General features: G+C 42.1%; 2 protein-coding genes and 2 long non-coding RNA genes across 5 annotated transcripts; 1 reads left to right on the plus strand and 3 right to left on the minus strand.

Moving 5' to 3' along the window:
• Positions 1–3,407: 3,407 nt before the first annotated feature.
• On the minus strand, positions 3,408–26,688 carry tgfbr2b (transforming growth factor beta receptor 2b). Its single transcript, XM_061759766.1, has 7 exons — positions 26,441–26,688; positions 20,121–20,262; positions 19,641–19,831; positions 15,392–16,155; positions 13,718–13,859; positions 8,617–8,741; positions 3,408–4,831 (listed from the first exon to the last, which is right to left on the minus strand). The coding sequence occupies exons 1-7, from the start codon at positions 26,511–26,513 to the stop codon at positions 4,652–4,654; spliced, it is 1,617 nt and encodes a 538-aa protein (XP_061615750.1). The 5' UTR covers positions 26,514–26,688; the 3' UTR covers positions 3,408–4,651.
• Positions 26,689–30,744: 4,056 nt separating this feature from the next.
• Positions 30,745–37,668, minus strand: LOC133471038 (uncharacterized). Of its 2 annotated transcripts, none has more exons than XR_009786112.1 (3): positions 37,276–37,668; positions 31,008–31,105; positions 30,745–30,888 (listed from the first exon to the last, which is right to left on the minus strand). It is a non-coding gene; the product is annotated as an uncharacterized LOC133471038 (long non-coding RNA). The 2 variants fall into 2 exon arrangements; XR_009786111.1 differs by having other exon boundaries at positions 31,008–31,108.
• Positions 34,981–37,282, plus strand: LOC133471037 (uncharacterized). The gene is made up of 3 exons (XM_061760165.1): positions 34,981–35,736; positions 35,902–36,318; positions 36,401–37,282. The coding sequence occupies exons 1-2, from the start codon at positions 35,494–35,496 to the stop codon at positions 36,271–36,273; spliced, it is 615 nt and encodes a 204-aa protein (XP_061616149.1). The 5' UTR covers positions 34,981–35,493; the 3' UTR covers positions 36,274–36,318; positions 36,401–37,282.
• Positions 37,669–42,076: 4,408 nt separating the features above from the next.
• On the minus strand, positions 42,077–52,795 carry LOC133471386 (uncharacterized). Its single transcript, XR_009786207.1, has 3 exons — positions 52,407–52,795; positions 51,653–51,796; positions 42,077–42,229 (listed from the first exon to the last, which is right to left on the minus strand). It is a non-coding gene; the product is annotated as an uncharacterized LOC133471386 (long non-coding RNA).
• Between the last annotated feature and the right edge of the window lie 8,974 nt (positions 52,796–61,769).

Raw genomic sequence — 61,769 nt, forward strand, 5'->3', positions numbered from 1 at the left:
GCTTCGCACTTTGTGGTGCAATTAGTTTGTCTGAGATTTTGAAAAGGTTAGACTTGTTACTCTTGACCACATAAAAACATTGACTTTTGAACAGTTTCATCTTTATGGTTTTTGACATTTTCTGGAACATTCATGTCTCTGGGTTGTCAAATGACGCGATATTGTGCACATTTGTCATTAGGTCAACATAGTATGGTGGTTCTCCGCATGCTGTACACACACAATGCAACACAAACATTGTTTTATTATGCATTTTCATTTCCATCCACTTTTTTTTTTTTTTATATAGCAGAAACATCCTCGGGTCCTGTTGATGCATTCATTCAAAATTAAGAAGAGTAGTCAAAATGCAGTCAAATGTATTGAGTTATATTACTTAAAGAAAGTAATTGAAATAGTTACACTGCTGTTACATTTTCAATAGGGCAACTTGTAACTGTAACCAACTACATTTCCAAAGTCATCTTCCCAACACTGTTTAAGATCGACTGTATCTAGCGTTGGTTAGACTTTAATGCTATCAAAAGAATGTGTTTCCATTAGAGCTTCTCTAATGTATTTCAAATCATTAGCCTAATAGCATAATTGCTAAGAATTGTGTTTTTTTTTTCTTCATGTCTGTGCACATTCTCGGTCATCCAGTTCATCTTCTTCTTCGTTTCCTTTCGGCTTGTCCCTTTAGGGGTCGCCACAGCGCGTCATCCTTTTCCATGGAAGCCTATCTCCTGCATCCTCCAACTGCCCTCATGTCTTCCCTCACTACATCCATCAACCTTCTCTTTGGTCTTCCTCTTGCTCTCTTGCCTGGCAGCTCCATCCTCATCATCCTTCTACCAATATACTCACTATTTCTCCTCCGGACGTGTCCAAACCATCAAAGTCTGTATTGATGGTATTGATATTATTGCCACGATTTATGCCGAAAGAACATCATGACATACTCCATGAAGGTTGGAATGTATCACATATATATTTAACGAAGACAGGTACGTTTCAATGATTGTAAAAGTAAAAAATGGATCCATTTGTATAAAGATGCCTGCTTCCTCAACGCACCCTACACGAGAGGCAATGTCTATTTCTATAAATACTAGCATTAAAGCATGGGAAACAAATCATGAGGAAATGACTGACATGGGGATAATGGTTTTATAAAATCGAATAGTACTTGATATTAACTGCGGCATAAGGAGGAGTTTGCGTCGTGGTCAATGTAACATACATATAACATACGAACCCCCACACCTCCAGGCACTGACCCATTTTGATAACAAATAAATTCCTTAAAAGGTCATGGAATGTGATACCACCTACTCAAGCCTTCATAAAAAGCGCTGCGCAAGGACAGGCACCTCAGAGGAGTTGGGAGAGATAAGCGCGGTGCTTGTTCTTGTAGCTGCTCTCACTTTGCAAAGTTACTTAACTCAAGTTGTGATTCTTACTTCTGTCTCCTTCCTTGGTGTGAACATGTTGGTTAAAATAACCCTGACAGGTCCCCCATAGGGCTGCATTTCTCAGTCATCCAGTTCATGGTAAATGCAAATGTTCAATTGAGGCTATTTGACTTTTTCTCATTGAATGTGTGTTTTTTTTTTTTTTTTCCCCTCTTTCTTTCTTCTTGTTTTAGAAAAATGTTCAAAAATGAAAGGCAAATTATTGTATTGGATTGGGCTGCAAAATGTTCACAAATCTTCAGATGGTTTCGGACAGTTTGTGCTGAAATTGCTGATCTCAGGCGATCCTGGACATGAAGATGCTGGATGTGGTGGTTAATTGGCTGGTGTGGTTACACGTGGTCTGCGGTTGTGACGCCGCTACTGCCAAATTAGCTGAAACCTCTTTGGAGCTTGTTTATGGTAGAAAAATCAACATTCAACTCATAGGCAACAGCCTGCCAATTGCACGCTCTGTCAAAACTTGCATCATCTGTGGCATTGTGCCGCGTGTTAAAACCTTTAGAGTGGTCTTTTATTGTGGGCAGTCTGAGGCCCATCTGTTCAATAATCATGCTGTCTCATCAGCATGTTAATATGGCACATGTGATGGATTATCTCAGCAAAGGACAAGCGCTCACGAACACAGATTTAGATTTGTGAACCATATTTGAGAGAAATGGGCATAGAAAAAGATCTTTGAGCTCAGCTCACAAACGATGGGTGCAAAAACAAGAGTATTGCATTTATATTTGTGTTTAGTATAAGAAGTACAAGTACTGATATCGTGTAGGGAAGAGGCAAGGAGTAAGTAAAATGTCATCAGAAAAATAAATGAATAAAGCACAGACAGGAAGTATTTGCACTTGGTTACTTCCCACCACACCTCCTCCTCCTCCTCCTCCTCCTAGCACTACTACTACTACTAATAATAATGGAATAGTGGTCAGAACATCTGCATTATTTGCATTATATTATCGCATTTTTAACACTCAAGACAACTGCTACCTGTGGCAAGCCATTAAATTGAAAGGCCTTCTCTCAACAATGTATTATCTGTGCATATTTCCTGGGGATGGTCCAATTGAGCTGTTGCGGCTTGGCACAAGTTCTAAATACAGACCATGCAGACCCCCAACCCCACCCACACACATACGATCTGGAATCTGATTATTTTGGAAAGAATTACAGGAAGATAAGGAGAAGGAAAGGGACCCTTTATGATCCAAAGCATACCGCATCTTACATCAAACACAGTGGAGGCAGTGTTCTGACATGGGCATGTGTGGCTGCTAATACAACATGTGACATGGGTAGTAACAAGATCAATTGCGAGTTCTATACAGTATTACAAATTGTCGTTTTGATTGTGTCCCTTTACAATATGTTTTTGAAAGACAATAGTCCACATGACTGTCCGTCCATCCATCCATCCATCCATTTTCTATAGTGCTTGTCCACGTCATTATTGCAGCTGAGCTGGAGCCTACACCAGCAGACTTTTGACTACAAGCGGTCTAGTTTACACATTCATGGCTGCCACCCAATAACGGAACACACATAGACAAACAAACATTCACACTTATGGACAAGTCTTGAGTTAGCGTAACATGCATATGTATTTGGGATGTGGGAGGAAGCTGGAGTACTTGCAGAAAATCAACAGAAGCAGGAGGAGAACATTCAAACCCTGAACCTCAGAACTGTGTGACAGAAATTGTGCTACTCACATATTGCTTTGGCGCCAACTGGTGGTATTTTGCTGCCAAGCACTGAAGTTGAACCGAGGGGCTGAGTTTCAATTGGTCAGGGCAGAGCTCGCTGTAAAGTGTCGTGGCATATGACAGCAAAATCATTAAAACCTAAAAACAAAAAACAGTACATACATCAAGGAAGTTATGAAAGTAACTGTGACAATATCACCCCTGACAAGAGTTTTTCAATCTGCGCGTGACCAAAAAAGACGGAGACAGGTGGAGATAGATTAAAAAATTTAATCCGGAATAGGATAAGAACACAGAAATTAAAACTGTGATACGAGTCTTTGGTTTAGGCCCCTGTCTGTGGTCTAGTGACTGCTGAGGTCCCAAATCCTGCCAATGTTTAAAGAAAGCAGAACAAAGAGACCAGTCCAGGATCAACTGCTGGTGGAAGCTGCTGTACAGAAAATTGGTAATTCATATTGTAAACAAGGAGAACTCCTAGTAAAATGGACAAAATGAGAAATGACATAACGGAGGATGTGAATTTTCCACGTTTAGGCATATAGGTTAAAAGTTAGTGTCTGTACTGATATAAAATTACAAGCAAAGCAACATACTTTTGTCATTGCCTGTGTAATATATATAGAATACAGTCCATCTTTCACTGGCTTGCTCAAACCAGCTGACAAACCCATGAAAACCTCAATAACACCTCTTAATATTTCATATATGGTAACACTAAATTATATCTTAACTCTTTTATACAAAACAAATGACTCGTATAATTTCTTTTTTCTAAGCATGGGATGTATACTCCCTCTGTTTCTGTCACAAAAACAAAAACAATAGTTCAACTTTTACAGGCAGCAGGCCGGAACTTTTAGGTTGGCTACTTACATACTGTACGTATGTTATTCCCCTTTAATGTCTGGCAATGATTAAGCAGACTTCTTTTTTTTTTTTTTTTTTTACTGTAGATCACACTGCTGAGTAACACACACACACACACAAACGCACCACGTTTTTTTTTTCCCCCCCCTCTTTCAGGCGGATTTGCTTTTTTGGTTTTCAAAGTTGCTTTTAAACACAAATTATCGCCATGAATTCTTTACACACGCGTCACTGCTATGTCACAATAAGTTAAAGTTCCACCATGAAACGTACATGGGACATTAGTGTCATTAGCAGTCTTAGTATTAGAAATGTTTTCTAATTTAAACCTCTTATTTGAAATACGCATTCCTTTCCTTTCCATGCCTGAAATGTATTTGTCCTGACATATAAGAGGCACTGGATATATGCCGTTTAGTGTGCATAGATAACCATAAAGTGCAAAAGTATTTGGTTAAAAGCTTTATATTGTGATATCCCTGTTTGTTTGTGATCCAGTCTGTGGAAGCCTGTATATGAGATGAGAAAGATCCAAATAGTCCACGGGTCTTCGGAGTTAACCTCTGATTTTTCCAGTTTGCTTTCATGTCACCCAGGAGGGGGCGGTGTGTTTTGGGTCGAGCGCTACTTCTCGTCCACCACAATGATTTCTTCGGGGATCTTCTCTTCTGAGTCGGAGCAGTCGGACAGCTTGTCCAAGTACTCCATGTCGTCGAAGCGCTCGGCGACACACTGGGCTGTCAGGCGGGCTTCTGGGTCGTGGTCCCAGCAGTCGTCTATGCACGAACAAACCACCTGGATGCCCTGAAGGGGGAGGAATGGAGCACACATTTAGTCAATCCCAAATGTCAATGGGTGTCCTATACTGTAGATGAATTTTGGTGGTGGCTATTGCCATGTATTTGCTATGGATAGGTTCCAGATCACCCACAACCATACCGAGGGCAAGCAGTATAGAAATAAATGAACAGATGGGGGGAATATGAAATGAAATTATGTAAGAGAATCATGCCAAACTAACTGTACAGCCAATTTTATAAGTATCAAGATTTATTCAAGAATACAAATTAAGTTAAATATTAACTTGGTTGAGGATAAGCCTTTCGGGAAATGAATGGATGGACATTAACATTTTCTAAAATCTCATAATGACTGCCGAACGACGAGAGTGTAAGAAAAGAATAATAATGTCTTACAATGCATTTAAAAAAAAATTTTTTTTTTTTTTTTTTTTACATGTCACACAAAGTGTGGATATTTTAGGAGGCTGCTGACAATGATAGCCCCATTCATTGACCGCACACGTTCATCCATTTCAGCAGCAGTGAGACGCTCGACGCTCAGCTTTTTAGCCGCAGGTACATACAGTATGAAACTAATAATACAGTAAATTATACAGTATTTTTTAAAAACACAATATATGTTTTTGTATACAATAATCACCTGCTATTTGTGGAGGTTAAGCGTCTGAGCACTGCTGCGAATTTTAACGTTAACAATTGCCTCTATTAATAGTTTAAAGCGTACTATATCATAAACTATGATCCAAAACAATTAAATACTATTTCCCTCTTACATTAGCCTTAAAATAAATGGCTTACAGAAAAAGAATGTACCCAAAGTGCACATGTACAGTACATGCGACACCCAATCTTTTGTAACTCGGCTCCTCCTCGACATGCGAAGCTTTTCTCCCACTCGAGATGTGTCACTTCAACATAGTTCCTTGGCACCAAAATGCCACAACAAGCCATGTCTCGTAGGACTACTTTTATGAATGTGCACGTAGTGAACCACGATAAGGTACAGGAACACTGTATATAATAGCTCTTGGTATCTGAAAATGTAATTGTAGTTGTGGAAAATGATGTGATATAACCTGGTATTTTCATTGGCTGTAACATCTGTATTGTGATGACGTTGTAGAACCCAGCACAAAACATAACACACTAAAACACTACACAACGTGACTGAATCGTTTGGTTGGTCACTCCGTGTACCACCGGCTTAACTGGTGGTGTATTTCTCCTCCTCTTAACACGACGTGTTGAGGCAGGTCCTGCCACAAAATGCAAACAGTGAATTTTGATGCTGACAAGAGGAGGGCAACAACATACCGATAATTAGGCCTTATTCCTTCCTTCTGATTAAAGTCAGTAAAGCTCTGATTATCAAAAGGCTCTAAAAGATAATCATGACAGATTATCCAGTGGTGTGGGGTGTGTGGAAAGAGTGATTTTTTATTTTTTTTTGGTGTGGCGGGGGGGGGCAATTGTAAATGTTAAACATGTTTGATAATTACAATAAAAAATCCTTGTGTGTGGTTATCAGTTTGGCTGGGCCAAGGAATGTCTGATTGTGAGATGAAATGGAACGATAGCCCATTAGGAAATGAGCTGAACTCTATACCCCGTATGCTGCTCCTGAACTCCATTGAGGTATGCTGAGACTTGCTGAGTAAATCTTGTAATATGAGGTGCAGCTAAAAAGTCAGTCCAATTTTCCTCTAGCTTTATTTATTGCAATGGAAAGGCTAAACACACATAAATAAAGCCCCAAAAGTTGGTATTTCATTGCTACTTTTCAATATTATCTCCTTTTTTCTCAACACCGATGAATATGGGCAAGAATGCCAGCCTCGTAACATTCAGTAGGCTGTGCTTTTAACCAGTTTTTATTTTTTTATTTTTATTTTTTACAGCTTGCCTAACTTGTTGGTCATCAGAGATCTGCTGACCCCTAAAACATAAAATTGTAGCAAAACTAAATTGATTTAGTTCAAGAATCTTGGGTTCTTGTTCACAAGTAAGGGAGGATCGACAGGCGGATTAGTGCAGCGTTGCAGACTCTGCATCGGTCTTTCATGGTGAAGAAGGAGCTTAGCCAAAAGGCAAAGCTCTCGAATTACCAGTCTATATACTCGCCCCCCCCCCTAACCTACGCTCACAAGCTGTGGGTCATGACTGAAACAACAAGATCACAGATACAATTGGCCATAATAAGTTTCCTCTGCAGGGTGTCAGGGATCTCCTTTAGAAATAGGGTGAGAAGCTCGGTCATCTTGGAGGGGCTCTGAGTAGAGCCGCTGCGCCGCAGCATCAAGAGGAGCCACATGAGGTGGCTTGGACATCTGATTTGGATGCCTTCCTGGTGAGATGTTCTGGGCATGTCCCACTGGGAGGAGGCCACGGGGACAACCCAAGACGAGCTGGAGAGACCATGTCATGCAGCTGGCCTGGGAACGCCTCGGGATCAACTTGGAAGAGCTGGACGAAGTGGCTAGGAAAAGAGAATGCTGGGCTTCCCTGTTTTAAGTTGCTGCCCCGCCTTGACCCGACCACAGATATGCGGAAGAAAATGGATGGATGGATTTGAATTTTTCCACTGACTCTGAAACTCTTAGCAGAGGTGGTATAGCATTCTATAGTCTGGGAGTGACGATATGGAATGTGCCATCACCGCTCGGTTTTAAGGCGGGTGTGTGGGACACTTAATAGATTTAGGTTATTAGACCTCAAGCAACAAGAAGTTGAGACGAATTAAGTTTAGTGGCATCGGGAGGGGCGTGGCCATGAAAGGTTTGGTAGGTGGATGTGATTCCTGAAATTGGGGTGCCAGAGAAGGCGTTTGAGGACAGCGTTGATATGAGAGTATTTTTGGGAAGGCACATGGATGCAGTGTCATTATCAACACAGTTGATTGCATCAGTAGCCTGTAACACATTAGCCATGGGAGGAATGTAAACAAGCATAATGGGCAGGGAAACCACCGTGGACAAGTACTATGGATAGAGACTTAACTGCTAACAGCACAATATCCGGCCTGAACACACAATCCTTTCCTGAAATGTCCTGGGTTGCACCATCTGTTGCTCCCTCACATACCAACTTTCCCTCCCTCTTCTTGTCTGGCTGCTCTCAATGCAATTCCTATCCACCCACACCAACTGGAAGGCGGCTAAACTTACAGTAGTAGTACTGTGGTATGCTGACATGCAGCCATGTCTGAATGAAGCATCTGACAAAGCCCTCAAATTGCAATCGCGCTTGGTCAGGGACACTTTTTGGTTATGATGATATCAAATCTTCCAAAGACCAATTCAAGTGGAAAACCCGACTGAAGTATGGGAATGGCAAATAACCAAGGATATTTGAGGAGCTCTTATAACTGGCAGCAAACCCCTAAACTGTTCAAACATTAAGGGTGATTAAAGTTGCCATTTGTATGTCCTCAAAATCCACCTTTGACATGATGTCTACTTCTCTTGTCTGCTTACACATCCTGAGTATTTTAAATCAAAGGACATCACCCACAATCTGGGGTCACTACATTAAATAACAGTGAGAGCTAAGATTCACACAGAGCCATACGAATATTTACCAGTTTTGTCTTATGGTAAGGCGACCATTTTGTCAAACTGGAACTCAAATTAAAAATGATTGGCAATGCACCTGTACAGCCTGTACAGCGTGAATGACTTGTCTGTTTGGTGAGGTGGTGACCATAAAGTCTTGGGGTTTGGGAATCTGAAACCTGGAAATTCCCAAATCTACGCGCGCGCGTGTGTGTGTGTGTGTGTGGCCACTTACTGTGTGGTTGATCCAGCTGTTGGGAATCTCAGGTCTTCCTCTGTCTCGTAGCACGCTGTCCTTCATGCTTTCTACACATGGGTGCTCCCTTAAGTTTCCAAAGGGAGGCTCATACTCTTTCACCTCTGAGTGAGCAAAAACAAAAAAAAAAGATTTAAAAAAAGAAAAAGCAATACATTTTATACACTGTGCAATATATTTATGTGGTAAACAACAACAACAACAACTCGGCAAGAAACTATAGCTCTTTCTGGCACTTGGTAAAGAGACAACATCATGACCACTTGCAAAATATAATAATATCCAACACAAGAGCTGTATCAAATATTCTGCCTTTCCAAAGATATCAATATAATAGATAATAACAAATACAAATTAGATATCAACATGTTCATTGTTGTGGATGTAGTTGGCAGTGGTGTAGAACTTATCATTTATTGTTTAATTGCAAATGATCTGCATGCTTCTCGTTTCAAAGAAATGAGATGAACAAAACACGAGTTGTGTAAATACATCTGTTCATGTTTGTCAGTGATGTTCCTGAATCATTGAGTCTGTGAGGTCTTCCAACATCATATACCCTCCTCCAGGTGACCCAGCAGGGGCTGATCAGTAACACTGAAGATTGTGATCAAGGAAATCTAGTCAAACAATGTCATGTAAATGACAACAGTTCTTGTGTTTTGAGTGAAAAAGGATAGGCTAGAGATTCAGCTAAATTTAGCAACAACTAGCCTAGCCCTTAGGAGCTGAAGGAAGAACATGCAGGATATCGATAATGTACAGCTAATGCTTTTATTGACAAAACAGTTGAGAGAATGAACAGATGATGTGCTTTATGTGCATAGAGTTTGGTACATCCCCCGCCACCTTGTTATCTTGTTGTGATTATTGGCCGACCAGATGTCCAGAGTTATGAACAGCTTCGTTTGCTGTTGCGAGCCAAAACCAGGCATATGTGAAATCTTTACGGGTCGTTAAGATTTATTTTCCTGTCTTGTTTATTTTCTATACAAGGGAAAAGTGCTCAGCACTACAAAGTGGTGACGGAAATGGTACAAGGCGGAACTCGTAATAGGATCACAATAACATTGCCTGTGTCCCCAAAGTCCGTCTGAGTCACCCGCTAATCCACTCCCGTCCTCCACCGCTGGCTTTCATTGAACTGTAGTCGCTGAGACACTTGTTTTGTATTCCTCGCAGGTTGCAAAAACCATTTAACAACGACACACTCATTGTATATATATATGTAAATACTGTATATGTTGTGGACGGGGGCTATTGCACGAATGGCATGAACCTACCATTGCCGTTATCTTCAACTGATACACACACTAAACCTGTTACACAAGAACTCAATTTGCACACACGATGTGTCTGTCCCCAGTCACATGTGTAAAGTTCAAACGTGTGACCTCAAACAATGAAAGACTCCCTTCTCACACACGTACACACCACGCCGCCAGGCCCTCTAGCCCTGACCGAGTTGATGATCTGACATCTGGAAAGCAGCTGCCCTAACCTCTCCTCCTCGTCTCTAGTCTGGCCCAGTCTCTCCCTCCTGGGACTCAAGGCATTTCTCTGTCTACCGCCTCATGCTTAACTCGTACTCCACCATTATCCCCTCCAGGCCCCACCCGTCGCAGGAACGCCTTCATAGGCTTTCCAAGCACTAAATCCGTACCAACTAAATTATACAGCAGACATTTTGTAGGAAATAAAAAGGCCTCCACTACAGCATTTCTGTGTTCATCATGCTGTATCCCTCTAACGCTTTCTCTGCCTCTGTACAAGGGCGGATATTTCATTTCACTGTTGGGAATAACAATAAATACAAAAAACGTCTTACAAGATACATTCCTGAAGGGTCAACAATATAAATAAGGTAATAGTGGCACATTGCATTGTTTCAGCTGACGGGAGACAAAAACACCCACACCACTGTCCGGAACCTAAAAGTGCATTATTTTTCTCATAACCTTTCACCAGACAAGAAATCATGTCACATAAATGGGTTTTCAAAATGGCCCTTGCATGCTTTACTATGAGACAGTTGAATTTTGTGATTTCTAGCAGATTATCATGACAAAAAATAATGTTGCAATGCCATGCCAATTTAATCACATTTAGTAATATAAATAGAAGACTTAAAAAGCTATCATTTCTATCAGTACTTTTCAAGTACATTGTCAGTGAAACCTTAAAATTTGAATGCCGCTGAGATTCGCAATGGAATTATTTCGGGATGAATACGCATATAAGTTGCAAAGAAAAACTTCTCTTGTATGATATCACAAGTGCAGGTGATGCAAGACTCCATTCGGTGAGCAATAATGGCTAGGTATGCGTGTTTTGCTCTTGGCAACATTTATTGCGAAAGAAGGCTTTGTCTGAAAAAGAGGCGCTAGAAAAGCAGAATGTCAGGGGACTGACATACACATACTCCAGAAAAGTTCCAATACTTTGTTCTTCTGGTATCCTGATACTGTACTTTGTTTGATTTTACTGCTGTATGAATGTGTGTGTGTGAGAATGGGTGAATGTGAGGCTTTTTAAAGCACTCTGATAAGTGTCAATAAAGCACTTTATAAGAGCAGTCCATTTACCATTATACTGTATTGTTTGAAAATCTGCACAATTCAGAGGTTGATCGGCATCCCCAAATGGATTGGGTTCCATTATATTCAATGAGTGCCATAATTATATTTGGAATGCATGAGGACTGGTAGACTAAACTTTTGTCCTGTCGACTTTGTGTCTGTAGGTCTGTAAGTTTATTTAAAAAATAAAACAAAATCAGCATCGGCTGGCTTTCTAGAACTATCAACAGACGACTGTGTCCTTCGCGCCTGGCAGATCTCAGATCACACCAAAGGCGCAGGAGCTGCGATGGAGCGGCGATGTGGCCGCCTGCCACCGAGGCTCAGAGAGCTGATCCGACATCTGTCGCCCACAGATACACAACACAGGCAGGTGGCATTGGACGCAGGCACGATACAGACTTCTGTCGTTAAAATGATGGGTTGGGATGTGTTGCTTAAGTTATGTATGGGCACGCCTGTGGACACATGTTCATATTTTGGAGCAATCCGAGTGCTCACTGGTGACTCACTGATGTTTTTTGTTTAACATTCGAGCTTGGGGAAATAGGTCTTTTAAAAAAATAAAAAATAAAAAATAAAAAAATTAAAAACAGTTCTCGTGATACTGATCCCTAAATGAATACCAAATCTCTTTGCAAGGCAAAACCAAAATGAACTGAAAATTCTTCCCACCTATCTCAGTCTATTGGCGAGTTTAACCAAAACCAGATTTAATTGGTAGCAGATTACACTATATTCACTTAAAGTCTTGTGACTCACTCCTTAAGAATTAACTAATCAGGCTATTTTAAAGCTATTGAAACAATTTGTGGGAAGCGTTTGGGACATGACCGCATCCCAGTGAACGAAGACATGGTTGAACACGTTTTGGAATTGTGATCTCAACCCCTTCAAAAATCTTGCAATGAGTCAGCTTTAAAAACACTGGCAGCTGTTTGTTAGAGCAGCAGGATGGAGAACAACTTCAATTCTCTTCCATTTTCATGACCTCCAAGTGTAATGACCAGTTGTCCCAATACGTGTGTGTATAAAGAAACATGGACGAACTAGCAAGCTCCCAGAGTCTGCCCTCAATCTTTATTCTGGTTCTGCTTTCCATCTTGCTGGAACACCTCTGTCTTATCCTCCTTGTCAGACTGTGTCGGCATGAGTAAAGCTTTCTCGAGTGTTTCCATGCAGTGGGGGAGTCATGAACTGCTGCATCACCTGCCTCAGGGTAGGAAGTACTTAAGAGACGGAGTGCAAAGATACACAAGGAACTATAGAGAAGCTGTCAACTTTAGTAGCACAGAATGACAGAGGTATTCCAAGCAATGACACGTTGTGCTCAAACGTGTCCAGAAATAATACGGCTTCTCTATAACTGTAAGTTCTAAATGCAGTGCAATGAAAGAGCTAGGACGTAAGAAATAAAAGATATGGATGGGAATAGGAAATGTCAAACGAGTGAGGGAAAAATGAGTCAAGCTCATGCTCGTGTGGACAATTTTAATAAATCCCCTAGCATCTGGTCAGTCACGACAAGCAAGAATTCTGGTTTTCAGCAGAGAGACATGGCATCCACAAATAAAGCCATCCATACCAGTAGTTAAGTCGACACGAAAATAGTCAGTCTTGGAACGTGTTTATGCAAAACAGGAAATGGTTCGTTGTATTTTCAAAGCATACCCACAGAGCGCACATATTCTTGTACTTAGGAGGGAAAAACAAGCAGGATTGTGGGCCACTTGGCCTGTTGGGCAACACGACTGAGCAATACACTTCAAGGACCCCTGTTGGGGAATGTGTGTGTGTGGGGTGCAAAACAAGAAAGAGCGACAGGAGACTCATTCGTGCCCAAACCCAGCTGTCATTCACTGCATTGACACAACGGAGACAGGAGCAGTCACTGTAAAGAACAGGCCTACAGAGACATTTAAGGGGAAGTGAAAACAAATGACTGAGGGCCGACATGAAATAGTGCCATGTGGTTTGCCCTCAGATAATCACCCATTTCTATTATTTGGACGTATCCTGACCTTGTTTTTGCAACAGGATGAAAAACAGAAGTAACGGCACACGAGCAGCATTAAGTCTGATCCTTGGGACTCGCACAAGATTAATTTGGGGTTTTGTTCTCACATAACGGGGCACAAACCATACAGCCCCATTACAGCGGTTCAACATCGACTAAATAGAGAAAGTAAATTTGTGGGTCATTCATAGGTGGTCTTCAATTGATGGCTTTTACATGCAACAACCTTGGCTCATGTGTTAATCGGAAAGCTGAAAGCTTTATAAGCCGAATGCTCATAGTTAAGTCGAATGAGCCTGCTGAATGTAAGTTTGTGCTTGAATTGTTGCGTGCTGCACACAGATATAGATAGATATCAAGAATACTATACTTGATCAAACCGAGAGGCTAACACTGGCACCTTTTGCCATCAAAAAATAGATGATTGCGACCTTACCTGGACACCGTGCAAAACCAATCTTATCAGTGTCTGGTGATAGCTTACCTCCAATAGCGCTGCACCTGGAAATGATCTCCCACAGTACAAGTGCCATGGAGTACACATCAGCCTGTTTGAAGGACTCAATGTTTTCCAGGTTGATCCTGGACTCCAAGACCTCTGGAGCCATGTACCTTGCAGTTCCCACCTTAGAACAAAACACAAAGAGATATCGTGTTATACTTTTTCGATCAATGGCAGAAAATGTAAGGTACGAGTCAAAGGAGCTAACTAATAATATAGTATTTTGAACCCAGACACATGGCAATGAGGGAGAGAAACCTTTAGTATACAGAGCTTTGTGAAGGTGCATTATAATAATGTACCTGCACTTCCACTCTAAGGGTGCGTTCACATCTTCGGTCTAGTAATCATCATAAGTGCAATATGGACCAATCCTATTTTTTCTTTTCCTTTTATTCTTAGTGATGAAAAATGGACTTCTATTCTTATCATGAGTGTATGCTATAAAAGTGGTGTGGAGAATGTGTGTGTTGAATGCGAGTCCAAGTGAATGAATGAAAGTACTTATTACTTTTCGTTAATATTTATTTAAGTCTGGTTCTTGAGTGGCGGCACGGTGGGCGACTGGTTAGCACATCCGCCTCACAGTTCTGAGGACCTGGGTTCAAATCCCACCCTGCCTGTGTGGTGCTTGCATGTTCTGCCCCGTGCCTGCGTGGATTTTCTCCGGGTATGCCGGTTTCTTCCCACATCCCAAAAACATGCGTGGTAGGTTGCTTGAACACTCTAAATTGGCCATAGCTGTGAATGTGAGTGCGAATGGTTGTTTGTTTCTATGTGCCCTGCTGGCGACCACTTCAGGGTGTACCCCGCCTCTCGCTGGGAGAGGCTCCAGCACGCCCCCGCGACCCTAGTGAGGAAAAGTGGAACAGAAAATGGATGGATGGATGGTTCTTGAGTGCACCTGAATTTTGCTGTATGTCTTGTACAAGGGCAATAAATCATCTTGAAACTTGAATCTTGAATATGATTAGCACGTCCTTTAAAAACAATGCATCTTTCACCATGTGAATGATGCTAATTTCCTCAAAATGTCCTATTAAAGTACACTCAGCTATTTGGTGTACTGCCTCTTGGTCATAAAATTACAGAGGTTTTTGAAAAAAAATCCATCCATCTATCCACTTTCAACACCGCTTATCCTGGTTAGGGTCACGGGGCGCTGGAGCCTGTCCCAGTGGACTTCGGGCGAAAGGCGGACCACACCCTGAACTGGTCGCCAGTCAGTCGCAGGGCACATATGGACACGGACAACAACTCACACTGTTACTGAGTGGGAACTGAACCCACGCTGCCCGCACCAAAGTGAGGCGAGTGTACCACTACACCATCAGTGACACACTTTTAGAAAAAAAATCTAGATTTGGCTTTATGTTTTGTTTTACTCACTACTCCATATACCAAACATCTGAATTTAACTTCTTGCGGTGCAAGAAGAAGAGAGAAAAAAAATAAAAAAATAAAAATAAATAAAAATAAAAAAAATCACAATTTTCTTATTTGTGTATATTTTGTAAACAGAATCATAAGGAAAAAAGAGCCAGAGTCCTTAACTTAGCTGGACCAGAGAAAGTGAATTACAAGTGTGACAAAGAAGATCCGGAGACAGGTTCATTATCTAAATAAGAACATCCAATTGATAAAAATAAAGGTTACCTGTCCACTATTGGCTAGCTCATCCACAGACAGTGAATTGTCCAGACGGAGCGCAAGGCCAAAGTCACACAGGCAGCAGGTCAGGTCACTCTTGACTAGTATGTTGGAGCTCTTAATGTCTCTGTGTGCAATAGGCACCTTGTAGCGGCCACATGGTGTGTGGTCACTGTGAAGATGCGCCAGTCCACTGGCAAGCGATCCTCCCAGTAACCACAAGTCGTGCCAGCTGATAATATGATGGGTCAAGTAATCTTGGAGGTTGCCTCTTGGCTGGTACGCTGTAATCAGCCAGTACTGTCTCTGTACCTTCCTCTCCTCTGCTGTCAGGAAGTGGAGCACGTTTTCATGCCTCAAGTCGGCGTCCGAGAAAATGTCCTTCTCATTCTTCCAGGAGGCATACTCCTCGTATGAGAAAATCTTGACCGCCACAGTTTCAAAACCGTGCTCGTCACTGACGGAGGATCCCTGCTTGAGTTTGGCTTTGTAAACTTCAGCAAAGCGACCTTTCCCCACCTGTGTATCCAGTTCAATGGGCAACAACTCAGTATTGTGGTTAAGGTTGTTGGCATGCGTTGAGCTGCTGTCGGAACCCTCGTCGTCCCCCATAATGGCGTGAGCATCACTGAAGTCCAGTTTCTTGCGTTTTGCATTAGCTCTGCGCTGGCGGTAGACTCGATAACAGTAGAAAGAAGTAATGACCACAATCGCCATGATCAGGAGAGGAACCAGGCTCACTAGGATGACAGCAACCTGTGAATCCATGTCTGAGAGACAAAAATAAATAGAAGAGGAACCCAAAAAGGCAGGTGAAGGAAGACACAAATTACAGTACAATCACTTACTTCAATTTAGCAATTATTAAGTTGTATAGAGCTGCCGCTTCCAGGCTGAACGTAAAAATGTGTCAAGACAAAACACTGCGAAACATCACCTGGTATTTTTTTGGTTTTCTTTGGCTTTTGTGTGTCTGTGTGTATCCATCCATAAAGATACGATGAGAGGCCGAAAGCGAAAATAGTAATAGACGGCAATAGAATTAAAAAGAGTAGCACTCAACCTTTGCAATATTTTTTGTTGTAAAGTTGATCTATTAACATTGTTGTTGGGATGTTTTTCTGTTTTCTTTGGTTATTATGCGACATGTATTGCAACGTAATTAGTAATGAATACGATAGAACTAAAATGGAAACGCAAATATTTGCTATATATTATTGCCTTGAGATTTTGCTACTAATAACAGTTAATGGGTATGTATTTCAACCCCAACTTGCCTTCAATATGGTAAAAGGTTACATTGCTCGTACAGTATTTGAGAGTTTTATGATAGCAACGGTCAGATCCTTGGAAAGTAATGCGTCAATTTCCATTGTTCCTCATGAGCAATATTCATTCGAAATTCACTGAAACGCTGAAAAGACTTGAATGCTTGATTGAATTATGTTTGAATTCTAATGGTCCAGTGTTGGAGATGTGAGTGTTTCTTGTTTTTTTCCTTCCCTGTTAGATTAGATTGTCATCTCTGCTCTAAAAAGGTTTTTAAAAATAGGGGTTCTAATTGTCTGCATACATCACCAAACTCCTCCCCTGATAGACAGGATCCAAGGAAGCATTATTGCCAACAACAAGGGAGGAACGTGACCCTTCCCTGAGGAATGTCTGATGTCTCAAGGAGCTAAAGTTAGTGTTTGCACCGCAGAGGCAAAGTGCTCCAAACCATGACCCAGTCAACCACATATTGTATCTCTTCAGAGTTTATGTCTGAGGCTTAAAATTTGGAAAGCGTTGTGTCTGACAGCTTCGCTATGGTCTTGGCAGAAAGGGAACCTTTATAATTGTGCCATTTTTACAGTGCAGTTACTAAATAGGCTACTTTAAAAATGTCTTCAGACACACACACACACAATTGTTCTTTTCAACTTCCAATTTTGTTTAAACCCAAACTAGTAAATCTGAGTTTAGAAGTGTGGCTGTGAGGCACAGAAGCTCTGTAAATAAGGGAGGAGGAAGTATTGTGGAGGGCATCTCGTTTCTTGCCTAGGCAAGCTCACTGCTTCGCTCTCTTTTTTTCTAAACAGGAAACCACATGTCTGAAATCCTCAACATGGCCCCAGACGGTTTGTTTGCATTTGTACAGAGTGCGAAGCTATTCCTTACAACAAACCTGTTACTATACCTGACAAAGACTGTTTAGAACACTAATTGATAGATAGAAGGTATATTTCTGGTGACTAGTCATGAAATTAGGCTGGATTGGACTGCAGGGTGAATTTGACATACATGCTGAGGCTGAGTGGTCTTGCATTAGATTTCTATGCTACCCCTCAAGGCGATCTTGAAAGTTATTGAGACGCACAAAAAAGGGGCAAACGTTTTCCACAGCGAGCGAATTTAAGCGATGTGGTTGGCGCTGCATTCAATTTGGCACTGTGAGGTGAGCCAAGTTCAGGAAATGTACCTCGCTGCTATTATTGTCTTGTATGCTGTACTCACAATACAGTATATCTGAGTCCAGGCCCTGAGTAACTGGACGGTACAAGCCAGTTGGGGAAAAAAAAAAAAAAAACACAGTGCACATGTGTAAGCAGTCACGCATGACTGACTGGTATTAGAATGCCGAGTCAATGCGAACTATGATGTAACCAGATTATGTTGTAAAAGATATGAGAACGCAAAGTCGCACTTCTTGCAAGTGTCGTGCAGTGTTTTTGCTCCATGTCGCTACTTGAAAAATGTAATCTGGTTTCGTTTTAACTGCCGATATACTATACTGCATTGGAAGAAGTTGCCGTTACATGTACAGGAACTGAAAACGGAAGAGAAGATAGTCTCTTCTTTGCAGTTACAATTACAATTAATTTGAGTGTTACTGTTCCTCCCAAAAGGTATTTTTGGGGCCAGTTCAGTTCTTCGACACCAAACAAGCACAGACCTACCCAATTCTTTGGTATGTTTATTAAATTTACTCTTTTTTTTTGTTCATTGCACAGTGTAAAACTTAAATTGAACTTGAATAAAAATTCAGGAAAAACAAAGGACGGGCTGTTCGGTCCCTGTACGACCGGAGTCAGAGTTTGGTCCGCATATCCGGCAGTAAGTCGAACTCGTTCCCGGTGAGGGTTGGACTCCGCCAAGGCTGCCCTTTGTCGCCGATTCTGTTCATAACCTTTATGGACAGAATTTCTAGGCGCAGCCGAGGCGTAGAGGGGGTCCGGTTTGGTGGCCTCAGTATTGCATCTCTGCTTTTTGCAGATGATGTGGTTCTGTTGGCTTCATCAAGCCGTGACCTCCAACTCTCATTGGAGCAGTTCGCAGCCGAGTGTGAAGCCGCTGGGATGAGAATCAGCACCTCCAAATCTGAGACCATGGTCCTCAGTCGGGAAAGGGTGGCATGCCATCTCCAGGTCGGGGATGAGATCCTGCCCCAAGTGGAGGAATTCAAGTATCTTGGGGTCTTGTTCACGAGTGAGGGAAGAATGGAACGGGAGATCGACAGGCGGATCGGTGCAGCGTCTGCAGTGATGCGGACTTTGTATCGGTCCGTTGTGGTAAAGAAAGAGCTAAGCCGAAAGGCGAAGCTCTCAATTTACCGGTCGATCTTCGTTCCTACCCTCACCTATGGTCATGAGCTGTGGGTCGTGACCGAAAGAACAAGATCCCGGATACAAGCGGCCGAAATGAGTTTCCTCCGCAGGGTGTCCGGGCTCTCCCTTAGAGATAGGGTGAGAAGCTCGGTCATCCGGGAGGATCTCAGAGTAGAGTCGCTACTCCTCCGCATTGAGAGGAGCCAGATGAGGTGGCTGGGGCATCTGATTCGGATGCCTCCCGGACGCCTCCCTGGTGAGGTGTTCCGGGCATGTCCCACCGGGAGGAGACCCCGGGGACGACCCAGGACGCGCTGGAGAGACTACATCCTTCGGCTGGCCTGGGAACGCCTCGGGATCCCCCCGGAAGAGCTGGATGAAGTGGCTGGGGAGAGGGTAGTCTGGGCGTCCCTGCTGAAGCTACTGCCCCCGCGACCCGACCCGGATAAGCGGTAGAGAATGGATGGATGGATGGATGAAAAACAAAGGAGACGAGCATAACTTCTTATTGAATAAATAATGATTTGAAAAGTGTATGTCCGGACAATTTTGTCCACATAGCGCGTAACTTTTTCTTAAGTGTTTTTCTGCTTGCTTGTTATCTATCGAGTCGACTTCTGACTGCTTGAGTTATGCTTTGGAAGTCGCTTTTTAGTGCTCCAACTTACAGGCGTTAAAGATGATACGGTCGTTGCACTCATCCTCAGAGCAGGAGCACATGAAGAACGACGAGCCCATGCCCTTTCTTTCTTTCATCTCACACTTGCTGCTGTTGTAGTCGTCCAGGACTAAGCCATACAGCTTGTGAGCTGGGTTGTGGCAGACGGTGTCAAAAGTGACATTATCGTCCTTCTTCCTCCTTGTGAATAGAGGGAAAAACGTCAAAAGTAGTCATATTAGTGTCAATAAAATAGTCATTCACCAAGGTGTGCTGGCAGGTTTGCTTCTTATGTCTCACATTTAGTCATAATGAATGCTGACAGCTAGTTACTAAACATACTTGTGTGACCATATTCATATAGTCTTGACTGTTAAAAGGTCGACGAAAGAAGGAAGTGACTCCAATCTTAACCGAGATCATTTTGTCTGTGTTTTGTACTTGTGCAAAGGCTGTCATGACATCAGCTCTATAAGGGGCGGACCCTTACCAAATAGCGACACACACATCGTCGTCATGGGTGCAGATTGCTGTGATGCCACACTCCACTTTGCAGCTTCCCCGACCAGTGCAGCGGGTTGGTTGCACGTCGCAAAACTTGCACAGCCTCCTTACTTTTATTATATAGGCATCTGGGTAGAAACAGAGACAAGGATTCATCCATTAAAAAACATCCATTAAATGCCTAAAGCCATGTCTCGACGCCTCTGTTCACGCACCATTGGCTCAATTAAAACAAACCTGTTGTGATTCATTAGGTGAAGTGTGAACACTATTATCCTGTCCCTGGTGTGCACCAAACAAGTGACCCGAGGCTGCCTCTTCACTTAAGCTTGGGTGTGAATGCAGCGCAGAAGCAACACACACACACACACACACACACACACACACACACACACACACACACGCTCATGTGTCCGTGTGTATTTCTAGAACAGTAAATCCCCGCCCATTTGTGGTTTGCTATTCACAAATCTGCATTGTTTAAGATCATCAAACTATATCAGACCAAAATAACCCAAGTAAGCATCAAATGATTTTATTTATTTAGGGGATTAAAAACATTTTAATTAAAAGCTACCTAGCCCTGTGTGAAAATGTAATTGCGTCCGCCTTGTTAAATCATGAATGGCTAATAACATTTTTTGGTTAATTTTCACAGTTCAATAAAAAAAAAAAAAAAAAAAAAAAAATCAATGAAATAGAACCAGTCTCACAAAATGAGGTCGGCCAAAAACGCACCAGCAAGTCAATTTGCCACGATCCAAATAAATTCAAGAACAGATAAGAAAGGAAATGGAGAAAACATGGAACCGTGGTGAACCTTCCCAGCAGTGGCCAGCCTACATAAATTACCGCAAAGCAACGACTCATCCAGGAGGTCACAAAGGAACCCTAAAGAACTGCAGATCTCCCTTGCATCAATTAAGATCAGTGTTCATGACTCAACAATAACAAAGAGACCAAAAAGAACAAAGGCTTTTCTTACTTTTGCCAAAACAAACAAAGAAAACACATGACTGATTCCTAAAGTTTTTGAGAGAATATTCTTACGGACTGACAAGAAGAACGTTGAACTTTTTGGTAAGTGTGCTTCTTGTTACATCTGGCGTAAATGTAACACAGCATTTCAGAAAAAGAACATCATACCAACAGTCAAACACGGTGATGGTAGTGTGACGTTCTGGGGTTGCATTGTTACTCCAAGACCTGGACAACGTGCTGTGATTGATGCTGCTGTTTACCAGAAAATGCTAAAGGAGAATGTTTGGCCATCAGTTAGTAACCTCAAACTGAACTGCAATCTGCTACGAAAAGCGGGGTTTACTGTAGTGCACTCCATTTTGTCTCAGTTGCTTCAAGACCAAATTAAATCAACAATTCATTCGACACAACAGACAGGCAGATTATCAACATAACCACCAGAAAATTGTGACTTTCTTCCTTGCAGGGTTAGGGCTTTTTATTTTTATTTCATGTTTTCTATGAAATCCAAACTGTAAGAGCGGTATGCAATGGCAGCAACAGTCTTTGCTCTTGTTCTGACTTGACTTTGCCCGAAGACACACACGATTGTGGCTGAGTGCCTGAGGGTTCAATCATTATCGTAGAGACAAATCCCAGACAGGCAAGAACAAAGGAGACATGGCATCTCCTCGCAGGGAAGTTGCTCATTTGTCATGCATACCAGCCAGAAAGTAAAAGCAATCAGGCAAGTAAAAGTGTGTTGGCCCAGCTCAGTTTATAAATATACTGGTCAATAGAAACACAGACAACATGGAAACTAAAAATTCAAGCTCAGGTATGGTACTGTATACTATTCCTCCATAACGTAACTTCTTTTTACACTTGTATCGCAGTTAAAACGATGCCTGTACAGTTAGAAAATGGACACGGGAAAAGATTAATTCTGGGAATGAATTTGCTATACTGCACTTCTCATGTTCTCATGTTGCTCTTTGCTCCTGACCCACCGCAGGAAAAAAAAAACAAACAAACAAAAAAAGTGAGCAGCAAGTAGCTGCTGTAGCGTTAAAGTTGGATCAATTTAATCCAGCAGGTTGTTGCATTCTCGGGGGTTGGGGGGGGAGACATTTCAACAATGCAGATTTTGAACAAGTGGTCACAATGGGTTGCTCTATGAGACTCTTCAGAGAAAGCGCAGAAATTTGGAGAAGGTAGAAAGGAACCTGCTCAAACGGACTCCTTCCAGACTTAATACTGAAGCTAGGAAATCATATGGATTAATAGACCGCTCTAAAGTAACTCAATCTCACCGAAGAGCGCATCGAAAATTGAACTCATTCCGTTCATTCGTCTGAAACTTCACCATATCACAAGAGATTGCGAACTGGTCTACTGACATCTCTTTTCATTTCTGACAAAACACTCTGCTTACACTCTGACTGTGGCAGGCACTCCAAAATTCAATCCACTTTTTAAATCCACAGCTGTAATAAGCATTTGACTCTCAGGTCCTCATCGCACGCCCTTACACTATGGATATAAAAACTTTTTTTTTTATGAAAGCCTTATGCATTGTTCTGAACTTTACAGTGACCTCGATTGGATGAGATCACCACAAATTGTGACACCTTTATAGCGTCGGTGAAGAAATAAAAGTGTAACATACAGGTTCATCTCAATGTGATATAATAAAAACATTAAGTTAATTCATGTCCATAGTTGAATTCAAAAAGTAGAGCTCATATATTCTACAGATTCCAAAAACATACAAGAAATTACTATTAAGAAAGGAAAGTCATACGTAGTTTCTATTTGGATCACATTACACAGTATAGGGTTTTTGTTAGCTGTAAGTTACTATAATCATAATTGTGAAAAAAAATCAACCATGAAATCTTTCACTTAGTGTGTAATGAAACTATATAATAAACTAGACATTACACCGATAAACTAGACTTTACATCGATCCGATCAATGACGCCATTGATCGGCTCCGCAAATGACTTTTACCCATCATGTACAACAGATTTGAATCCAAAAACTAGTTTACTTTTACCCTTGCCATGCATTTTTTGACATAGTACTGTAAATAGCTGACCACCAATAAAGTTATTAAAAAAAAAAAGAAAAACAAAGAAAACCGTCGGCGGTGTGGAACACACAACACGTCTGAGACAGACAACACGTAATGTGTGGATCAGACTATAAGACAAATTTGCTCTTTCACGACGACTGCAATAAAATGTTGGATTCCGATACCACCGCATCCTGTCTTTTACGATCATTATGCTTTATCTTGTCAACTCAAATGCCACCGGATACACTCGTTACCATGGCGACGACACCAACAATGGCCCGGGCCGCGTGTATTATAAGAACAAAATGGGGAAAAAAGGTGTGCTGGTGGTCACCAGTGCTCGGGAGAGGACTGTAACTCAAGGATCGCTTGAGGTATGTTCCCGTACTTTTAATACGATGCGGCTTGCAAGCAGGCAACAGAACGTTATGTAGCCTAGCAAGCTAGTGCTATCACTAATGGTTGTACGTAAACGTGCCAGCGTTCTGTTGAATCATGCTCTAAAGTTTCGGTGTGTGAAGTAATGTAATTACATTACGTTAGCACCCATCATTTCTGTCATGTAAATGTTGGTTTGAGCTGACTGATTAGAATACGTGACCTGAATAGAGAATACTTTCGAAGATACTCTGTATGCAGCACACAAGTAAATACAGTAAATGAACAAGTCATTTAAATAGACACATTGCTCCATCTTGTGATCGGTTATCGTTTTTTTTTTAAACTCACTGAGCAGCCCCAAAAATCCTGATCGTGTAAAGCCTATAATAAGTTTAACTTTTTGAAAATAAATTATGTTTTCTATGTATTTGCAACATCATTCGAAATTATTGATATGCACCTGTACTTGTGACTATTAGTGGCAATGCAAATGTAAAGTCAGTACAGTAGTAATTAATTAGGGATGAGCATTTGGCAAAATCAAAAGAGAATCTTTGTCTGAATGTTTCGGATGCCTGCTTCTCAGCAAATGTTGACTGAATAGAATCCTTTTGTCCAGAAGATTTGTGCATGATTCTTAACCAATTATTCAGTCTTCATGCCCATCCCTAATACTAATTGGTGATCCTTCCAACTTAAGCGGTCAAGAAATATTGAAAATAGCAGCAAAGTGTACATAACTCATATATGAATTTAGTTAGTCTACGACACTGAAGCCCCACTATATGGCATTTTTTTGAGCGATTGTTTTCTATGGGTTTTTACAAGATACAGGCGAGTCTACATTTTGAGCTGCACCTGCCTTTAGTGTAGTATAGCGTGTTTGCCACAACATGCCGGGCAGACAAACTGTAATAGACAGCAAGAGGAGGCAAAGAATGTCCCCAACCAATACTGTAGTCCCTAATAGTCATCGTCGTTGTTCCTGCAGAGCAGAGAGGAAATGTGATTATATTTGTATACTGTACTCGGTTTGTACGTGTTGCTGCTCCATGTAGGTTAAAGTAGCAGCTGTTTTTTTTTTATACTGTTTATACCGTATACCATAACATCTATGATAATTAGCCGTTCTATGGTTTTTCCCGCATTAACCTGTACGTTTGCATTAAGCTCGCAGACTTTTGTTAGATGGAATTTTATGGCTGGGTTGGACATTTGGGTGTTTACAGTACATATACAATGTTTAATTCTCTTTTGTTTTATGAATGTTTTACAGTAAAGTTCAACTGGGAGGGACAAATAAATAGCTTGAAGCAAGTTGACTTCTTTTTGTTGCCTTAAAGTGATGTTATATGATCGTCTCCCATTTGTTGACAGTGTGAACACGCATCAAAGAATATATATATATTTTTAAAAAGTCTGTTGTGGCGGCACGGTGGACGACTGGTTAGAGCGTCATCCTCACAGTTCTGAGGACCCGGGTTCAATCCCCGGCCCCGCCTGTGTGGAGTTTGCATGTTCTCCCCGTGCCTGCGTGGGTTTTCTCCGGGCACTCCGGTTTCCTCCCACATCCCAAAAACATGCATTAATTGGAGACTCTAAATTACCCGTTGGCATGACTGTGAGTGTGAATGGTTGTTTGTTCCTATGTGCCCTGCAATTGGCTGGCAACCAGTTCAAGGGTGTACCCCGCCTCCTGCCCGATGACAGCTGGGATAGGCTCCAGCACGCCCGCGACCCTAGTGAGGAGAAGCGGCTCAGAAAATGGATGGAAGTCTGTTGTAATAAGTTTAATTGTGGGTGGGTCTGGACCTTATCCCCTGCAATGAACAGGGGTTGACTGTAATTTCTTTTGTTTATGTGCTCATATTCATTTATTGTAAGTCAATGCATTATTATTGTTCGATCATCTTTAAATGCTATACATCTTCGGAAGGTGAAAAGCCCCTTACAGTGTCTGTTTGGACATGCCTGACTGGCAGGAGGGAAAGGTGGTGTGTGTGTGTTCAGCCACAAAAAGCCCTCTTTGTCAGTTTGCAGGGTGGAGTTAGCTGTGCGGCTTGCTTGCTGCTGCAGAAATACTGCATAACCTGCAGTGAGGAAGAAGAGCGCTGCATCCTCTTCCTGAATGCAAGGCTTCTCTGAGACAGATGCACACAAGAGACAAGCAGGGTATTCCTGATTTCAGTGCTAATGACGATCACACAATATTCAACTTGGCCCTCTTGACCTCATTTTCTGACAGCAATTCTGTGACAGGAATTCTAGTGGGGTCGTGTGATGTTTTCAACTGTGGTCAGGGGTGTCTATGTCCATGTACTGCTGTTAACTAGTTATACAGTTAGTGGAACCCCCCCCCCCCCCTTTTTTTGGGGAAAAAGTGTCATTTAAAGCCAGCAGGGTGGCTTTGGAGAGGGCGACTGGTAGTAATTGTCACCCGGGGCTACGTCTAATTGCAGGGAGCGAGGAGGAGGAGGATTAGGAGCCGCCGGCAATGAAAGTGAGACAGATGACTGCACATGGCTCGTCTTCCTCGACCTGTAAACTATGTGGCTAGCGCACCAAAGATGGACATATCTGTGTATAGGTCCGCCCCGTGGAGCTTAAGTATCGTTGTTTTCAAAAGACCCAGGAAAGAAAAAAAACAACAACTCTAAAATGAACTTTTTTTTTTTTTTTTTTTTAAACCCGTCTTAAATTTGAGTCCAAACAAAGCTACAATGACAAGACAGCGCGTGCCAAACACCTGTGGAAAAACTTTATAGAATTTTCCAAAAGACAAAAAACGGCACCAAAGTGACAGTGAATTACTTTGGCAGCAGTGATTTAACAAAACAAACAAAAAAAAAAACTTTTTTTTTTTGAGCAGTAAAAGTCCAACTCACCCGCCTGCTCGAGCACAATACTACCACAGAGTATTGCTCCACACCAGAAAGCGGAAAAGCGAAGTAGCTCCATTAAGAAACGGACAATGCCCCCCGCTTTTTCTCATGAATTAGGCGAAGCCTTGACGGGGAGTTAATATCCACACTTTAGCGAACTTTCTTCGCTCCGCTTGTTGTTCCCCGCAGCTCCTGTGAGAGAGTAAACACAACGGGGCAGGACGTGTCCTATATGACTCACTGTACGAGCACTTGCATGAAACAGGAAATCTTCTGAGGGGTTGGACGTTTTTTTTTTTTTCTTTTTCTCTCTCTCGCCCTTTTCCTCCCTCTTTAGTCATGCTCATGTGGCTTCCAAAAGTCTTGAACCATATCATTAGGAGGCTAAGACCCAGCAGGGCAAAAACTTGCAATGACATGTTCGCAAATAACTGGGGGCTACACCTACTTGACTGTACAGTATGTGCATAGCTTCGAAAGTTTTCACACCTTTTTTTTCTCTCTTCTAAATCACTTACAAAATAATATAGTCAAGTGGTTTAATATGAGAGTTGCATAATATGAAATTATTATTATTATTATTATTTTGGGTAATCTTCAAATGATCGGTTTAGAGCTCATTGGACTGGTTTTAAGTGTCACGGGTTGTAATTTCATTTAATAATGTAATTTTGACTTCAAAACAAGTCTTTTTTACGGCGGCACGGTGGACGACTGGTTAGAGCGTCAGCCTCACAGTTCTGAGGATCTGGGTTCAATCCCCGGCCCCGCCTGTGTGGAGTTTGCATGTTCTCCCCGTGCCTGTGTGGCTTTTCCCCGGGCACTCCGGTTTCCTCCCACATCCCAAAAACATGCATTAATTGGAGACTCTAAATTGCCCGGAGGTGTGACTGTGAATAGTTGTTTGTTTGTTTGTGCCCTGCGATTGGCTGGCAACCAGTTCAGGGTGAACCCCGCCTCCTGCCCGATGACAACTGGGATAGGCTCCAGCACGCCCGCGACCCTAGTGAGGAGAAGCGGCTCAGAAAATGGATGGACAAGTCTTTTACAGTGTTGCCTGAGTCAAGATGAGCGTTTGTTGCCACTAAAGGTAATCAATCAATCAATCAATCAATGGAAGCGTTATTTATATAGTTTTTCATAGTTGAAAAGCAACACTGGTGTTTTGCAAAACAGATGATAAAAGACAAAAAATCCCCCCCCACCCATCAGCGGTCTTTGATTAATGGGACACCCAACACAATTGTTAAAAAAAAAAAAAAAAAAAAAAAAGTGGTTAGAGTTTAAAAAGTGGATTAAATACATAAAATGGATGCAGACCCAATTAAAGTAGAAGTAAAGGCCTCATTCATACACTAAGGCTGGATTTACACTCGCATGGGTCAAGTGCTAAAATTTCCATTTGTATTTATTTTCTGCTCTCAAGTGACACAGTTGTAATATATGCATCATGGCAGTGTAAATAGAAAGTGACAGTCTCAGAATAAATAGAAGACAGCCTGCATGGAGATGTTCTGAGTGGAATTAGGCCTCCTTCGAGTGTCGCTATAAATCCGATGCATATTGGATATCTGCCAATGTAAGTGCAACTTCAACGCACAGATTACATGTAACTAGTCAATGGAAGCTTGACATGGTTGAAAGACAACAATTGGTGACGTACACCTGCGTCTCCTCAAACAACACGAATGAACACATTAAAAAAAAACACTCCATGCAATTCTAAACTACAGCGAAAGCATAGAAAATGATTATGCTCTAAATATGTTAAATTAGAAGTGTGCTGATCATTAAATAACCAAAAGACAACAAACCTGCACATATTTGCCCAAATTTTGCAAATCTAACTATTTATGCATTTTTTGGGAACCTATTTTCCGTTACGTTGAAAAAGTCACATATTCGCTGTTTTTCCCTTTACCTTATGTAAATTATATAGAAATCCTGCTTTGGCCCCATCTTGTGGCATCTTGGTGCCAAGCAGCTATGCCGAAATGAGGATAGGAGCTTAATTTAGTCAGCCCAAAGGCTTTTCTAATGAAAAAAACAAAAAAAAAGTAATTTGGTGCCATGTTGTTGCATCTATAGGCAATTACAAACCTTTTCACAGCAGGCCTACGCCCCCATTCGCACGCGAAGAGTGGCGGGATCACTGTAATTGCCAACAGTGGAGGTCAAGCCATGACAACTAAATGGTGTGTTCTATAAGGCTAGATATTCAATGCAGGTCTAATTCCCATTTAATGACGTTATCATTTTTTTTTTTTTTGCTGCCGTGGCGTATATTCGAATTGTGCCACTAAAACTATGCAGTGTAAAAACTGCAGGTCAATTTAGATTTGTTTTGCCCAATGTGAACATTTAAATTAAGATTTTTCTCAAATTTGACCCAGGCCTGTTTCATATGTGGATATAAATCAAATATGTATCCGATGAGAGTGCAGGACAAGCGCAAGTCGCGCTCATCCAACCTGTACGCCATCAAAAGGTGACAAATGTCACAATTGCTCGACAGACACGGCACAAAAAGCAACAGTGGACGAAGCAGCAGAAAACAGTCAGTGGCAAAAAGAAGAGGCTCTAGAACTAATATATATAAGAAAATGTTGGCTTCGGTTGCACAAAATCCGTGAAATTGCCACAATTTCAAATTGACGAGACCAAAGCAAGGGGCCGTCGTTACTTCCGTAAAGATGGCGCCTCGTGTTTGTGCGCATGTGCAATGTGACGTCCTGTTTTACGCGCATGCGTGTGACGTCACGGATGCGTTCCGTTCACAGTAGAAGTCAGTTTTGTTTTTTGTAATGTGAGCGACTACATAAAAAGATCGAATTAAAAAAATAAAAATAAAATCCAAATTGGGCATTGGGTAAACGTAACCAATTATTTTTTGATTAGATGAGACAGAGGTTAAATTTACATCCATTAGCCAGTCCATTCACCCTCTTACACCAGCAACAAGTTCTAATTTGCGTTCATCGAGTGTTGAACTCCACTGTGGTTGTACAGTACGGAATTTGAGCAAAACCTTACAAAAATAAAATAAATAAATCAATAAATACACCTCTAAAACTTTGGAATTTGAATCACTGCCATACAGAAGACAAACACATCATGCATGAACTTAACGTACCTTGCGGGACCTCACTTCAGTGAGCATCGAAATCAAAGGATTAACTCTGCAGTTAATCCTGATCAGGTTTTTTTTTTTTTTTTTTTTTTATCTTGTAATACTTACTCCTAAAGAAACAGCCTGAACAAGAGGGGTTAAGGTGGAAGGTGTGTCGTCACTTGTTATCAAGGTCAATGCAGAGTTGATTTTGCAGTTTAATAACTTATCTATTTTATATATATGCATATATATATATATAATCTCTTATTTTCTTACATTTTGGCAAGGATTAGCAATACAGTATTTAAGATAAGATAGCCTTTATTAGTCACACAATGATGAAATTTGCAAAAGACCGCAGATAAAAGATTTATGGTGGTGACAGTTTGGTCCTGGGAAAAATACATCTATTTCCATCATTTGAGACTTTTATTGAGACTTGAGCCCTTATTTTAGTGTTATATTTGTTTTTGTTTTTAACTTAGTTAGCATTTCATTGTTTTTAAATTGTGTTTCTGTTCAATTATTATCTATATACAGCACTTTCTTTCAGCTGCTGTTCTTTTTAAAGTGCTCCATAAACAAAATTGAGTGGAGTACAGTATTTGTTTAAAAAGCTGAAAAATGCGTTCGACTAGCATTGTGGATCAGATTGCGTCCGGCATTACAGGTTCTATTTTATCTAATCTGTAGTGTTGCTTGATTCCCATAAAGTCCTAAAAGAGTGGGAGGTAAACTGTCACCCACAACGGATATCCCTTCAACAACCTATACAGTTTAGTTAAATTAGATCTGTGTAGTCAAAAAGTTGGGAGTCGTCCCTTTGTTTGCCTTTGTTTTTTCTCTCTGTTGACTCACTGGTGGGCTTCACTGGAGTGACGCAACACTATTTACGTAGCTGAGGCAGCTATCGTCATCCTGCTGATACACACCATTGAGGAAACATAAACCAGATTGGGAGTTACTATTCCCAAACCAAATGTGGCAAACATAATGGAAAAACGTATATTTAACATGCTCCCCTAGAATGTTTCCAGACTTTATCCATTTGTGACATAAAGTGGTGAATGTCTCCTCTTATCTCATAGTTTTTTTTTTATTTTAAAGACACACAGAGGTTAAGTCCACTATGACCCTCATATTTTTGCACCATTATTGCGTAGGTGTTTCAACATGTTTCTTTTGCGTTGCATACTTGAGCAGTGATGTCAGGTTCCAGTCGTTGACCCTGTAACCCTCGAGCTTATAACTCTCCACACAGGACGTCCTCTTCCTTCTTTTACCCACAGCTGGCTCTCTGAGCTTTTTTAAAACAGCTCTTCTATTGATTTTGGTAAGCCTGTTTGAAGCAAACAACATGCAGGGCACACAAAAATTGCTTTAGTTTTTTTAGTGTTTCCACATTACTTGCTAGGGACTCGGTGTGTGGGCCATAGGGTGTGTGCGTGACGTGCTCACTGTAGCGTGGCTGCCAGGCAGGAGTTCAGCGCTGCAAGATGGGGTCCAAGCCACAAGGTGGAGATCCGGCTGCACTGTGAGCCCAAAACAAGCATTCCCTGCTGACCAGAGCACAATGTGGGATCCCAGAGGGTCATGATCTCCTTTTCGCTGACCTCAAAACTCAAACAAACGTCCTTATTCGCTTGATCTGCTCCATCACAACAGCAAACACACAACACTTAAAGTTGTAAAAATGTTACTTGTGCCTGTTTTACAAATGCCTTTCACTTTCCCTGTTGTGCCTTTGAACCTTGTTTCCAGCTCATTGCACAAACACAGATAAACAAAAGCCAGACAAACATCCTGAGTGGTATTATGTTCAATAGCAGGTGCTTGGCATTCTCAGTAAGCTACTTTGGTTGAGTGGAAAAACAAACAAGAGAAACTTGATGACAAATCTCTGGACACATGCCTTGAGATAATTCTGATGGCAAACAAGTACTGCGTGCAATACAGAGAGAAAAAAAAAAAAAAAAAAGGCGCATACTAAACTGTCACTGGAGAGGCGTACGATCAGAGTTGTTGTGTTGCTGAAACACATAAGATTATATACATACCATATTCCTCACTTGACTTTTGCGTTCTCTCCGAGAAGGATGGCCGTAACTTTACAGGGGTACACAGGTAAACCGAAGTTGAAGTTTGTACGACAACCTTTGAAAGAGACGGATTATCCATCTTTTTTTTTCTTTGTACAACCCCAATGAAGTTGGGACGTTGTGTTAAACAAATAAAAACAGAATACAAGAATTTGCAAATCATGTTCAACCTATATTTAATTGGATACACTACAAAGACAAGATATTTAATGTTCAAACTGATCAACTTTATTGTTTTAGCAAATAATCATTAACTTGGAATTTTATGGCTGCAACATGTTCCAAAAAAGCTGGGACAGGTGGAAAAAAAGAATGAGAAAGTTGAGGAATGCTCATCAAACACCTGTTTGGAACATGCCACATTTCAAATTGTTTTTGGAAATTGTGGACGTCGTGTCCTCTGAGCCAAAGAGAAAAAGAACCATCCGGACCTTTTTCGACGCAAAGTTCAAAAGCCAGCATCTGTGATGGTATGGGGCTGTGTTAGTGCCAATGGTATGTGTAACTTACACATCTGTGAAGGCACCATTAATGCTGAAAGGTACATACAGGTTTTGGAGAAACATATGCTGCCATCCAAGCAACGTCTTTTTCATGGATGCCCCTGCTTATTTCAGCAAGACAATGCCAAACGACATTCTGCACGTGTTACAACAGCGTGGTTTCTTAGTAAACGAGTGCGGGTACTAGACTGGCCTACCTGCAGTCCAGACCTGTCTCCCATTGAAAATGTGTGGCGCATTATGAAGCGTAAAATACGATAACGGCGACCCCGGACTGTTGAACAGCTGAAGCTGTACATCAAGCAAGAATGGGAAAGAATTACACCTCGAAAGCTTCAACAATTACTGTCCTCGGTTCCCAAACGTTTATTGAATGTCGTTAAAAGAAAAGGTGATGTAACACAGTGGTAAACATGACTCTGTCCCAGCTTTGTGTTGCAGTAATAAAATTCTAAGTTAATGATTATTTGCTAAAAACAAAGTTTTATCAGTTTGAACATTAAATATCTTGTCTTTGTAGTGCATTCAATTAAATATAGGTTGAACATTATTTGCAAATCATTGTATTCTGTTTTTATTTATGTTTAACACAACGTCCGAACTTCATTGGAATTGTACAATTTAAACACTTCGCAGTTACTACAAAAATGTCAGGAAAAATCCTACTAGAAAAGATGAGATTTACAGTATTTGAGGTTAATCAGAGACGCTTAAAATGGTGGGAGTTGTGAGCTGACACCCATTTAACATGAGTTTGAAACTGATTGCTAAATTCTGAACATAGTCACATAAGAGGGTGTGCCCACTTGTGCAACCATGTTATAGGAGTTCTTTTACTTCCCCTCCCTGAAATATTGCATGTTTTTCAATTGCGTTTTGGAGGTTATAGGTTAACTAATAGTGCGGGAAAACGTTTGAAAATGATTTATATTGGTCTCATTTTTATAAATCACAAAAACCTGCCAATTTAAGAGGGGTGTGTAGACTTTACTGCCACCTCCTTTGTTAATTATGGACTGTGTTGATTTTGTTAACAGAAATAAATCCGTAATCCATAACTCATAAACTACAGGGTTTTTTTTCTATGTATGAAATATTTTGACGGTGGGTGCCCTTTTTTGGCTTAAGCATCTGCCCACAAAATATCTGTGCATGTCCCTGGCGTTCCACATACTGCTCAGCCGATAGCATATATGGATTTCATAACCATGACGACTAGGTGTGTCTGCACCTTGAGCCGTAAATCTAAAAAAGAAGAAACTGCGAGCCCCAACAAGACAGCATTCTGAATTGTATTTTCCCTTGTGGAGGCGACACTTCAATTAGTGTGCAGACCCATGTGGTACGCTAAACACAAATACTACCCACCCTCATGGCATCAACAATGTCATGGAGCAATCAAGTACAGTATGTGCCACTGATAAAGAACTACTACTTATTTGTGCATCCGACAAAACTCAATGCAGCTCTGCTTAACTTTTTTCAGGTATTGTTTCAGACAATGTAGTCCAGTGTCTGGACTCCAGCTGTTGCTTGAAAAGGAATCTGGATTTTTGCCCAGCCTAGCTGTCAACTCACAGGTGAAGAACTTTGGTATGGTGGTGATTTTTTATGTAAATCATTCTCATAGCACAGCTTGCTCACAGACCCACTTTTAGTAACATGCAGACAACAGATTTTCAAAGATTTGCTTTGTTGTTTAATTTCACACAGGATGGGTGGGCAGACACTCCAGAGACTCAATTGTTTGTATACAAGCGATTGAAATGTCAATTTTCCCTATGTCCCCTTGAACCCCCCCCCCTTGAACATGCAGTTTCTTCACCGTTATTATTCATGGACCAAATAAATCACCACCAAGACGACTTGGGCATACTCAAACACGGACTATTCATCATGGTGAAAATGTATGTTTGGTAAGGGTCACAAGGCTTCAGTTAGCTGCCTGATACTAATTTACAATCAAAACACTTTGACATGCCTCAGAAACAGATGTCAGGGTGAATGAGTCACAAGTACTTTGTTTCGTTGTTTTGACTTTTTGGCCCAAAACCTCTACCCACCAGTCCCAAAACTTGCCCTTAAACTTGCCCAAAACTTGGCCTCGATTGGATGATTAAGCTTCTCACCCTATGTCTAAGAGAGAGCCCGGACATCCTGCAGACGAAACTCATTTCAGCTGCTTGTATCCGCAATCTTGTTCTTTCAGTCACAACCTATAGGTCGTGACCGTAGGTGAGAGTAGGAATGTAGATTAACCGGTAAATTGAGAGCTTTGCCTTTTGGCTCAGCCCCTTCTTCACCACGACAGACCGATACAGAGTCCACATTGCAGCACCAATCTGCCTGTCGATCTCAAACTCCATTTTTCCCTCACTCGTGAACAAGACCCCAAGATACTTGAACTGCTCCACTTGGGGCAGGATCTCCTCCCTGAGTCGGAGAGGGCACTCCACCCTTACATACACCAGCTCGCCCTTTCAGTTACCCCCCCCGACAAGCTTGCTGGGCCCTCTTCCTAAGCCGATTCAATTTCAGCCTCTCCATCTGACCTGGATCACGCAACAGTAAACCTGACGCCTTATCCTGCATGTTCTTGCTCCCCCTACAGCCCTGCTGAACATGAGACTATCATCCCTTCCTCCTGCTTCGTTGGTGCTGCCTCATGAAAAATAGAACGAATTGTCAAACGTGCTCAACAGACTCCCGCTGACCCCAAGACCAGACCTTTTCGTACCCGATTCTGCATGTTCTGACGTCCTGCAGTGGGCCCACAATTCCAAGCTCACGTGTCATCCCGGTATCACCTGCACAATCCAATTCATTCAACATTTCTGGTGGTCCAGTCTGGTCAAAGACACCCGGGAATTTGTCCAAGGCTGCGCCGTCTGCGCCCACCGGAAGGCTTCACACCTGCCTCCAACTGGTCTGCCGCGCTCCTTACCCATCCCGGGCCGCCCCTGGTCCCACATCGCGTTAGACTTCATCACCGGCCTGCCCCCTTCTGAAGGTAACATTATCATTTTCACTAGTCGATCGTTTTTCTAAATATGTCCATTACATACCCCTTCCCAAGTTACCCTCTACTTTTGAAACTGCTAACCTCCTTGTTCATCATGTTTTCAAACGCCACGGTATCCCCATCGACATTGTCTCGCACCGAGGCCCCCAGTTCTCCCTGGTCTGGAAATAATTTTGTAAAGCAGTGGGCACAGTAGCCAGCTTGTCTTCAGGGTACCATCCAAAGACCAACAGCCAGACGGAGCGGGTGAATCAATCCCTGGCGTCACCCCTTCGCTGCGTTGCCACACGCAACCCCACTTCCTGGAGCTCATTCCTTCCATGGGTCGAATACACCCACAACTCCCTCACCAGCTCCGCCACCGGTACGTCTCCGTTCATGGCCTACTACAGGTTCCAAACTCAGTTAAGGAACAGGAGCATGCGGTGGCGGTTCCTGCAGTAAGGGATCACCTGAGAAGGGTCAAGTCTGTGTGGAAGGACGTCAGGACGGCCTTAGTTCGATCGGCGGAGAGGAATAAACGGCTCGCAGGCCTTCGTCGTTCCCCTGCACCTGAGTACAAGGTGGGTCAGTCCGTTTGGTTTTCCTCCCGTGACCTCCCACTCCAAACAGAATCCTGCAAACTCTCCTCACGCTTTATCGGTCCGTTTCCCATCACTAAGATAATCAATCCCACGTCCTTTCAACTCCAACTCCCGCAGTCTCTTGAAATTCATCCGCTCTTTCAGGTGTCATTGCTTAAGCCTGTCTCCATCCTCGATGTGAGGCCCAGGGGGAGGGGTTACCAGTACCGGGTGGACTGGGAGGCGTATGGTCCGGAGGAGCGTTCCTGGATTTTCAGGAAGCTTATCCTTGACGACTCCCTGCTATCAGACTTTTATGCGGCTCACCCGGGGGAAGCCTGGGAGGACACCGGGAGGCGTCCGTTAAGAGGGGAGTACCGTCATGAGCCATCCTGCAGTACTACGGTTGGAGCCTGGGTGGCACTTTGCGCCATCTCATCCTCTCTCTCTCCCCTCCCCTCTCTCTCTTTCCAGCACCTTTTTTGGCCACGCAGCTGTCACCAATCAGCCCTTGTTACCACCTGCAGAAAAGCCTGACCAGATCCCAGAAACTCACGCCAGACTATTGCAGCTTCTACAGCGGTACCACGGCTCCTCAGTCTCTAAGTAAGCCTCCTCAATTCCTTGTCGTCGTTCTGACCTTCGTGTTCTTCCTTGTCCTCAGCGTATCCTTAGTGTCCCTCGCCAAGTGGATCTCTGCCACCTCGCCGTCAAGCCACCCACCCGTCCGCATCACTGCCTGCCACGTATTCTCTGCCTTAACAACCCGCCAGCGCATCCCTTTCAATGAACTGTTCATTACTACCTCTCAGCCTCCACCTGCTCTTGGGTCCAGTCTCCATCCGATCGTGACAGTGATCCCCCTATAGTTGGAACACACCCTCCGCTCCCTCTTCTTAAAATGGGGGACCACTGGTCTGCCAATCCAGAGGCACTCTCCCCGATGTCCACACGATGTTGCAGAGGCGTGTCAACCAAGACAGCCCCACAACATCCAGAGCCTTCAGGAACTCAGGGCGGATCTCATCCACCCCGATGTCCTTTCACCAATGAGCTTTTTAAGCATCTCTGTGACCTCAACCACAGAGATAGAAAAACCCAGAGTCCCCATGGAAAGGCATGTCGGTGGAATTGAGGTCTTGAAGTCGATGATCGAGCTGCGGCCTAGGGGTGTCCTGGTGCCAAGTGGACACGTGGACACCCTTATGTCTGAACACGGTGTTTGTTATGGACAATCCATGATGAGCACAGAAGTTCAATAACAGAACACCACTGTACCGGTTTTGAAATATTTTATAAACATGTCATAAGGGTTCCCTGATTGTAAAGTGCACTTCGTAAGGGTTACATGACTGTAAAGAGGTAACCAAATTGATTACAATACATTTTATGATGTGTCAGAGCTTTAGGGTACAGGACAACATTACTATTTTAATCATTATTAAGTGTTCATCATCCTGACAATACCGTTTGTAGATTTTGTGTTTGCAAAGGTTAGACCACATAAATTAATCACTATTACACATATAGCCCACTTACTGTACATGCAAGCCAAAATCTCATGATCTGTGTGTGTGATCCTGCAGTTCCTCTTTGGAGCTCGGGTGGCGCTTTGTGCCCATCCATCTATCTATCTTCTTTACTGCTTATCCTCACTAGGGTCGCGGGCTGCTGGAGCCTATCCCAGCTATCTTCGGGCGGGAGGCGGGGTACATCCTGAACCGGTCACCAGCCAATTGTAGGGCACACAGAAACAAACTGTCATGAACGGAACAGAGGATAGGAACCAAAAATGCACGACTCCAAAACAAATGGACAGTTTCCAAAAAGAGAGGTTTAATATACAGGTATAGGTCGGTACACAGGCAGGCAATCCAAGAAAGGCAACAGTATCCAAAAACATGAGGCAAAGAGGCGAGGTCGATAATCGGAACAGGGTCAAGTCTTACTGTGAGTCTGTGACGTGGAAACAAGGAATGCTGGAACGCGACGACTAGCTACAACGAACTGGCGACGAGAGGGAATGAGACACGAGGTTAAATACAAGGGGTAATTAGGGTGAACGAGGCACAGGTGGTGAAGATGCTCACAGGAGCAGGTGTGTGTGAAACAGGGGGAAGACAAAAACCGGAACACACACACCCATGACACAAACAACCATTTGCACTCACATTCACACCTATGGGCAATTTTAGAGTCTTCAATCAACCTTTCACGCATGTTTTTGGGATGTGGGAGGAACCGGAGTGCCTGGTGAAAAGCCACCCAGGCACGGGGAGAACACGCAAACTCCACACAAGTGGGGCCAGGATTTTAACCCCGGTCCCCAGAACTGTGAGCCAGATGTGCTAACCAGCCTCTACCGTGCAGTCACTTTGTGCCTCTCTTTTCAAATAAACAAACAAATAAACCTAACAAACAAATAAACCACTCATCTACTTCCTCCGCCTCCATCTGCTTTTGGGTCCAGTCCAATACCATACGATTACTAATTGTGACACAAAAATCTGATCACAATCAGATTTCTGGAGTTATCTGATTATTCATGTGTGATTAAAACAGCATAATCTGATATGCTTTATTGGCTAGGAGCCCTTATTTCATTAGGAGAAATCAGACAAATGCACCTATATTCCTCCCACTATGCTGATATGTTTGTGCATGTTTACTTTTTAACATTATTTTTTCATTTTTGTTTACGTCTGTCCATGTGCAAAAATTGCAGAATTGTAGAAAATAGAAGAGAGCACCACACTCACTATTAGCTCCCACATTAGAACAGCTAACGAGCAACTGAGTTTTCACAAATACAGTATTAAGGTTTGAGAATAGCCAGCAGAAATAACAAAATGAACCTACATTTCCTGTTAACCTTACCCTGTGTACTCCAGCTTTTGGAGCTGCTTTGTTAATACACAGTCAATATACAATACAGTCTGTTTTTTCTGCCGTCAGCCTCCTCTCCTCACTGTGACCAACACACATTTGCTGGGAATTTAATGGCATTCAAGTGAACCGCCACATATTCGTGGTTTGGCATTCGTAAATTTGCAGATTTTTATTTTTTGTTTGGGCTGGGGCGGCACGGTGACCGACTGGTTAGAGCGTCAGTTCTGAGGACCGGGGTTCGCTCCCCGGCCCCGCCTGTGTGGAGTTTGCATGTTCTTCCCGTGGCTGCGTGGGTTTTCTCCGGGCACTCCGGTTTCCTCTCACATCCCAAAAACATGCATGAATTGGGGACCCTAAATTGCCCGTAGGTGTGAATGTGAGTGCGAATGGTTGTTTGTTTGTATGTGCCCTGCGATTGGCTGGCAACCAGTTCAGAATGTACCCCGCCTCCTGCCCGATGATAGCTGGGATAGGCTCCAGCACGCCCGCGACCCTAGTGAGGAGAAGCTGCTCAGAAAATGGATGGATGTTTGGGCTGGGGCGGGGGTTCGCCGTTATTTGTTACAACATTGCCTTTATGTGCTCAAACCAAAGCCATCTCTCATATGAAAATGTTGGTTCGTGGCCATCTGGTGGCATCTTGTGGCAGTGTTGTGCAAAGTTGGGGCGGAGTCCCCGGCATCCACTTTGGGGGGGGTCATCCAAATGGGTTTTGGTGGGCATCCAACTTCCGCCCTGTCATAGAAAGAATGTAGTTTTGGAAAGACGAGGAGGGAAAATGTCCATTCCTCCTGTCGACAATTGCTTTTCAAGATGCAAAGACTTCGATCTCTTTTATCACTCATATTCCTTTCTAGCAAAGCTCCACACTTGTGGTCCAGTCAAGGTATTGTATTTGAATGTTTTTCTAGGTTTAAAGTATTAGAATTAAAGTAATAGTAAACAACAGACCATGGACTACAGACCATTGAATACAAAAGAAAGCTTGAGATTTACGTAAAACTGGCTTTTGCTGAATAGTTAGTTTGACAGCTGAATTGTAAGTCCAACTTTAGAATAGCGTGATTTGCCAAATGGTCTTTTGACCCATGGGCCACTGTACGCCGCACTCGTGTTTGGCAATGTCAAAGTGAGCCAAACAAATCTGGACAATGGAGTCCTGTCCGGACTTCACCGCGAGGCCCTGAATGGACTTCAATATGTCCAGAAGTGCTGCCAGGATTCTCACCAGCTTAAAGCCCTGGAAGCACGTCACTCGTATCTTCACTTGTTCCCAATTGGGTTCAGCAAAGTCTACACCTTTCCTATTACAAATCCCTCCGTTTTGGCCCCACTATAAATCACCGACCTCCTCCATCCCCACACCACCCCAAATTATGATTATTATTATGATTACACTGGTGTGTGCAACAGCTCGATCAAACGTTTGTAGCATTGGGCATCTATTCGTCAAGTTATTGTATATACACGAAAAGAAAACAGTAACCACTGTCTCTCACATAGCTGGCTTCATTCAAGTTTATTAACACGGGAAAAAAAGAAAGATTTTCCCCTTTTTTGGTAATTTATTTTTGCCGAGAAAAATGTTACACCATCAGACACAGGCAATTGAAAGCCAAGGCTTTTTTTTCAGTTCTACTGTGCGTGAAGATAATTAAATGTCTCTTTCAGAGTGAAACTTCTTTTGTCTTTCATTCAAGTGGATGTCACTGTCAAGTGCCCACTCCTCCTACATCATGTCTCATACTTTTACAGGCAGCATAGCTGTTACATTCTATTTTTTGCAAAAGAGTGGAAATAAAAACAAAAAACAAACTATGATTAAGGTGAAAGATTCATTTTCATTTTGGCCGTGGAAGTACAGAAGGCTATCTGTATAGGTTGGAGCCAAGAAACCTCTTGTGCAAAGTGCTGGAAATTCTCAACTCTGTGTAACATAAAAATGTATCTCTTTAAATCTATGTAGTACAACCACTTACATATCTACAGTATGGCACTAAATGTGAGAGTATTTTGAATTTTCTGTGGGTGCGTGTGCACACTTTAACAACACGCGGAACATTCTTAGAGAGGCAGATAGGGAGTCTTACACAATATCACTCACACAGTGAATTAGTGCCATTTTCTTGATGCACAATGGCTTATTCTGTCAGCAACAACCTCTCTCTGTCTTCCAACTCCTTCTCCCACAATATGACAAGCCTTTGTAAGACAAAGGAAGGGAAAATTAATATGAAAAGCTCCAAAGGTTACAACCTAGAAGATCCCAACAGTTTTGGAGCTATTGTTTAGTGACACCGAAAACATGATAAATGTCCAAATCTTTGCCAAAACCTGTTATGAAAATGAGCCCAACATGTGAGAAAATACTCCCAGCACCATCTTAATGTAACAGGAAAGCATCCTGTTTCTCACACAAGTTCATGTGAACATGAAGGTCAAATTTCCTGTTCAAGATTGATTGATCTAATTAAATCAATCTCTGCATTCTTTTGATCTCACAAAACAATTCAGTGCTATTTATTGGCAAACAAGGGCTAAAGCAAACCGAAACACGAATTATTTGAACTAGGTCGATACCAATGTATCCCGTCATATTTTCCAGTTGATTACAGTAATGTAAAAGTACCATAAAAAGGTTGAAAAATGTTCCAACGTCATCAAATTGAAAGAAAGATTACATTTTCGGCCCATAACGATGTCTCAAAAACTGTTACAAACACACAACATGTTAAAAAAAAAAACTTCTCTCTCGTGCATCAACATGAAACAATGCGCCTTTCCGCTGATATGGCTGTATTTTTTCATTTTTATTTAAAAAATTTTTTGGGAGGATTATTTTTGGAAAAACCCGTGAAGCACTGAAGCCGCAAAACGTGAAGCGCAAAGTGGCGAGGGAACACTGTATAAGAATAAAGTAACCAAATACACAGTGGAAGATAAGAAGAGCCATCTGCTGGAGTAGGTTCTTCATAACCTTATAAGTGTAAAAATAAGTTGAGCCACAGTTATTTTTTCCATTATGAAAATGTCCTACCATTAAAAACTAATTACAAATGACTAATACCAAGGTGACTTGCGGCACAGATGACACTCAAGCCCAGAATCCCTTAACTGAGAGCCACCTCACCGTGGTGCACATATGCTGATAGAGAATGGGAATTTTCAGTCTGAACTGCACCACCTCTAGGGTGTTTGACTTCAGTTTCCACTGTACTGTATGTATATTACCAGTGCAAAATTATGAGAGAAAATACTTCATTCTTCTTTGGTTTGAAAAACCAAATCAGTCTCTTTATATATATATATATATATATATAATATATTTATATTTATATATTTCAGTTTGTTTCCAAGGCTACTTTGTAAACCATTTAACTTAAACTGAAAGCAATAAAAGGGGAATGAACAAAAGACATTCTCCTCTGATTTGAGTTGGATGGTCATTTGATTTTTACTTTGCAACATTCAGAAACATCAAATGTCTGTGAGTGGCATCTGTTCAATGGTCAAATCGAGCAGCGTGTTCTGTCATTGGTCCCCAGTCTGCAACTTCTGCGGTGAGAACAGACGACGAAGACGATGATCATACCATTCGCGAAACCTAAATTACAGAGAGCAAAACATTTCAGCAAAAAGAAAATTTAATTATTACTTCCCCTCAATAAAACGCTCCAATAGGAGTCAGCATTCAGGCTAAAGACAGCGTTCACTACAGTCCCAGAGTGTTGAGTTACAAGGTGGTAAACGTTGAAATGCATTCAAGTTACATCTGTATGAAAGTAATTACAGCCGCAACATTGCAGCCTGTAATTGGGAGAAATACATAGTCAGCAACTAGTAAACATTTTTTTTTACAACAGCATGAATCACATAAATCCTGCTATTCAAACAAAGAAAATGTATAAGTAAGAAAAAAAAATAATTACAAGGTTGTAATCCTATTGTGCCATGCAATAAACTGAACAAACGCGGCAATTTTTGGATGGGATTTTTAAGTGGCCGGCACGGTGGGCGACTGGTTAGCACATCTGCCTCACAGTTCCGTGCTTTACAAAACAGTGCCATCACCCAACAAAAACAATTAAACAACCAACACTCAAACACAGTAAATGTTTTTCATTTCATTCCAAATCACATAAAATCAAGACATTTACATGTCTTGATTACCTCCTTTTTTACTTACATTGCAATGTGTTAATTAAATAATTTCTTATTACAGTAGTTCTCCGTGAATAATTGTTGATAATTATTATCACAATTCAATGAGCCCTGAATCAGAAAAGGGCATGTATGTTTTGGAATACAATTAGATACATGAAGGAAAAATGTGGCTATCCCGACAATGATTATATTTTATTTAACAAACCAAAAACATGAAAAAAAACAAGAACAAAAAGATTTTTTTCCGTTCAGATAAAAAAAAAAAAAAAAAAAAAAGTTTGGAGATACATTACAATTACAGCCAAATTAGATTATATTACAAACATTTGCACTTTCTGAGTAATTTTAAATTATACTGTAGGTTAGCTTGAACATCTGACTGCAAACGCTGATTTAAAAAAAAAAATATATATATTTTTTTTTTTTAATTTCTAATTGACTCATTATGGGATGTACTGTAGCTGAATATGGTGAGGATGGGCGGATTAAGAAACAAGCCATTTCGCAAATGCACACAAGCGACCATGGTCCAAATACATTCTGTGAGCTTACCCAGTGATCATGGTTCCCCAAGAAAGCCACTTCTAATAAATATACGGCGAGCCCACCCTGGTGGTAACAGCTGCTTGCATTCATTTGAATGACAACTGCAGGTTCTCTGTGATGAGATCGACCATTTCTCTGTTTAATTCCCTTGGGGCAAGTGTGCCAAGACTGGGATGAATCATGTATACACAGTTTAAAAAAAGAAAAGCATAAGGGAGAATATACAGTGACACACCAGCCCCACCTAGTCTGCCCTTGGCATCACAGGGACTTATGATGTCTTCACTAAAAGCAAGAATTTAGGTGGGAATTATTATTCCAGACAACATATTTTTGATAATCTTGTATTCGACTCTATTCTCAAATAAACGACGCACATAATCTTCATGTTAAACATAACCAATAGCAAATATGACCAGCTACCTGTATATAGCCTAAAACAGCAGTCCTCCTGATTTAAAATTTATCAATAGACAGTAAACACTTAAGTGTTCAACATCGAGTTCTTGTGCAGCCCTTTATAACTGAGTTTTAAGAAATACAATATACACACGTTGGTACCTTGACTTACAAGCTTAATTCATTCTGTGACCAAGTTTATAACTCAAATTAATTTTCCCTATTGAAATGAATTAAAATGCCATCAATCCATTCCAGTCCCCACCCCCACAAAACACCAAATTTTTTTGGGTTATTTGTTTTTAATAAAGAAAAATAACACCGCACCGGGTTAGGGTTAGACTATAGCGTTCCTTTTTACACTTCACTGAAGCTAGCTTGTAACTTTCATTTTGGCTTGCAACCCAAATAATAATTAAACCCCCCCCCCCCACCCCTCAAAAAAAAAAATCCATCACTAAAAATCGATCACTAAAAACCTGGGGCATTTACCACCGTACTATCCTACTATAGGCCAAGTATGTAATTACTTAAATGCAAAAGTTACAATTGCTACCAATGCTGGTCACATAGCAAAACATGACAGGCATGCGCAAATTTCATTTAAAAAAAAATCAGATATTTTAAGATATTAAGAAATGTTTGTAAAATTTCACCCAATATAAACAATAAAGGTATTAAATATTTTTTACGATCTCCACAGTATGTAGATTCACTAAAATTTTGTGAAAAAAAAAAAAACACCCACCCGTGATGACAATTTGGTTTGAAACATCAAAAAACTGTAAACAGATAGTTGCACGCAAACAAATAAATATAATGTAAAGATCCATACAGAGAAAAACAGCCTCCTTGATAGGAGTAACAAACTGATCAAAGTTAACTATCAGGTCAAACAAAAGGGCCAAAGAACTGCTTTCAGCAAAGCACTAGTCCGCTGCATGCAATGTTTGACCTTTGAGCAATTACAGTAAATAAAACTACGCGAGCAAGCTGTCACCATCCACTCCCTCACTGCAGAGGCGAGTGGATGCATCCAGTGGGTACATGTTGGGTGTGCCAGCAAAGGAAGTAGCTCTCATCCTGTGCCACCTTCTGCTCTTGTTAGAAACAGGAAATACCGCCATGACCCAACACTGATAAGAACAAGAAATTGAAACGTATCCATGCCGTGCTCAATACTGAACTGTAAAAGAACCCTAAAACTAACATTCTGCATGGGTAAAAGAAAGAAATGAAAAAAGAGATGACAATGGAGTAATAGGCATGCGATGGATAGTGATGAATATCCTGGTGCAATAAGATTACATTCGAGGAAAGCGAAAATATTCCCTACTGTCTAATTTGCCCTATTTAAACTTCAGTAATGTACTCAACTGTACAGAAAACACTTACTATACTGTACAAATTTTTTGGACAATAAAACCATTTAATATATTTATAATGGGATTTGTAATTAAAACGAAGCTCAAATGTAGAAATGAGTATTGAGGCACACTGAAAAAAGCCCACAAGCAAATAGTTAGGAGAATAAAGTCATAATTTTAACCAGGTGAATGCCTAAATTTCCACCAGAACCTAAAATCAACAGTGCGAGACCATGAGCCAATGACTTTCTTCAGAGACTTATATTATACACAGACATATAATGATCAACTAATTGTCTGCAGAGCATGGGTGGCGCTTTTTGCCTCTTTTTTCCATCGCTCTCCAACACTAATTACCTCCTCGCCTGCGCACCTGGTTCCAATCAGCACTCATCACTGCACGGCAACCCCCGCCGAACTGAATCCCCCCTGAGTATTCCTCCTGAACCCGCTGCCTCCATCCAACCGCCTCCCTTACAAGGAACCTCACCTTCCCCCTCTCAAACCGTTCCCTGGTGATTTAGGTTCCTGTGGCCCGTTTTTATTAAACTGCTCGCTAGTTTTTGACCTGCAGCCTCTGAGTTACCCCACCGATAAAGCTAAGATAGCTTTTGTCATTAATCTACTGCGTGAAGAGCTGCTAGGTGGGCTACTGCCTTGTGGCATAGTTCCTCATCAGTATTAGTCTCCTTTGAATTATTTTCCGCCGAACTGAAAAACGTTTTTGACCACCCTGATAAAGGCAGAGAGGTCTCTTGGCGGCTCCTGGCTCTTACTCAAGGCTCCAAATCTGCAGCATTTTATTCCATCAAGTTTCAGATTCTGAAAAATGAGTATGGGTGGGTTTTTCCAAAGGGCTGGTAAGACCCTTCTGGAACCTCTGGAGCGTCAGCGCAGTTTTAGTCACCTGCTCTGTATATACTGTGGACAGCCAGGCCATTTCATCGCTTCCTGCCCCCAGAAGCCAAAAGACCGGGCTCCCCACGGAACGAGAGCGCCCTGGGGGCTGGTTTCTTCTTTGCCAATAAGAAGGACACCACTCTCCGCCCCTGCATTGACTTGCGGGGACTCGCAGAGATCACTGTCAAAAATAAAGCCCTGCTGCCCCTCACTGACCTTTCATTTGAACCCCTGTGACGCCCAGATATTCACTGCGTTGGACCTGCCTATCACCTCATCCACATCAAAGAGGGGGATGAGTGGAAAACAGCCTTCAATACCCTCCTAGGACATTTCAAATATCTGGTCATGCCCTTTGGATTAACCAACGCCCCCGCAGTTTTGCAAACATTCATCGACGTCCTCCATGATATGCTTAACCGATTCATCTTCATCTACTTAGATGACGTCCTCATGTTCTCCCCCTCACTGGAAGAACATCGATAACATGTCCGCCAAGTGCTTCAGCGCCTTCTTGAGAACCGCCTTTTTGAGAACTGCCTTTTTGTTAAACCCGAAAAGTGTGAATTCCACCTCTCTCCTGTACACTTTCTGAGATACATCATTGCCAAGGGATAATTAAACCAGCCCCGGTATAATCCAGGCAGTTGTCAACTGGCCCATTCCCTCCAGCCGCAAGGAGCTGCAACGATTCCTGGGTTTCGCAAACTTCTACCGCAGATTCATTCACGACGATAGCAAAGTGGCCGTTCCCTTCACCAGTCTCACCTTTACCAACTCCCCGTTTCATTGGACGCCTGCTGCTTCCCAAGCCTTCAACCACTTTAAAGAACTGTTCACCACTGCCCCTATCCTGAAACACCCTGATCCCTCCATCCAGTTCCTGGTAGAAGTTGACGCCTTGGACACTGGAGTTGGAGCAGTCCTCTCCCAAAGGGACCCCAAGACCCAGAAACCTCACCTCTGTGCCTTCTTTTCCCGTTGCCTGTCACCTGACGAACGTAACTACGACACGAGTGAGTTACTAGCAATTGTTTGGGCCTGGGAGGAATGGAGTTACTGGCTGGAGGGGGGCGGGACCCCTTTTCTTATCTGGACTGACCATAAGAACCTCGCCTACCTCCACACTGCTAAATGGCTGAACCCCCGTCAAGCTCGCTGGGCTATGTTCCTCAGCCGCTTTAATTTTAGTCTCTTTTTTCGACCTAGGTCTCCCAACACCAAGCCAAATGCCCTTTCTCGCCTCAATTCACCCCTCTCCGCCTCTGTGGAGCCTGAACCCATCCTTCCCTCCTCCTGTTTTGTCTGGGCTGCTGTCTGGGAAATCGAACAAGTGGTTAAGGCGGAGGCTCAGAGAGACCAACCTGACCCCAAGACCCGACCTCCAGACCATCTCTTCGTGCCCGATTCTGCCCGCTCTCAGGTGCTTCAGTGGGGTCAGTGCTCCAAACTCACCTGTCATCCCGGAATCACCCGTACCCTCCAATTCCCCCAACAACACTTCTGGTTGTCCAGCCTGGCGAAAGACACCCGGCAATTCATCCTAGCCTGCTCAGTCTGTGCCCGGGGAAAGGCCTCACATCAGCCCCTTCCCAAGTTACCTTTTGCTTTCGAGACCGCTAACCTTTTGTCCTTCATGTATTCAAACTCCACGGAATCCCCATAGTTCATTAGTTCTCCTTGCAGGTCTGGAGGGAGTTTTGCAAGACGGGCTACCATCCACAGTCCCACGGCCAGACGGAGAGGGCAAACCAAAATCTGGAGTCTGCTCTTGCCTCACGCAATCCCGCCGCCTGGAGAACCTTTATCCCGTGGGTTGAATATGCCCACAACTCCCTCACCAGCTCTGCCACAGGTATGTCTCCCTTCAAGGCATGCTATGGTTTCTAACCCCCTCTGTTCAAGGAGCAGGAGCATCCTGTGTCGGTTCCTTCGGTGAGGGAGCGCCTGCGGCGGATCCAAGCTATTTGGAAGGATGTCAGGGCAGTTCTCACTCGTTCGGCCGATAGGAGTAAGCGGGTGGCTTATCTTCATCGCTCCCCTACAGCAGAATACAAGGTGGGTCAGATGGTGTGGCTCTTCTCCCTCTCCAAACTGAATCACATAAACTCACACCACGCTTCATCATTCAACTCCACATCGGTACAGTCAAAGCTTCCCCAGTCTTTCAAGATCCATCCCACGTTTCATGTTTCTCTGGTCAAACCTGTCTCCACCAGTGTTCTTAGCCCTCCGGCTGTACCCCCCGACCCACTCTCATCAGGGATTTTTAGGCGGCCCACCCTGGGAAGCCTGGCACCTGCGCACATGGTTCCAATCAGCACTCATCATTGTCTGCACTTAAGCCTGCCTGTTCCAGCGCCAGAGTATTCTCGCGCCCACGCGGTACACCAGCCGACTCGTTACTCCTGCTCATAAGAACAGATTCCCCGATTACCCGCCTGTGTCTGAACTTACTCTGTTTTCCTCCTCCAGTGCCTTCCTGTTCCTGCAGCCACAACACTCACTCCAACCGCACTGCCAAGTTCACCCACCTGCTCATGCTCCAGTCACTGGCGACTTCACTTCGGAACAGCAACAGACGTAAATGTTAGCACTTCTGAAAAGTATTTTCCCACGGTTATTGAATCTGTATGAGTTTCACTTTTTGAATTGAACTATTGAACTACAGTAAATCAACTTTTCTGTAATATTCTAATTTATTGAGCTGCACCTCGCTTTCTCTATATTTATTTTGTTTTCAGTGTACTGTAACCCTAATGCCTCATCGTACTTTACAAAATTCATAAATTGGTCTACACGTCTTAAAAATTATTGACTGGTTCGATTAAATTAAGTTAAAATAAATTCTGACCTAATGATAGATAAATATTTCAACATCTGTGATGCTCAGCGAGTGAATATGCATCTGAAGTGCTTCTGATATATTTGATATTAACAGTGTTTAACTCAGTGAGATGCTTGTAAGACATTTCAAGGGATTCATATCTGTGGTCCACAATGACTTGATTTCTTGGCAATCATTTCCCCCACACCAAGTTTTAAATTCACTCTGACTCTGAACATGCCTTTACTCTCAGCCATGCCATGGAGCTTTAAAATATGAATCATTTGCATCAACACTTTCAGCAAATGAGAAGATAATGACACCCCTTTTGTAGAGCCTCAGCAGGCTTCACACTCACGGTATTACACTGAGTGCAGCCAAGTGAGGTTCAGACCAAGGAACTGAGTGAACACCATGCAGTGATGAACACTAACTGCATTAAACACTGACTAGTAACACCAATGCCTTCGCTTAATAAATCCCCTGGTTCCAGATGTGTGTTATTCACATTTCCACAAACACATCAACTTCACATGTATTTGTCAAATCTATTGAATAACATGCAAACTTTCTTTGCCAGATCTTGTGTTTATTCAAACAGAGTCGCTGCCAGCTCTCTTGCAGAGACGAAAAGTCTTTACGGAGAGAACTCTCCTGATAACATGATGATTTAGATTTTTGAGGAAAAACAGACCTTGGGAGTTTTGGCCTCTTTTTCATCACTGAGTCTAATCTGAAACATGTATCTGAGATAAATTCACAGTTCTTTAGAACGATGGAGGGGAACAGTCCTTTACGATTGAATGATTTGGAAATACTATTCCCATGTCCATGAGTCATTTGTTTACTAGTGACAAAAAGCAAATAACGTTTTCTAAATGGTGACTGTATTCACCCAATTGACCTTAAACGGAACCAGGAGTAATTTTGCTTTCGGGACAAATGGCACAGTGCCCTATCCGATTCAAGAGGGGCACTAGGGTAAACCAACAACAACAACACAAAATCTTAATACAGGGTAGTAATTCAATTGCAAAATGAATGTGTAGCCTGCTCAATAGCTTTCCCAGTTCTTTCAACGTTGTGTGAAGCAACTGAGCCAGATACCGCAAAAATTTCACTTGGCAAAATAAAGATGATTCTGATGATAATGAAATGTATTTGCTCCCACCCTTATTATTATTATTTTTTTTTTAAAGACACTTTTTTTTCCTGGGCACTCTTGGCTTCACTTATGCAAGTAGAAGCTGCTTGGCTACTTCTCTCTCAGTTGTCGTGGTAACAAAAGTTGTACTTGGCATTAGTTCCGCAGTAGAGTGGGAGGGGTGAGCCGCAGCTAATTTCATGAGACAGGACTGCCCCCTTCAAATCAGGCTAAGTTCGGGGGGGGGGCTTAAATTATGGTGTGTAAAGTGTACTTTAGTTCTTGACCCTTAGGGTATTTTGACAAAAGCATGTCACAGCCGCGTTATTACGACACCTCGAACAGTTTTAAATAGTGAAGAAAAAATACTTTTTAAGTTAATTTTCATGATGACATCTGATCATTTACTTTAGAGCTTGCAACATTATTAAAGAACTTAAAATTATTATTGTGTCCTACAAAAAGCAACACTTTTGCCGCATGCTAGATCTTTTCTAAAAATCTGCAGAGGAAATGAACCTGCCTGCAGTTCTATATTTTAAACCAGCCAGTGTGATCCAGGTTTATTACAATGCAATGCCATTCTGCCTCAGGTTACTGTATACCTCAAGTTGCTGTCTGAAGTTCTTTGTTTCAAGTGCAGCTATGAAGCGAGGTGAAGTTTCCCTTCCCGCAAGCCTTGGCGCACTGAGACCTCGCTAGTGGCAGCGAGGTGAAAAGGCTCAACGTTTCCAATCTGATAACAAAAAGAAGGTGCACGCTGTGCATATGTGCTGGACCAGCTGCCGTTATCAAGATGAGATCTCTCGATTGACCCCACTCTGTTTGTATTATCGGAACGCTGGCCTGAGGGCAGGAACAATGATGGTGGCAGCTGGGTGTTATTGTATTCTATGCACAGGAAAGCTGCCGCTGTTACTGCTGGCCAAAGTTTGGTCACCTGAGATCAACCAGAAAATTACAGGCTTGGATTTTTTAAGTGGGCCTTTTGTGCTGGAGACAATTTATGGTGTACTGGAAGAGGAAAGTGGAATTCCCAACAATGTAAAGTATTTCAAAAGAATAGTTTAGACGTCTATAAATGTCAATGCCGCCAGTTACACTTCCCTGCAAAACAAATTAAAAATGTGTTGTTAAATATATTTATAGGCCAAAAGTCAATTAAAAAAAAGAAAAAAAACATCTACCCCTAAGGTGTCTTGATTGGTCGACTGGCTCGCTGCTTTGCAATAATCTAGCTTCATCGACAGTGATGCGGTATGGTATTTTATTGTATTATTATTATTGGAACATATAGACAGTTGAAATGTCTTTCTCAAGGGCCCACAGTTTCAACACAATACAGTCCAAAACCCGGAAAACAATAACAATAATACAATCGTTCTTCTCCATTCTTACATACTGTTTGTTATGCAAACTCAACACAACCAGCACCAACACAGGCTTCAGGCCGCTTGCTATTTGTCTATCGCATTACTGCTGAAGTGAAGAATAGTTTAACTCTTGTTAAATGGGACAGTCCCGCCTTTGGGAGATTTGCTGCCTACCACCCTTATCCTTATGTCACAATGCTTGACAGCTACTTGTAAGCATTACTGTTATTTTAGCAGTTATTTTAAAGTTAGGTCCCACAAAGCTGAATATAACTGCCATTTCGATCAGTAAAAAACAAATACTTACCTTTAGTCTGAGCAGTGATGCTGTCACGTACGTGGTTAGGGCGAAGGCGAGGAACGCAAGGCAAGAAGAACATGGTGGACCCAATTCCAGGGAAGCAGGGAGGTAAGGCAGGAGTACGGGAGTCTCAAAATAATAATATTTAATCTTCAAACAAGGAAAACAAGGATATTGGATAAAGCAAAACTGAATGAAGTCCCACAACAGATAACAACCAAAGTAACAAAGAAACACTTGAATATCTAAAACTGGAAACAAACTATGACCTGTGAGTAAGACGTGGAATAGATAGGGAAAATGACACCGGACAATGACATACCACAATGGTAAAGACAACTGGCGACTATGACATGGCAAAGACATTTGACAACGACAAGAACTGAAAGAAACCAGGGAACTAAATACAAACAAATTGACGAGACGAGGAACACCTGGACAAGACACGAGTGGCTGGAGAGAGCTGATTGGTCGACACAAAGTAGACGATAACAGGTGGACACGACAACCTAATGAGCACAAGACAAACATGTAACACAGGAAAACATGGAACAAAACTAAACACAACCCAAACCAAAACACAGACCATGACAGATGCGCAATGAATCTTGGAAGGGGAAAGGATAGTTTTGATCCATTCTGAAAAAAAATCTGATAACCCCTAAACTGGGATATCCATCAATTTTCTATGCTGATGTAATAGGTTTCAATGAGAATTGCTTTGAAAATAACAGAAAGTCTCAGTTTTAAGTACAGGTACCATTGTGTGGGAGCTGAATCCACGCTGCCAGAACTGAAGACAGATGAGTGAAACACTACACCATCAGTCAATAACTGTGACATAGAAAGATCATTAAAATGCCATAAACAACCTTTTGCCCAGCCTCGCAGCTGATAAAATAAATACAAATAAACTGTGCAGTAATATTACTATGTACTAGAGTATATAGTCATTTGCTTATCTCAGAGTCCCCTGTTTGCAGGATTGTCTTCTTATCGCCACACTTCAGGGGAGTGCTTGTATTTCTCTAAACTATAATAGACACTCAAGGTCCAGGCTGTTTTTTTTGTTACCTAATGAGGCCCCCAGATGTTCCGACTGTAGCAGTTGCCAGTTGTGTCCAGACATACACTATATCACCACTAATATTTCCGTGCCGCTCCCTTCTCTGTCTTTCTGCTTGTCCATTTCAATCCCTCTTAAAGTTTTCTGTACTTTCCTGGAAAAGAAACAAGGAATGTTCTGGAACGGTAACATCATATACTGTTAGCCAGCTCCAACTCACAAGCCTTAATCTTCCCCACTGTGTACCCCCGTTGTCCAGTTGATACCATGGTAACGGAACTAATTTTGTTTCGTCACTACCAAGACGGCACACTTACACATGCACATACACACATTGCACATTTTCCATGGCTTCAGGATATTATGCAGACATGACTAAATCCAATACACTAAAAACTAACCCTTTACCTTAAGTTAAGTTTGAACAAGTCTGTTTCCTACATGGAGACCTATATTTCTATACCCAACAGGAACGTTCATAAATCTGTACGGTGTAAGTGAGGGGGTACACAAGCGATTTGCATTTATAACTCACAACACGAAATAGTTGGGCCTCAACCGGGCAAGTGACCTTGTCTGCTACCGTGGCTTTTTCCTCTCCTGCTGCAGTCAATTTACACTTCGTAATGAACAGAGGTGGGACTAAATCACAGATGTGTAAGTCTTAACATTTAAGTTTCAAATAACTCCTAAGATCCTGTGGCAAAAATTAAGCAAGTCAAGGCCAGTTCCCACTAAATTTCAAGAAAGTCAAGTGAAGCCATTACTTGGATTAAGCAAGCCAAAAGTCAAGTCATACAATATTGTCCGGTTCCAACAGAAATTTGCACATTAGCCACTTTGCACTCACTATCTGTACTTGTGTTTAGTTAGCTGCAAGGCACCGAGGCGCAGAGTTACGTCGGCAGTGGTGAATCTGAAATCTGATCTGGTTAAAAAAAAAACAGCCAGGCCTTTGGTCGACACTAAGTGTCCTATGCCAGCACTCAGGATTCTGATGGCCCTGGGCAGATTACATCGACATGGCAACACAGGCGCTGAAAACTGATTGGATGGAAAAAAAATACAAAAAATCTGACATATATTGTACATAACTGGAAGCTGGGCAGCCAAGACACATGCAATGAAACAAATTTGTAAATGTAGGTCAGTGCTTCTAAAAATGTTCAGTTTTGGAGATTCCACTCGACTCTTCCTGAGGGAAATATGGCCTGACCCAATGTGTGTTTACCGTCTTCTTTGCATACTTTTGGGATGATGAGATGTTATGAAACAGTGACGCTGGTGGTAAAAAATTACAAAATAGAGCCACAGATCTCAATGGGCTTAAGTTAGCCATGTAAATTCCCCCTGGGTGATATTGGGAAACAAGTGGTGACAGCTGTGGCCAACATGTTGTAATATCAGACCATAAGTGTGACCTGCATATATAAGTGTATCTGATGCAAGTCCAATACATCAGTGGGAGGTATTAAACTTTCTCAAATTGAATAACTGCAGAGTAAGTGCATACTTTATGCATTCATGGACCGATGCTGGCATGCTCCCATACAAGCATGTAGCATTAATACATGACATGTGGGACTACTTAAGAAAGTTCAGGCCCCTGTTTTGACTCTGGCCTCACCTTTGTTACGTTTCTGTGTAGTTCAACAGGAGTTTGGTCTGCCGCAGACATAACATGCGTAATATAGCATAACTATGGCGCGATTACAAAACATTCTGCTGGGAGGAGGAAACACATCTTAAGAGGTATCCATTTCAGCTGTGTGTATAGTATAGCTGTATTTATGTATGTAATTATGTGTGTGCTGTGCATGAGCCACAGATCATTTATTTCCTTTGCTTACAGTTGACACCGGTTTTAGAAAGTCTCAAAACCAGGACCGCAAGTCACCACCAACCTCTCCTAGACTCAGCACTTGTAATGTATTTATAGCATGGTATTTCCCCCGCTTGCTGGCCTAGACCAAGTCCAGCATCCATTGTTATTCCTGCAAGAGAGGTTAAGACATTTGTATATGTCCCATTCTTTTATTATACACAGAATCTGTTAGGAACAACATAAAAAAAAAACAATGTGTTATTTCACCGTCAAAGATAGATGACAAAATCAGATAGGGCATATTTTCAAATATATTTTTACAATTGGTTACACTTTTTAATGTACAGTATGTAATGTGTGTTGGGGCAAAAGCAATGAATGTACTCATTCAGATTTTACTAGCTTGACCTAAATTAATCATACGGCCATCAACAGTATTACCATTTGTAGTCAACTCACTAGCCTCCCTCAGTGTTGATGCTATATTTTAATTTATTTCTGGATCTTAGTTTAGATTAGATTGACCTGGCAGCTCATAGAGGCGGAAATCTGATTGGACAAAAACATCCAACATCTACATACATGGGAATCGAGCAGCTGCGAGAGAATTCAAGATCGACGAATCCAAGTGGAGGAAGCAGGAAAACGAGCTTTGCCAATGTCAAGAAGATGAAGCTGAGTTTCTGCGGAAACAAGGTGAGATGGCCCGAGTTGGAAGACCAACTGGAGCAATGGATTAATGAGCTAAGAACACCCGGGAGAAGCGTCTCTACAGTCACCATTCGACTGAGTGCAACCGCTCCAACTCCAACCGCTGGACATCGGTGTAAACAGGGAATTCAAAGTGAAGTTGCGAGCGGCATGGGAGCGATGGATGACAGATGGCGAACACAGCTTTACTAAGACTAGGAGGCAGCGCCGGGCGAGTTTGTGAATGGATTGTGGATGCTTGGGCTAACGTGTCTGCTTGCACTGTTGTTCGAGCTTTCGTAAAAGCCGGCATCATTTCTGAGGAGCCGCAGGGCAACGAGACTGACTCCAACGAGTACGAGAGGGAACCTGTCGTGTTTGATGGAGATCTTGCCCAGCTGTTCATTTCGGATACAGAACATGAGGACTTTGATGGATTTGTGGATGAGGATTGATCAAAAAATAACGTGAGTACATTGTTACATACTTCAATAAAGTACAACCGCACTCAGTTTTGCTCCCGCTGCCTTTTTAAAAACATTGTTTCAGCGTGCATGCATGCTACCATATGTTTTAAGCTAGCGTATGTTTTACCATGCCTGCGACCAATAATTCGGTGCGCCTTATGTATGTGTTAAATACAGAAATAGACCCTGTAACTGAGACTGCGCCTTTTAATACGGTGCACCTTATGGTCGTGAAAATACGGTACTTGATATCTGTACTGTATGCGTCAGAACCGCCCCCTAAGCTTTTGATATTTTGAACTAACTTTTGATGGACAGGCCAATGAGTTAAGGAGTACAGATGTGCTCTCATCTTTCCTTCACTCACCGTTTGTCTGATTTAGCACATGGGGCCCATTCTTGGTGGGTATATGAGGTTTTCTGGAGGCTAGATCTTTTTTATTTTATGACCTTACAAATCTATAGCAGTCTTCTTTTCACAGTTCCACAAATCTGCAGAACCAGCGTGCCAGGTCAGCCTCTGGAGCATGTTGAGTCTTCCATGTGGTATTATGGAACTATTTACCGGCTTCTCTTTATTGCTGTAGCTCACATCACTTACCCTGGAGGTGGCAGTGAACTATTTGGAACGCAGTCCTCAACATCTGATAGACTGCATCCTTGCGCTTGTTGTACAAATTTTTCTCTCCATGTATCCCCCCTTCCTTCCGCCCCGACACTTTCCTGCTCTTTAATACTTTTTCAATATTTTATAACTTCTTTTTTCCTGTTCTTCTGTTAATCATTTCTTTTCTTTGGCATCTCATTTGCTTTACTATTTCCTTTGACCATCTCTCCCTCCATTAATTTAAATTCTGAACATCAAGGTTTCTTTGTCCATTTTTACTTGTATTATTTGTTCTCTAGCACATTATTACTGAACACTAACAACCCTTTCAAAGGATTGACCCGCTCTTTTTTTTGTTTTTGTCCTGTTCGGCTTTTAGGTGAAATGAAATGGTATAAAACTGCTGCTATAGACTGGGTACATACAATATAATAATATATGATAATCAGGCCTAATTTAAGATGATCCTGACTGATTATCCTGTGATGTGGGGTGCGTTAAGAGTGATTTTTCCTCCCTGGGAAAGCAGTCAAGGCTGACAATTGTAAATGTTAAACATATTCAATAATTTCCATCCAAATCCTGATTTGTGTGGTCAACACCGAGGTCGTCCGATCCACGGACACCGTAATTGTCACAAGGTACAGAACGAGAGCCAATTAGGAAGTGACCTGAAGCTTGCATTGTTACTACATTACTGTACTAAAGTGGACATCAGGTAATTGTACTCAACTTGAGTTTATTTCCCCCCAACATCTGTTTAGTATTACTCCCCATATTTGATAACAGATACGCTCTACTCCTTATTTTGTCAAAATACTGTAGGCATCCACTGATAATGGCATAGTGTAAATGTAGATGTGGTATTACTTACCTTTTAAATTTATTGTTTTGCACACACAGTACTACCTCTCCTGCTCTCTATTTTACACTGTGACACAATGTTAACGCTATTGTTATCATTTCCTGTTACTGATTCGGCTTCATGGGAAGGAGATTAAAGGTCAGTGCATTTCATCTGCCGTAGTAGTAGCTGCCATCTCATCCCGTTTATACACTTTGCTATTGTTCTATTGCATTCAACAAAAACTAAGATTAATGAGCATTGAGTAGATATTGAACATTTTGAAATTGAAGAGTTTATTCTTAAATAAACACCATAGGCAAATTAATCAATCATGTTTATCAATTATGGAATGTGTAATTCTCTGCACCTCTGTTTCATGGGAAAATGGAAAAAAAGTATGGCGACTCTTCATCAAATCTGCGCTTGAGGAAGACTGTCTAATCTCTCTAAAACTGATTTACTCAGCTTCATAAGACAATTTGGACAATTGTGTATAGAATAGAGAAGAATTGGGTTCCAGCATAATGTTCTTTCATTTAAACACCCTGCCTGACATTTGACAATAGCAAGACTATTTTCATAAGTGTGAAAGTAAACAATGGAATTCTATATTCTTTGTTGTCGAGGTTGTTGTTGTTTTATTATTCTATTTATTTTCACACATTTTAGATCAGTTTGCATGGTGAAAAGACACATGCATGCTGTGGGGATCTTCTCCTCTTGTCCCTGTGTTTGCTGTTCCGGAGTCTGTGGGGGCGGGACTTTTTTTTACTCCTTACTCCTTGGCTTCAGTAGTGCCTGGCAGCCCTGCCCCCACCCCCTCGGCTCACTGAACTCTTGAGATTTTAATGCACCACACCACTCGGGGGGCCACTGATACACGGGGTAGGGCCAATGACTGCCAGTCATAGTAACGGGGGGGGAGGTGGGTCTCACTTACTTGCATGGCGGTGCTCCCGAGGCCGGGCCCCCCAGGCTGGATGACTGATTGGTGTTGGGGCACACCTCTCATGGACCGCGGCTTCTCCTTTGCCCCCCCCCTCCTTATCGTTCCCTTGTCGGGTGTTCCTATCCGCCCTCCTTTCCAACAAACAAGGGACACTCTCCCGCCCTCGGGCTGGGTGGGGACTGGCTGCATCGCGGGCCCTGCGGGTTGGGAGGGGGGCGTATGGCTCTCCTGGGAGTGGAAGGGGGGTGGGGTGGCAGGGCGTGTGGGGCGGGGTGGTTGGCTGGGGTGGTGGCATTGGATCCCTGCGGCCCCCGCTGGGTGGCCAGTTATCGGGGTGCCTCGGTGGGGCCGGCGGACCGCCCTGGGTCCCTCGGTGTGGGACGTGTCCCGTCCGCCGGGCTGCTCTCCGGTGGACCCCTGGGCCTGATCCCGCCCCTCGATTGATTGGGTGGGGTCATCAGCAATTCCAGGACACTTCTGTCAGTCTTTGTGCATGTAAAACGGTATCAATTCACTTGCATGTATCCGCAGGCACACACCCCTAGGACTCTTTCACTGGTGGAGTGGGGTCACGCACTTACTAAAACAAATAACTAATGAATATGCAAATCGCTTGTGTATCCCCTCACTTATACTCTCGTCCTGTAGACTTTTATAATTTACATAATTAATGCCACCACACTTCAGTTGTACAGCCGGGTTCACGACCCTTGTCCTGCATGCTTCTTCTCCTGTCCTTGTCCTGTTCCATCTTGTCCTGTCCTTCCCTCACAGGGTCTAGCACCATAGCCCCATGCAACACTCATATTTAATGTTTCATTGTTGTAGATAATGTAATGATTTACTTCCCTCATCCTGTTTACAATTAGTGCTTTGTCTTTTGTCTTTGTTTCTCTCTCCCTTCAAGAAACTTTGTGCTGTTCGAGTGATCAAGTCTGATTCTCAATAAACCTCAACTATAATACCACAGAGGAAGCTTAAAAACTTCACTGTAACACAGTAAAACTGTTCCGGCATAAAAGGGATACAGATTTTCCATTCTGCTTGACCTAACAGCCGAACCGGACAAAATAAATAAGAAAATAATTTTTTTAAATAAATAAATAAACACCCTGTCTGTAGCTGTCCACATGCCCCAATTTTTTAAATCCCAGGTCATGTGAAGATTGCAGTTAACAACAGCTGATTCTTTATTAAGTCATTGTATTCACTGTAAAAACAAGACATTAGATCGGAAAAAAGTGCAGATTACAATCATTCTTTCATTTTAACATCCGAGTGAAAGAGGGCACATAAGTGGTTACATGTCGCACCCTCTGCATGGTGACATTTCAAACAATACCTTTTGACTAACTCCGATTGGTTCCATAGCAGTTAAATGACAAAGTTGGACATAAATGTCAAAATCACGAGGTGCAGGTTTTCCCCACGTCTTCCATTAACACCTAGCTGGGCTCTTGGCACCAACCTCCCGGGGAACAACAGTGCCTCCCGTGCAGGCCCCAAGATCTCCTGGGAAATGATTGTTCGACTAATGTCGTTATAAAATTCAATACGCACTTGGCTGCGCTCCTGATTCCTGCAGCACAATGTTGATAATCCATCACAGGAAAATTGTGAATGAAGGCGAGATTTGACCGAGTGTGTTGCCACAGGCAATGTATTGTTGATGTGGGCCAAGACGTGTGTTGATCATTTGTCAGCTTGAAAAGCGTAGATAGACAGACAGACAGAAAAAAAAAAAATAATAAAAAAATCCCACTTTCAGCTCACCAGTTCAACGCAGCAAATAATATTTTCTAGGGCGCGTGCCAGTCATGGGCCCTTAGAAACATCATTACTTTTCTCTACCCTGCGGCGTCCCCAATATACAGACAGGTGGACAGACAGATAGACAAAAAGGCAGACAGATAGCTATAGACATCTAAGCCGGCTACATTTTGCAAATGAACGATGAAACCAAGGTTGAACTTTTTGGACATAGTTCCAAAAGGTAAGGTTGCGCAAACCATGGTTATTATAAGAAACAAAAATTAACAAAATAACCAAAACTAAAATTGAAAATTAAAACTACCGGTAACTGAATTTGAAAAAGGAAAAGTCAAAACGAAATAAAATCTTAGCTGTTCCCAGTTTGGACTCTTCTGGACGCAGATGTCGGATGTTGTTCCTGGTACCTGCTGGAACCATCCTCCCAGCTTGGGGGTTACTGCCCCCGGTGGCCCGATCGCCACAGGCACCACTGTTGCCTTCGCCATCCACATTTTCTCTTGTTCTTCCTTAAGTCCTTCCTGTCTTCTGATGTTTATCCACCACCACTATGCCAAGGTAGTTGCCCACCAGCCAATTACCAACATTTGTTTCAACTCAAAAGTACAGGTTTTGAATGAAATGTTTCTTCTCCAGCTGGTATACCTGCCTCATTTTTGGCTTTGCATACTTACAAGTTAGAACTATGTCAAACAAAAACAGTACCTTGTAAAAAAATGTAAAATAAAAAAAAATGCATTTGGGCCGTGACTAACTGGCGACCAGTTCAAACTCAGCTGGGATAGGCCCCAGTCCCCTGGGACCCTGAACAGGATTAGTGGTATAAAAAAATGGATGGATGGATAAATACATCATGAATAAATAAAATAACTCATCTTCTTAGCTGCATTCTTATGCTGATGTGAACCATGCCTTGCACAAAGGACTTCTCATACTTACAATTAAGAATTGCTGACTTGCATGAAAGTGGAAAAGGTCACAAAGTATCTTTAAAAGGTGTGCTATTCATCCGTCCATAGTAAAATAGATTGTCTATGAATGGAGAAGGTTCAGCACTGTTGCTTTGCTGCATAGGAGTGGCTTTCCTGTAAAGATGGCTGCAAAAGCACGCCACAGAATGCTCAGTCAGGTGAAGAAAAATCCTAGAAACATCTCTGTTGACAAATCTGTGATAAGTAAAACATAAAGATAAATGGATGTCATTGGGTGACACCAGGGAGGAAGCCACTAATATCCCAAAACTCTTTTGCAAAAGAGGGGCTGGATGGTCCACAGTACTACTGGCAAACTAGTCTGTGGACTGTCACAGATGAAAACAACACTAAGTTGTTTAGAAGGAACACACAGTGCTGTGTGTGGAGAAAAAAAGGAACAGCATACCACCATCAAAACCTCATCACAACTGAAGTATGGTGGAGGGGGCATGATGGTTTTGGAGAGCTTTGCCAACTCAGGGCCTGGATGCATTATCATCATCGACGGAAAAAGGAATTCATAAGTTTGAACATAATTTGTGTGGTATTGGTTTCAGAAAACTTTGTCTATTATTGACTTAGATGATCAGATCACATTTTATGACTAATGTATGAAGAAATCTCAGTCATTACAGAGGGTTCAAATACTTTTTCCTGTAACTATATACAGTGGTACCTGACCCGACTTACGGGTTTTTCGAGATATGAGCCGACATTTGGCCATATTTTTGCTTTGACTTGCTAGCGCAAACTTGAGATAGGAGTGCTTTATGGTGGCAGTAAACTCATTTCAACTCACTTCACAATAAGCACCATTTTGGTGAACATTTCATCACAAAAGAGATGTTTCAAGCTGTTTAATGCCACTCCCAGTTGACGTTTGTGGTCAAAATAAGCATAAAATAAAAAGAATTACGAATTCTATATG

The sequence above is a fragment of the Phyllopteryx taeniolatus genome, chromosome 21 (genome assembly GCF_024500385.1).
Source record: "Phyllopteryx taeniolatus isolate TA_2022b chromosome 21, UOR_Ptae_1.2, whole genome shotgun sequence".
Taxonomy (NCBI): domain Eukaryota; kingdom Metazoa; phylum Chordata; class Actinopteri; order Syngnathiformes; family Syngnathidae; genus Phyllopteryx; species Phyllopteryx taeniolatus.

Coding starts and splice junctions, on each gene's coding strand:
- tgfbr2b (XM_061759766.1), bottom strand. CDS start 26,513: ATGGAGCTACTTCGCTTTTCCGCTTTCTGGTGTGGAGCAATACTCTGT. Junction 20,263..26,440: donor TATTGTGCTCGAGCAGGCGG/GTGAGTTGGACT, acceptor GTTTCTACCCAG/ATGCCTATATAATAAAAGTA. Junction 16,156..19,640: donor CCGTATCATCTTTAACGCCT/GTAAGTTGGAGC, acceptor TTTGTCTCTCAG/ACATGGATTCACAGGTTGCT.
- LOC133471037 (XM_061760165.1), top strand. CDS start 35,494: ATGGGTCGAATACACCCACAACTCCCTCACCAGCTCCGCCACCGGTAC. Junction 35,737..35,901: donor CCCCTGCACCTGAGTACAAG/GTGGGTCAGTCC, acceptor CCGCTCTTTCAG/GTGTCATTGCTTAAGCCTGT.